We start from the raw sequence: 72,089 nt of genomic DNA on the forward strand, positions 1-72,089 counted from the left end.
AATTTATGAAGGAAAAAGTATGCAGGAACGAAAATTAGAACATCCGGACTGGATCGCAGACTTAGCCGTACCTGTATCGCGGCGATGAAACACTCTGCTTCCTCCTCATCTGGCGTGACGTATTCTGTTTTTTGCATACTATGACATTTATGCCCCGCTTTAATTCAGGTTTTATCATGTGTTATCATAAAGTGTATGAAGGCTCGATCTGTTTAAAGTTAAATGATCGGTAGAATAGCGCACAAACGTCAGATGACCGGGAAGCGTTAGAACGAAGCCGAGTCGCGCTGAAGAGTGCGTAGAGAAAGCTGTGGTTTTCCTGTTAGCACTGGCGCCAAGGGCGTGGCTTTGATTATTTATGTTTACTGTTTAAATACATGTGCAGATTTCCAGCTGTGCTAACATCTGTACTGACGGCGAAAGCGAAGCAACGAATAATGACATAAGAATTTTGTTGGAATATGAAAGTAACTATTGAACAAAGTAAAAAAACAAGTTCAGGAGGGTTTAGGTAGGAAGACTGAACACACAAGCAAATTATTGAGCGACTTGGTCAGTTGATCAAATCTTTTGATGACACACATAAATAAATTAAAACTGGAATGACTGATATGCGGTCTCAATCGACAGATTGGAGAAACGAAAATATTGAAATGTTTAAATAAGTACCGAAAAAGAGATATTAAGAGAAGTTACTAGTGACGAAAATAAAATCCAACAATATGATGATGAAATAAGAAAAGATGAGGTTCAGGCTTCTTCAGAGTTAGATGTAAGTGAAAATATGCGAAAGGAATTGAATAAAGGAGAAACATAGTTGAAATATTTGGAAAAATATGCTAAAAATTGGAAACAGGGTAATGTTTATCTGCACTGAAGCAGAATGAATGTAACTGTTGTTTCGATGTAAGCATGCTGTGTACTTTCACAAAACTGATTAGTTGCACTCTAAAACCTCGTGAGGTCAATCCTACGAATGTAATATACAGAACGTCTAAGTTCAGCAACTTCAAACAGCGTTCTGCTTCGTGTTCGTTCGTAAGTATTCGTACCACTTTAAGAACAATTTTGCTCTATAATATGAATAGCAAGTTAATTAAAGAACACACCGCTAGTCTAGTACTCTAAGGCTAAATAATTTTTCCATGTATATTTAAAATTATCAATCCTGTCTTGAAATACTTCACACATCAAATACAGTAGCGTTTTTCTCGAATGGTCTGTGGTTACCTTCTGTTTCTGTCTAACTGGCCGAGTGCTATTTCCCAAAGTACACACATGAACGTGCCCTAAGGAAGGAAGTTGAAATTCGGCCGAAACGTCGGTTTTAGATTATTATTGTTGTTAGTTTTTAGCAATGACGCGGCATAATACCCAGAAGAATTTTAATCACTACATCTAAAAAAGTTTTGCATCACCTCGGCTCCGAGAGTTCCGGAACCTGTACAAAAAATTGGAATAGATATCAACATAAACATCATTTCCACCCATTTTGATGCCCAGGAAAACCGCACTTTGCATGTTGTACCACCATACAACGAGACCTTCAGAGGTGGTGGTCCAGATTTCTGTACACACCTGCACATCTAACACCCAGTAGCACGTCCTCTTGCGTTGATGCATGCCTGTATTCGTCGTGGCATACTATCCATAAGTTCATCAATGCACTGTTGGTCCAGATTGTCCCACTCGCCACGGAAATCCGGCTTGAATCCCTCAGAGTGGTTGGTGGGTCACGTCGTCCATAAACAGCCCTTTTCAATCTATCCCAGGCATGTGCGACAGGGCTCATGTCTGGATAACATGCTGGCCACTACAGTCGAGTGATGTCGTTATCCTGAAGGAAGTCATTCACAAGATGTGCACCATGGGGGCGCGAACTGTCGTCCATGAAGAAGAATTCCTCGCCAATATACTGCTGACATAGTTGTACTGTCGGTCGGAAGTTGGCATTCGCTGTCGTACAGCCGATGCGTCGCCTTCCATGACCAGCTGTGGCGTACGTCGGCACCACATAATGCCACCCCCAAAACAGCAGGGAGCCTCCAAGTTGCTGCACTCGCTGGACAATGTGTCTAAGGCGTTCAACCCGACCGAGTTGCTTCAAAACACGTCTCCGACGATTGTCTGGTTGAAGACATATGCGACACTCATCGGTGAAGACAATGTGATGCCAAACCTGAGTGGTCCATTCAGCATGTTGTTGGGCCCATCTGTACCGAGCTGCATGATGTCGTGGTTGCAAAGATTGACATCGCCATGGACGTCGGAAATGAAGTTGCCCATCATGCAACCTATTGCTCACTGCGGCTGCACGAAAAGCATTACTGAACTTGGTGGCATTGCTGTCAGGGTTACTCCGAGCCATAATCCGTAGGTAGCGGTCATCCACTGCAGTAATAGCCCTTGGGCGGCGTGAGCGATGCATGTCATCGACAGGTCCTGTGTCTGTCATCTCCTCCAAGTCCGAACATAATCGCTTTGGTTCACTCCGAGACGCCTGGACACTTCCCTTGTTGAGAGCTCTTCCTGGCGCGATCGAACCGCTGTTTTAGCCGTCTAGGCATCGTTGAACTACAGACAACACGAACCGTGCACCTCCTTCCCGGTGGAATGACTGGACTGATCGGCTGTCGGACCCCCTCCGTCTAATAGGCGCTGCTCATGCATGATTGTTTACATCGCTGGGACTGTTTAGTGACATCACCGAACAGTCAAAGGGACTGTGTCTGTAATATAATATCCACAGTCTAAATCTGTCTTCAGGAGTTCTGGGAATCGGTGTGATGCAAAGCCTTTTTGATGTGTGTACCTTTCCCACCACCTTATGCCTTTTATAATCACCTCAGCCTGGGAAACGCTTTACCAGCACTGTTTCTCTAAAGCCAGTTAGTTCTGATTTTGGCTGAAGACCGTCAATAAAATTTAGACACTATCTTTCAGCAATGTAGCCAGTACAGCTGCTTATGTTACGTGTGCATCAAACGTAGGACAAGAATTACACTATGTGATCTGAAGTATCCTGGCACCCCCAAAAACATACTTTATACATATTGGGTGGATTGTGCTGGCACCTACTGCTAGATACTCCAAGTCAGCGACCTCAGTAGACATTAGACATCGTGAGAAAGGAGAATGGGGCGCCACATGGAACTCACGGTCTTCGAACGTGGTCATGTGATTGGGTGACATTTGTGTCTCACGTCCGTACTCGAGATTTCCAACCTCCCAAACATCCCTAGTCCACTGTTTGCGATGTGACAGTGAGGTGGAAACGTGAAGGGACACGTGCAGCACAAAAGCGTACAGGCCGTCCTCGTTTGTTCACTGACTGAGACCGCCAACAGTTGTAGAGGGTCGTAATGTGTAATAGGCAGACATCTATCCATACCATCACACAAGAATTCCAAACTGCATCAGGATACACTGCAAGTACTATGACAGTTAGGCGGGATCCGAGAAAACTTGGATTTCATGGTTGAGCGGCTGCTCATAAGCCACACATCACGTCGGTGAATGCCAAACGACGCCTCGGTTGGTGAAAGAAGCGTACACATTTAACAATTGAACAGTGGAAAAAGGTTGTGTGGAGTGACGAATCACGGTACACAATATGGCGATCCGATGGCAGGTTGTGGGTATGGCGAATGCCCGGTGAACGTCATCAACTGCCAGCGTGTGTAGTGCCAACAGTAAATTTCGAAGGCATTTGTAATATGGTGTGGTCGTGTTTTTCATGGTGGGCGCTTGCACCTGTTGTTGTTTTGCGTGGCACTAGTTATTTCATCAAAATAATTATTTAATTAATGTTTATTTCCTTGCAGGTATACCGTGTGTCTCCCCTAAGAGGCGTCAGGGGCACTTTCTCAGGTCTTCCTATAGATACGAGGGTAATCCCAATAGTAAGGTTTCCTTTTTATAAGTTCAGAACTCTGTTTGTGTTGCAGTTGGTCACACTGTTACGAAGAGTGCTCCACGCGCTGTGTGTAAACATGCGCGCGCCACGCTGAGGCTCTCAGTCTTGGCTTGGCAGCTGTTGAGAATGGAGCTCCCTTTGGATGTTATCGTCAAGTGCGATTTCCAAGCAGTTATTCGGTTTTTGAAATCAAAGAGCACTGCACTGATTGAAATCCATCGCCAATTGACAGAAGTGTATGGTGAGTCGTACATCGATGTCGAAAAAGTGTGTAGAGAGTTTGCAGCTGGTCGGACCGAAATTCATGAAGAACAGAGGAGCGGGAGACCGTCAATTTCTGAGGAGACAGTGTTGAAGGTTGAACAAAGCATGTGTGAAGATCGGCGGGTCACCCTGGATGATCTCTGCACGTTGGTTCCTGAGGTTTCCCGAAGCACCGCTCACAGAGTTTTAACGGAAACATTGAACCACCGGAAGGTGTGCGCAAGATGGATGCCACACATGCTGACTGAGGACCACATGCGGCAACGAGTTGATGCTTCCCGCGCATTTCTTCACCACCCTGCAGCCGAACAGGACAACTTTTTGGACTTAATTGTCACGGGTGACGAGACCTGGGTAAACCACTTTACACCTGAGACCAAGCAACAATCACGGCAGTGGCGGCATCCCTCTTCGCCAAAGCCGGGGAAATTCAAACAAACACAATCTGTCGGTTAAGACATGACAACCTTTTTTTGGGATCGGAAAGGGGTATTGTTATGCCCACTGGGACCACAATTAACGCTGACAGGTACTGTGAGACTCTGAAAAAACTCAAACGGGCAATTCAGAACCGGAGAAGAGTAATGTTGAGCAAGGGCGAACACATTCTCCATGACAACGCTCGCCCACACATCGCTCGGCAACCGTTGCTCTCCTGCAACAGTTTCAGTGGAACATAATCACCCACCCACCCTATAGTCCTGTCTTGGCTCCCAGTGACTATCAATTGTTGCGTAGGTTAAAAGGACATTTGGATGGAAAGTGATTCAGCTCCGAGGACGAAGTGAAAGGAGAGGTTCATAACTTTCTGAACAGCATGGCGGCGAGCTGGTATTGCATCGGCAGAAATGGTGATTATAATGTAAAATAGCTACATGTTCAAGCTGTAAACTGATGTAAACCATTGTAGAAATAAACAAGTCTATGTACTTATAAAAAAATAGGAGACCTTACTTTTGGGATTATCCTCGTACCTGTAATTTCGTTTATACATTGTGTAGCTGGAGCCAGCTGAAAAATTTACTGCCCATCACGTCTTCCATGCAAGGCCCATTGCCTGCAGAAAAAAATCAGATTGTTTTCCATTACAAATGAAATTATTTTTAAATCATTCTTTGAAGATCCCATTCGATAGATCACTGTCATGTTAGTCTAGTCCGACATTCGTTTTATGGATGTGTAGTACCAGGAACTGTAAAACTTGAAGTATTAATAGTGCTCCTGCGGCAACCATGTTGAATTCGCGGTAGCAGTCAGTGCATGTTCCGACATTGATGTCGCTGTTCGATTACTAGTTTTTCTTCATCTTTTACTGTCCCTGTTAATAAATATGAGTAAAGCAAATCTGGCTCTAATCTGGCACCGCTCCATCGGACGGGGAAGTAAAATTCTGCTTTAGAAATCATATTGTTTGTAAGGGGAAAGGAAGCACAATGCGTCCACACTGGGTGTTGTATGAAAGATAAGTTGAGCACTCTTTGTTTGGGCTCACGCCAGATGACTACAGTGCAAGAACGAAATTGCAATTATCTGCTTGGACGCCAGAGAAAATGAGCCTGACGAGTCTTAGGACAGGCATCAGAGTATATTTACGGATGTCCATCTTATTGCTTGGACGAGGGAATTCAGCTGATGATATACATGATAAAAAGTGCCACCACGGCTGTATCTTGAGAATGCCTTTATTCTACCACACGACTAGTTTCGGCGGCACAGTACCTCCATCTTCAGGTCCCACTACTGCCAAAAGTGTATTTGATTTCCTGGTGCGTTTATTGTGGGGCCTTGTTACTAGCACAAGCGGGCCATCTTTCAGAAGGATCCTGATGAAAGCTAGCTCACGTGTGCTAGTGACAGGGATCGCACAGCAAATGCGCTAAGGAAATGAAATACTCTTTTCGCAGTAGTGGGACCTGACGATGGCGGTACTGTGCCTCCGAAACTAGTCGTGTGGTAGAATAAAGACATTCTCAAGATACAGCTGTGGTGGTACTTCTTCTCATAGACATCCTGTATATTTTCAGACCTGGCACACAGAGAAATTACCGCTCCACAGCGCTGTAGCTCGCTGATGAGACAGGCTGCGCCACTTCGTTGAGACTGCACTAGCAGCGTGATGATGATGATGATGTTTGGTTTGTGAGGCGCTCAGCTTCGCGGTTATCAGCGCCCGTACAAATTCCCAACCTTTGCTCAGTCCAAACTCTCTACTTTCGTGAATGATGATGAAATGATGAGGACAACTCAAACGCCCAGTCATCTCGAGGCAGGTGAAAATCCCTGACCCCCACCGGGAATCGAACCCGGGACCCCGTGCTCGGGAAGCGAGAACGCGACCGCGAGACCACGAGCTGTGGACAACCGGCAGCGTGCTAAGGTACTGTGGCGCGAATTGTAACTAGCAACAAATAAAGACTTAACTGTGTTATTTGTTTTTCTTCGAGGTGATGATTCCAGCTTCATGGCTACCCCTGGCACATTGCAACACTCTCTTCTTCTGGGCTGGACGCCCTGCAGTTGGAGAGGGCCTGTGGCTGGGCCCGGTGCCTGCGGGCTGCGATCGGCGAGCCGGCGCGCTCAGCGCTAACAGCGTTTCAAGTATTTATGCAGGTGGCGGCGCGCGGCCCAGCGGCCCCAGCCAATCTCAACTCGGCCGTCGGCGTTGCCGTCGGCGCCAACGACGCCGTTTCATCTCTGGCAAGTGAGCACTCGCCGCCGCGGACGCATCGCCTCCTCTCCGTTTCGTGCCTGAGCTATACAACACTTATACTGCGTAGTCGTTTTATCAGAAGAGATTTTAAAACTTTCATCCGCGATATAAACTCTCATGGAACCCATGGGTTATACTTTTGATGGGGGTTAACCTCTTGGAATGTGACAAAATATTTAGTGCTGCACTGGTCACTGATGTACAGGGTGATTATAATAAAAGTTAAACGTTCAAAACGCTGTAGAAATGACACCACTTGCCAGAATGACGTCATATTGCAATTGGCTACTATCGGAGAAGGGTCAAATGTATGACAGTGGAGAAATAAATAGTTACAAAATGTAGCAATAGATGGCGCTGTAAGCAACATACACTACTGGTCATTAGAACTGCTACACTAAGAAGAAACGCACGTGATAAACGGGTATTCATTCGACAAATATATTATACTAGAACTGACATGTGATCACATTTTCACGCAGTTTGGGTGCATAGATCCCGAGAAATCAGCACCCAGAACAATCACATCTGAGGTACAGCTGCCCATGCAGCTTCAACACGATACCACAGTTCATAAAGAGTAGTGACTGGCGTATTGTGACGAGCCAGTTGCTCGGCCACCATTGACCAGACGTTTTCAATTCGTGAGAGATCTGGAGAATGTGCTGGCCAGGGCAGCACTCGAACATTTTCTGTATCCAGAAAGGCCCGTATAGGACCTGCAACATGCGGTCGTGCATTATCCTGATGAAATGTAGGGTTTCATAGGGATCGACTGAAGGGTAGAGCCACGGGTAGTAACACATCCGAAATGTAACGTCCACTGTTCAAAGTGCCGTCAATATGAATAAGAGGTGACCGAGACGTGCAACCAATGGCACCCCATACCATCACGCCGGGTGATACGCCAGTAAGCCGATGACGAAAACACGCCTCCAATGTCCGTTCACCGCGATGTCGCCAAACACGGATGCGACCATCAAGATGCTGTAAACAGAACCTGGATTCATCCGAAGAAATGACGTTTTGCTATTCGTGCACCCAGGTTCGCCGTTGAGCACACCACCGCAGGCGCTCCTGTCTGTGATGCAGCGTCAAGGGTAACCGCAGCCATGGTCTCCGAGTTGATAGTCAATGCTGCTGCAAACGTCGTCGAACTGTTCGTGCAGATGGTTGTTGTCTTGCAAACGTCCCCATTTGTTGACTCAGGGATCGAGACGTGGCTGCACAATCCGTTACAGCCATGCGGATAAGATGCTTGTCATCTCGACTGCTAGTGATACGAGGCCGTTGGGATCCAGCACGGCGTTCCGTGTTACCCTCCTGAACCCGCCGATTCCACATTCTGCTAACAGTCATTTTATCTCGACTAACGCGAGCAGCAATGTCGCGATACGATAAACCGCAATCGCGATAGGCTACAATCCGACCTTTGTCAAAGTCGGAAACGTGATGGTACGCATTTCTCCTCCTTACAGGAGGCATCACAACAGCGTTTCACCAGGCAACGCTGATCAACTGCAGTATGAGAAATCGGTTGGCAACTTTCCTCATGTCAGCACGTTGTAGGTGATACCACCAGCGCCAACCTTGTGTGAATGCTCTGAAAAGCTAATCATTTGCGTATCACAGTATCTTCAATTTTAATGGCCAGTAGTGTAATTTCATAGTAGTTGTCTACAAATGACAAATGAATCATACTACAATGCCTAAGGTGTACGTCTGACGGTAAACAAACTCTACTACTCATGTGCATGGGTGTACAGGTGTGATACTGTTAGTTACGCCAGCCCATCCATCAGGGCAAGGTCATATCACATCGGACGGCAAAAATCAGTTTTTAATTGTCCTGAGGCCCAGAACCACATAAAAAACGTCAATAGCATCGGTTGTTAATTGTCCTGAGGCCAAAGACTACATAAAAAGCATCAATCAAAATCAAATTGGGTTATTCATATCCGTATGACTAGCGCAAAACATGTTCAGTATGCTATCCATCGTTTTCTGCAACACGTTGAAATCGAGAAACAGCATTTCCACAACTGATCAAAGTGTTTCCGGTGTCACTTTCAGAGTGTGTTCCGCAGTGCGTGCCTTCAGCGTAGCCAAGTTTGCAGTTGGAACACTGAACACATCTTTCAGATAGCCCCACAGCCAAAAGTCACAAGGATTAAGACCAGGTGATCGGGACGGCATTTCCGAAATGGGGCGTCAGCAGCTGCTTAACTGGATATACAATATGCGGAGGTGCGCCATCTTACACACAAATGATCCCATCCACACAGCCACGCCGTTGGAGAGCTGGTACGGCGTGGTTGCGCGAAAGACACTGATAGCGCTTACCAATGACGGTACAGATAAGAGGACCGGAAGCACCTGTCTCTTCGAAAAAATATGGCCCCACGACAAATGATGCCATAAACCAGCACCACACAGTGACCGTTTCAAGATGAATTAGTTCTCGTTGATTTGTGCGTGGACTTTCTGTTACTCATATTCGACAATTCTACGTAATGACATATCCTGTCAGGTGGAAGTGGGCTTCGTCTGTCCACAAAATCTTCCACGGCCAATCATTGTGCACTTCCATGTGATGGAGAAATTCTAAGGCAATGGTCTCCCTTGCTGGTAGGTCAACAGGATGCAGCCCGTGCACACGGGTAATTTTGAATGGATAGGAAAGAAGGATGTTTCTTAGGATTTTACACACCATGCTCACGGGTATGTCCAGTGTACGGGTAGTTCGCGCATTACACCACCCGTTCCTCCTCCACTGCTGTGGCCACTGCTTCCACTGAAGTCAAATCAATTCGTTTCCTTCCTCTACCAGGTTGTACGCCAAAAGAACCTGTCTTTTCGAATTTCCGAATCATTTTCTCCAAACCCACGGTAGTCATCGGACCAACGCCTTTTGTCAAACCCTTCAGTATCCTGAACTTCTGCAGAGTGACGTGTGCACAGTCATCATTCTTGTGATACAGCTTTACAAGCAGAGTTCGATCCTGCATTGAGACAATCATGGCGAACGTCGCAGACTAGAAAGGAGAAAAACCGTGTACCTGGCGTGCTTGTAGCAACTCCAATGAATCGTGCGCATGAGAGATGTTTTCATTTACGTATTCTCACAAATACAGTGCCATCTGTTATTCAATTTTCATAATATTTTTTTTTCTTGTGCCATACGTTGCAATTTGATGTCATTCTGACCAGTGGTGTTATTTCTACAGCGTTTTGTAACCCTAACTTTAATTACAATCACCCTGTATGTGCATTTAAGAATGCGGCGATACGAACACATGTGCCGATCCATGTAAGTCTGACTGTCGAACTAGTTTACGAATTATGCATCGAGATAACATGAATTGGACGTAATTACTAACTAGTTAAAAAAGTGACGGATCAGTGCGCTGCGACAATATCGGATTACCGAGTAGGGCTTTGCTTCTTTCATGTAGTATCAGTCCTCCACTTTCTAAAATCTGCAGGACCCCTAAATCAGTACTCGACTGTAACTCACGCCAGCCACGAAAGCACACATGTATGTTATTTCCTATCCTTTCCATTTGTGTCTTCTTTTTCCTATTCTTTTCCATTTTCTATCCTCTTCAGTTCGCCTTGCCTTTCCTCATCTCCTTTCTCCTTGTCCCTCTCTCTACCTTAACTTCTCACACTTGCTCCTCCACCGCCCCTTTTCTTCTCATTCACTGACTCTTCCTCTTCTTTACCTCTTCCTTCTCCGATGACCTTTTTCACATTGTTTACTCTTCACTTCTATAGCTGAATGTTATCCTCATTTAAGTATAACATTCAGGAACGAAATTTTACTCCAAATAATGTAGAAGAACTTGAGGGTTAGCATGCAGTCTAACGATCACAGCTGAGGAGCTACTTCAACAACGGCCGCAGTCTGATACAGCTTACGACATTTATCCGGTAAGAGATTTTGTGTCTGTTTGATGTACATGCTTGTTTTCTATATGTAGTGAGAGGAATAAATATAAATATTCCAAATTTTTCGGCAGATAATTACCACCTTCATCTAACACCTAACATTTTGCCGCATTTTTGTGACACTTTGTCAGCAGTGAGGCAAGCCTGTGACAATTCTCTGTACATGATCGATGTCATCTGTTACTCAAACCAGAGATCCAGTTACGAACCCCACCGATTTGAGCAATATTACAGTCACCCCTTATTTGGGCCAACCTCAAGTTCCCGGTATCTTTCAAATAAATCGGAACGTGCTATTTCCTATACCTACCACATAAAACTGTGCTTCTCTGCTCGTCATGCTATAAACAGATAAACAATGTTACTCCCCCGTATTTGTTTGAGATGACTACCTAATAATAAAAAAGTACAGAACTTTACGTTTTTTAGATTAAGAGCAACTTGGCGGTAGTTGCACCAGAAATATACTGTCAAGATCTAACATAACATTACTGAAAATCTTACAGAATTACATTTCCTGATTGATAACCGTATCATTAGCAAATGGTCTAAGATTAAATATCTAACATATATCTTTAACAGCAAATATTATGTTACATCTCCCACAGCAGTTTGTAGTAGCAGTAACTGTTTCGGACTCGCTTAGTTTTTTTACTGAGGGCTAAACTGTACCGCACATGTTAAAGTGCAAAAGAGTCAACTGCTTTAAAAAAAGAGACGTGATTGTACTTCATTACTTCATAGGCAGTCGCATGACTCTTAAAAAGAAGGGAATCTGAATCCAGAACACCAGGGTTGCATTTTTTATGAACTTTTCATAGTGCATGAAAATGTGTCTAATTCAGATATGTTGTTGTTGTTGTTGTGGTCTTCAGTCCTGAGACTGGTTTGATGCAGCTCTCCATGCCACTCTATCCTGTGCAAGCTTTTTCATCTCCCAGTACCTACTGCAACCTACATCCTTCTGAATCTGCTTAGTGTATTCATCTCTTGGTCTCCCTCTACGATTTTTACCCTCCACGCTGCCCTCCAATACTAAATTGGTGATCCCTTGATGCCTCAGAACATGTCCTACCAACCGATCCCTTCTTCTGATCAAGTTGCGCCACAAACTTCTCTTCTCCCCAATCCTATTCAATACTTTCTCATTAGTTATGTGATCTACCCATCTAATCTTCAGCATTCTTCTGTAGCACCACATTTCGAAAGCTTCTATTCTCTTCTTGTCCAAACTATTTATCGTCCATGTTTCACTTCCATACATGGCTACACTCCATACGAATACTTTCAGAAATGACTTCCTGACACTTAAATCAATACTGGATGTTAGCAAATTTCTCTTCTTCAGAAACGCTTTCCTTGCCATTGCCAGCCTACATTTTATATCCTCTCTACTTCGACCATCATCAGTTATTTTGCTCCCCAAATAGCAAAACTCCTTTACTACTTTAAGTGCCTCATTTCCTAATCTAATTCCCTCAGCATCACCCGACTTAATTAGATTACATTCCATTATCCTTGTTTTGCTTTTGTTGATGTTCATCTTATATCCTCCTTTCAAGACACTGTCCATTCCATTCAACTGCTCTTCCAAGTCCTTTGCTGTCTCTGACAGAATTACAATGTCATCGGCGAACCTCAAAGTTTTTATTTCTTCTCCATGAATTTTAATACCTACCCCGTATTTTTCTTTTGTTTCCTTTACTGCTTGCTCAATATACAGATTGAACAACATCGGGGAGAGGCTACAAACCTGTCTTACTCCCTTCCCAACCACTGCTTCCCTTTCATGTCCCTCGACTCTTATAACTGCCATCTGGTTTCTGTACAAATTGTAAATAGCCTTTCGCTCCCTGTATTTTACCCCTGCCACTCTAAGAATTTGAAAGAGAGTATTCCAGTCAACATTGTCAAAAGCTTTCTCTAAGTCTACAAATGCTAGAAACGTAGGTTTGCCTTTCCTTAATCTTTCTTCTAAGATAAGTCGTAAGGTCAGTATTGCCTCACGTGTTCCAGTGTTTCTACGGAATCCAAACTGATCTTCGCCGAGGTTGGCTTCTACTAGTTTTTCCATTCGTCTGTAAAGAATTCGTGTCAGTATTTTGCAGCTGTGACTTATTAAGCTGATAGTTCGGTAATTTTCACATCTGTCAACACCTGCTTTCTTTGGGATTGGAATTATTATATTCTTCTTGAAGTCTGAGGGTATTTCGCCTGTTTCATACATCTTGCTCACCAGATGGTAGAGTTTTGTCAGGACTGGCTCTCCCACGGCCGTCAGTAGTTCCAATGGAATATTGTCTACTCCGGGGGCCTTGTTTCGACTCAGGTCTTTCAGTGCTCTGTCAAACTCTTCACGCAGTATCGTATCTCCCATTTCATCTTCATCTACATCCTCTTCCATTTCCATAATATTGTCCTCAAGTACATCGCCCTTGTATAGACCCTCTATATACTCCTTCCACCTTTCTGCTTTCCCTTCTTTGCTTAGAACTGGGTTTCCATCTGAGCTCTTGATATTCATACCAGTCGTTCTCTTATCTCCAAAGGTCTCTTTAATTTTCCTGTAGGCGGTATCTATCTTACCCCTAGTGAGATAGGCCTCTACATCCTTACATTTGTCCTCTAGCCATCCCTGCTTAGCCATTTTGCACTTCCTGTCGATCTCATTTTTGAGATGTTTGTATTCATTTTTGCCTGTTTCACTTACTGCATTTTTATATTTTCTCCTTTCATCAATTAAATTCAATATTTCTTCTGTTACCCAAGGATTTCTATTAGCCCTCGTCTTTTTACCTACTTGATCCTCTGCTGCCTTCACTACTTCATCCCTCAAAGCTACCCATTCTTCTTCTACTGTATTTATTTCCCCCATTCCTGTCAATTGCTCCCTTATGCTCTCCCTGAATCTCTGTACAACCTCTGGTTCTTTCAGTTTATCCAGGTCCCATCTCCTAAAATTCCCACCTTTTTGCAGTTTCTTCAGTTTTAATCTACAGGTCATAACCAATAGATTGTGGTCAGAGTCCACATCTGCCCCTGGAAATGTCTTACAATTTAAAACCTGGTTCCTAAATCTCTGTCTTACCATTATATAATCTATCTGATACCTTTTAGTATCTCCAGGGTTCTTCCATGTATACAACCTTCTTTCATGATTCTTAAACCAAGTGTTAGTTATGATTATGTTGTGCTCTGTGCAAAATTCTACCAGGCGGCTTCCTCTTTCATTTCTGTCCCCCAATCCATATTCACCTACTATGTTTCCTTCTCTCCCTTTTCCTACACTCGAATTCCAGTCACCCATGACTATTAAATTTTCGTCTCCCTTCACAATCTGAATAATTTCTTTTATTTCATCATACATTTCTTCAATTTCTTCGTCATCTGCAGAGCTAGTTGGCATATAAACTTGTACTACTGTAGTAGGTGTGGGCTTCGTATCTATCTTGGCCACAATAATGCGTTCACTATGCTGTTTGTAGTAGCTTACCCGCATTCCTATTTTCCTATTCATTATTAAACCTACTCCTGCATTCCCCCTATTTGATTTTGTGTTTATAACCCTGTAGTCACCTGACCAGAAGTCTTGTTCCTCCTGCCACCGAACTTCACTAATTCCCACTATATCTAACTTCAACCTATCCATTTCCCTTTTTAAATTTTCTAACCTACCTGCCCGATTAAGGGATCTGACATTCCACGCTCCGATCCGTAGAACGCCAGTTTTCTTTCTCCTGATAACGACATCCTCTTGAGTAGTCCCCGCCCGGAGATCCGAATGGGGGACTATTTTACCTCCGGAATATTTTACCCAAGAGGACGCCATCATCATGTAATCATACAGTAAAGCTGCAAGCCCTCGGGAAAAATTACGGCTGTAGTTTCCCCTTGCTTTCAGCCGTTCGCAGTACCAGCACAGCAAGGCTGTTTTGGTTATTGTTACAAGGCCAGATCAGTCAATCATCCAGACTGTTGCCCTTGCAACTACTGAAAAGGCTGCTGCCCCTCTTCAGGAACCACACGTTTGTCTGGCCTCTCAACAGATACCCCTCCGTTGTGGTTGCACCTACGGTACGGCTATCTGTATCGCTGAGGCACGCAAGCCTCCCCACCAACGGCAAGGTCCGGGATTCAGATATAACAAGTTAATAACAGTTACCTGAAATAGTTCCAGACTATCTCAGATTTATGAGAATCTGAGTTCAGTTTCTCCCTTCACAGAAAATGCATCGCAGGTATGGTCATGATATTGGTCGTGTCAGGACAACACAAAACTTGAAGTTGCAGAGTACCGTAGTATTGTAGACTAACTTCAGTAGGTCTCCTTTTGTCAGCTCGCTGTTGGTGGTCGCTGTCTTTCGACACTCAGACTTATGATTCTCCGATCCGGTCAGTTACCAACAGAGACGCAACACGTCATTAACTCCATCAGATCCACCAGTCATCCATCACCGATCGTCGGGTTACAACTAATCTCATCCCCTGTCTCCAGTTCCATCTTGACTTACTTCCAATACAAATCCGAAAATGACGTGTTGTAAGGTGTTAAACGAGGGTTGGAACTTTCATAGCGGCAATTATCTATTTACAGCTCGTACAAAATAGATACGTGTTTCAAAGTTGTACTGACCTTTCTGAGTAGTCACCATAATTGTGTATAACACGCTGCCAGCGATGTAGAAGTCGTAGGATACTCTTAGCAGTGTCTGTTGTGTTGACAGTTTGAGCGGCGCAGTCTATTGTCCGAGAAATTTGTAGCAGCTCTGAAGCGAATGCCGTGAAGTGTTTCCTTCAGTTTAGAAAGCGAGTTGAATTCTCGAGCGCTTGAGTCAGGGGAGTGCAGTAGGTGGTATAGCACTTAGCAGCCCCATCAGTCAAACAAATCAGTAACACCTTGCACTGTAAGTGCTTGAGCATTGTCCTGCAAAATTATGGTGAGGTCCTGCAGAATGTGTCATCACTTCTATGTTGTTCATATTTGGAACACAAGGTACGACCAGCTTACAGACAGAAGGGATGACACTTTTTGTATGACCAGACCATCATTTTGCAGGACAATGCTCAAGTACGTACAGTGCCAGTTGTTATTGATTTGTTTGACTGATGGGGCTGCGTCATGCTATACCACCTACTGCACTCCCCTGACTTAAGCCCTCGTGTGCTCAACTCGATTTCTAAACTGAAGGAACCACTTCACGGCATTCGCTTCAGAGCTGCTACAAATTCCTCGGGCAATAGACCGCGCCACTCGAACTGTCAACACAACTGGCACTGCTAAGAGTATCCTACGACTTCCACATCGCTGGCAACGGGTTATACACAATGCTGGTGACTACTTTGAAGGTCTGTAAAACTTTGAAGCACTTACCTTTTTTGTACGAGCTGTCAATAAATAGTTGCCACTATTAAAGTTCCAACCCTCGTATTTTTCTGGTACCACGCACCCAGTGCTTCATCACAACCTCGTTAACGAACGTGGCGATGCAAAATCTCCAGCTGGACTCATAATGAATTCAAGACCTGTCAGTGAGAGAAAGACAGACAGACTAATATATACTGTTCTGGTTGTCCACAACGTCTGCCATCGACATTTTAAATAGGCCACCGTTGTTGCCTAATAACAATTATAAGGAAACACAGAAGCAGTTGAAACAAAGGGTTATTTGATAAGAGACGTTTCGACATTGGTCATGGTGTTTATCAATGGACAACAACAGAAGACAGCAAGCCTGCAGTGATTGTTTTAAGACAGCCACGAGTAGTTTCTGTCTACTCTCAACATTATAGACATGCTTTATTTTTCTTAATTTCAGAAAAGACTGCTTCATTATAATATGAATCAGTGCATAACTGAAGAAGTTGTACTGAAACTATAAGGTAGCTAACATTCCACTGCTGTTACCTTTCTATACTGGTGGAAGTCTAGCAAAAATATATATTGTGGAGCCAGATTATTTTATGCTCATTAAAACATAACAGTAATATTTTCAGCATGTTTTTTGAAAATATGAAGATCAGGAAAAGACAGAACAATGAATGAAAATAAAAAATAAAAATTAATTTCATTTGGAGAGGAAGTCGCCGCGTTAAAATTTTGACTACAAGAAGAGACTTGTGAAACATGCATGTATCAAGACTTACAAGATTGTTGGAAATAATTTTAGGAAAGATAGCAACAGTAAACAATGAAAAGAAATGACATTTACTTTAGTACATCGACCAGTTGAAAAATTATAGTGGATTTTGCATGTACCACCAACTGATGAGCTGTCTGGACAAAATAGTTGGAGAATAGGTATGCGTGTTAAGTTCCCTGTTTACATAATGGTTACTCATATGTGTTATGAACCGATGTGTTCATATTTTTCACAAAGCTGTTTTTCGTTTTCATTTGTTTGCACTAAGGTGGATTTTAGAAATCAAATAAATATCTCACGCTTCCCCTTGTCAAGGAAATGACACAGTGCTGTTTCATATTTCATGTCATGTCAGCGTAGCATAATGTTGAAGCGTTCTTCGTGGAAGTGTGTAGTTTAAAGACTACTTTCATGCCAAAAATATTGTGCTCGTGCCGTTCGTAGTGTGCCGGAGTTACATTTACTTACTTTTCGAGACGTAATCTTTATTTCGAAAGAACTTATGGCACATTAGCTTTCATTTATTGATAACAGTTCTCACCAGTGTACGGTTACATTAATCATACGAGTGGTCTACCTCCAGTTGCGTACTTTAGTGTTGCTTCCTTCAAAGAACAGGCCGTGTTTCTTTCACTGAGAACGGAGAACGCAAAACTGAAGCCGATAACATATTAATTCTTACCGTAAAGAAAGAACAACTGCCAGTCAATTTTAATAACGTTGTTCATTACGAAATAATATCGCCGTTATAGTTTTAGAGTTGACAGTTTCGTTTTCAGAGTGCTGTTCACATTTGAAATGACATTATACTGTAAATGTAACATTTGAAGGTTGTGGCGAATGTTATTTGGATCTCTGGTGCCCCACAGTAATACTGGACCCAGCAGTGAACTACAATATCGAAAACAACTTACTAAGATAAGAAATAAATTTGTTTTGTATTAGTGACATGGAAGTTCCTTCGTCTTTGTACGGCATTGGCAACTGCTGTCGAATAAATTCACATTTTGCCAAAGTCCAGGCAAGATTTAAAAATTTTCTGTACTTTAATTTTGCTTGGCCCCCACAGTGTAAAGTCATATTTAGGCCAAAGTTAGCTACTTTTTTATCTTTCCTAGAGGTGGCAGTTATCGCTGAAACAACCCGTTCTCGGTTATATCAGCGTTTTTCAACGCTTTTTATACCGGTCTGTTAAAACCGCTCAAAATAACCTGTTCCTGAAATAACAGATTTTCAGTTTTTTGTTCCTATTATTTCCTGTAGTAACGTATGGGTCTTATACAAAATGAAATATTTTGTCTCCCTCAGTTTCAGGATATATTAGAGCAAAAAAATTAAATAAAATAGGCAATTAAAGTAAAACCATTCGTTGCTTTTCTCGAAAAGTGAAAAGTGGTTAACTACTACACAAAAAATCTGCAGTATTCTATTGATTCTAATGTTTTGAAACTCTGCTCAAAAATCATATTGCAATCGGGACTCATACCAGTATTAGGACATTACGAATCAGTGCTAAGGGGTGAAAACTGAGGTTGAGTGAACCTGTTTCTTGTGTTAATTTGTCAGTTTTCAAGGGATAAAAGTAGATAAAGGCATGCTGTGTGGTCACAGGCAGATATCAGTTGCTCCCTGTTACTGTTGTAAACTGTGAAGGAACTGTTAAATTTTAAAGTTCGCCCTTATATTATTGTTGCAGTTTATTGTTGCTCCTCTTTTAAAGAAAATCGAGCATTTATTTCATTTATACCGCACTCAGTAAAATGTTTATAGGCTAGGGATGTAATACAGCTGATGTCCGACTACGATAGTGAGAAACTACAATGCTACAGTGTAGACCACAGGGGGCAAGTATTGCACACTGCATGTACAACACATACCATCTAATAGGGCACGTTATAAGTTAAGAGGTACATTGTTGTCTCAGCAATGCTGTACCAACTCTCATGTTATGTATTTCTTGCTCGTTTCTGTCAGTGATCGGTTGCTCGTTTTTTAAAAACGTTTCCTTAACAGCGAGAGATTTTACCTCTGCTCCTATGCCTAATTTATCTTGCGTTTTTTTATCCATTTATTAGCAAAAAAAATAAATACAAACACCTCTTATAGTCAAGATCAAACAAATACCACTTATTCAGAACTAAAATATCGGTAATAGTTTTAACCGGTCGGTTTTTCCCAACCCTAGTCTCTCCTTGAGTTTTTAATTACAAGATCGAGTATGTTATCCTATAAAGCTTAAGAAACAGAGAAAATTCTGCTTATAGTTAAAGAAATTATTGAACCTCTGAGTTTGGATTCCGGAATAACTACTATCCGCTAAACTTCTTATTGGAGAGTTTTAGTACTCAACCGGAGGAATATTTGTGTCAACAGCTGATTGTTTGGCAGAGAGCTCTGTTCGAAAAACAACTTTTCAGAACTTTTAAAATTTGAGCGTACTGTATATGTGTCAGAGAACACTGTGCCACAAGTTAAATTTTTTTCTCTTTGTGTCTTGTGACTCGTAAAGTAACAATTTTGTTGCATCAAAATCGACGCATATCTATCAATAAGAGGACAATAACGATCCTGTGAGAGTACATTAACTGAGTGTAGTGTGCAGTTATTTGTAAACGCTTTTTAATTTCCGATCCGCCTTTCTCAGCAGCAACTCCTCTATCTTAACGGTTTACTCGTTCTTTATCTCAGACTGTGCTATTAAAGCCAGACAGTTAAAGCATATGTAGAAAAACAAGGCGTTTTTTGTCTGCAATATTAATGATAAATAACTGGTGATAAAACATATGTGCGCACTAATTTATGATAGAATTTCGTCTAGCTTTGTATTGTTCTCCTACGATTGTTATTCTCTGTTTCTCACGGGTTACAATCTGGCTTGGGTGTTGAGAAGTTTTTTTCACTGTTCTAGTTAATTTTACATTTATAGCTAAATTCTGGCGTCTCACTGTTTCAAAAATGCTGCTGGATATCTTCGTACGCAACCGTAAATCGGATCACATGTTACACTTTAAAAATTCTCAGGAAATGTGCAAGTATTGTGTAAGTTTCGTTCTGTCTAATTATATCGAAAGTCCGTCATAACATCTTAGCGTCTGTAGTACTAGCAGTGGGGTCCATCTACGTTTCACAGAATTCCGCTATATTCCTCCCAGTACGCCCTCGGAACAGGAGCATGGTTTCATATTGCATTGCTGTTCACACAGCGTGGGATTGTGTTACGTTTCGGTCTGCTGTCGTGGTAACCGCAGAGAGAGAGAGAGAGCGAGATAGCCTTTGTTGTAACTTCCAGCCCACAAACAACGGCTGCAAACTTTGTACTTTGCACTAGTTGGAAACAGCTTTAGAGATACACCTAGATCATCAGTAAGCTTACCGTTATATTTATGGCTTCCATGTAGAGCATGTCACAAAACTAATATTTTGATTTGTTATTCAGTAATTAGTACATTTATTTCTATACCGTGACATCTATACCGTGCAGTCCATCTCTGTCGAATTGTTTCCGTCATACAGGGATTTTCATGCCAGTGATGCAGAACTCGGATAAACTAATATTATTTTTCAGTTAATGTTTTACGGATAGAGCATTTTCTTGGGAACATTTCTGGCAACGTTATGACTTCTTTGTCGAAGTAAACCACTTTCAACCATCGGTATGTTATTAGTGACTTCAGTAACAGAAACTGCCCGCCTACGTACTCGAATGGTTAACGTCGTGGCCTTCTGTGCGGAAGAACCAAGGTTCGACTTCCGGATTTCTCTGCCGTATGGAGGTCAAATGGGAAGTTGCTTGGATAAAGAAGCAGAGGTATCAGTAAGATTCATCTATTCGCAATAACGGCTGTAGGGATTTGCGAGAAACTGATGTCCTACGATCATAGATTTTGTTGCCTTGTAGGCAGCCGCTGTTCACCAGTGTGAACAAGCCTAAGGCCAAATACGTGAGCATTATTTACCTTTTAGTACCAGAAATACACACTTTTCTAATGAATATGTTGTGTCAAACACCGTCAATGAAAATATCAGCATTGTTTATGCTAGGGTAATCCCAAAAGTAAGGTCTATTTTTCTAAGTACATAGACCTGTTTATTTCTGCAGTGGTTTACATCAGTTTACAGCTTGAACATTTAGCTATTTTTCGACATAATCACCATTTCTGTCGATACATTTTTGTAGACGCTGTGGCAGTTTTTGTATGCCCATGGCATACCAGCTCGCCGCCATGCTGAAGACAGATGCCGCCACTGGCGTGATTGTTGCTTGGTCTCAGGTGTAAAGTGGTATGCGCAGGTTTCATCACCCGTGACAATTGAGTCCAGAAAGTTGTCCTGTTCAGCTGCAAGGCGGTGAAGAAATGCGCGGGAAGCATTAACCCGTTGTCGCATGTGATCCTCAGTCAACATGCGTGGCACCCATCTTGCGCACACATTCTGGCTGTTCAATGTTTCAGTTAAAGTTCTGTGAGCGGTGCTTCGGGAAACCTCAGGAACCAAAGTGCAGAGACCATCCAGGGCGCTCCGCCGATCTTCACGCATATTTTGCTCAACTTCCAACACTATCTCCTCAGAAATTGACGGTCTCCCGCTCCTTTGTTCGTCGTGAATTTTCGGTCCGACCAGCTGCAAACTCTCTACACCACTTACGAACATTTTTGACATCCATGCACGACTCACCATTAACTTCCGTCAACTGGCGGTCGATTTCAATAGGTGCAGTGCCCTTTGCTTTCAGAAACCGAATAACTGCGCGCAATTCGCACTTGGCGAAAACATCCAACGGGAGCTCTATTCTCTGCCAAGCCAAGACTGAGCACCTCAGCGCCTGAAGCACCGATCATAACAGTGTGACCAACTGCTGCCACACAAACAGAGTTCTGCACTTATAAAACAAAACAAAAAAAAAAAACAAAAAAAATAGGAGACCTTACTTTTGGGATTTGCCTCATATGAAACAATACTAGTCCAGGCAACATAAAGGAAAATTACTCATTTTTATTGTACTTTTGTTGCAAGCTAGCCTCGAGAAATAGGTATTTCAAATTTGAGTTAGCCATTATTAAGATTCTGGAAATGTCATAATTTCCCAAAATCTATAACGTGAGGATTCGTATTACATTTATAGGTGCAACTGATATGTATATGTACCAAAAATAATTTTAAAGTTATGCAAGTATCACCAGGTGTTAGTTAATGGGGAGATAATCATCAAGCTAGCAGCCCGCAGCCATTGCCATCACTTTTCGTGGAACATCCAAAGACAAGCGACATCAAAGCTTCGATTACACCCAAATTAATACTTCGCTGACATTTTACAGCAGGTTTATGATGATTCTTAAAAGTGTATTTTTTAGCAATGGAGATTAATTTAATATCAAATCATACTGCGTTTTCTTGGTATTATGACGTCGTCCACTGTATGTATGAGATGAAATTATAATAAATATTGTACAAAGATTTGTTCGATATAGCGTCAAAGCCATACTAATCATTTGTAACTTATTTTACATGGACAATTGTAATGGTTTGTCCGAACATCATATTTTCTTTTACGATAATATTGAGACTCACGTAATACACTCCTGGAAATTGAAATAAGAACACCGTGAATTCATTGTCCCAGGAAGGGGAAACTTAATTGACACATTCCTGGGGTCAGATACATCACATGATCACACTGACAGAACCACAGGCACATAGACACAGGCAACAGTGCATGCACAATGTCGGCACTAGTACAGTGTATATCCACCTTTCGCAGCAATCCAGGCTGCTATTCTCCCATGGAGACGATCGTAGAGATGCTGGATGTAGTCCTGTGGAACGGCTTGCCATGCCATTTCCACCTGGCGCCTCAGTTGGACCAGCGTTCGTGCTGGACGTGCAGACCGCGTGAGACGACGCTTCATCCAGTCCCAAACATGCTCAATGGGGGACAGATCCGGAGATCTTGCTGGCCAGGGTAGTTGACTTACACCTTCTAGAGCACGTTGGGTGGCACGGGATACATGCGGACGTGCATTGTCCTGTTGGAACAGCAAGTTCCCTTGCCGGTCTAGGAATGGTAGAACGATGGGTTCGATGACGGTTTGGATGTACCGTGCACTATTCAGTGTCCCCTCGACGATCACCAGTGGTGTACGGCCAGTGTAGGAGATCGCTCCGCACACCATGATGCCGGGTGTTGGCCCTGTGTGCCTCGGTCGTATGCAGTCCTGATTGTGGCGCTCACCTGCACGGCGCCAAACACGCATACGACCATCATTGGCACCAAGGCAGAAGCGACTCTCATCGCTGAAGACGACACGTCTCCATTCGTCCCTCCACTCACGCCTGTCGCGACACCACTGGAGGCGGGCTGCACGATGTTGGGGCGTGAGCGGAAGACGGCCTAACGGTGTGCGGGACCGTAGCCCAGCTTCATGGAGACGGTTGCGAATGGTCCTCGCCGATACCCCAGGAGCAACAGTGGCCCTAATTTGCTGGGAAGTGGCGGTGCGGTCCCCTACGGCTCTGCGTAGGATCCTACGGTCTTGGCGTGCATCCGTGCGTCGCTGCGGTCGGGTCCCAGGTCGACGGGCACGTGCACCTTCCGCCGACCACTGGCGACAACATCGATGTACTGTGGAGACCTCACGCCCCACGTGTTGAGCAATTCGGCGGTACGTCCACCCGGCCTTCCGCATGCCCACTGTACGCCCTCGCTCAAAGTCCGTCAACTGCACATACGGTTCACGTCCACGCTGTCGCGGCATGCTACCAGTGTTAAAGACTGCGATGGAGCTCCGTATGCCACGGCAAACTAGCTGACACTGACGGTGGCGGTGCACAAATGCTGCGCAGCTAGCGCCATTCGACGGCCAACACCGCGGTTCCTGGTGTGTCCGCTGTGCCGTGCGTGTGATCATTGCTTGTACAGCCCTCTCGCAGTGTCCGGAGCAAGTATGGTGGGTCTGACACACCGGTGTCAATGTATTCTTTTTTCCATTTCCAGGAGTGTATATGACTTTGAAGTAGAAGTACTGCTGAGTCTGAGCTAAGAACTGTGTAAAGGGAATATCTCTGTCAAATATCTTTTCATCTGTCTTTCATCCTTGCCTTGTTGCTTCCTTATCTGTTCTCCTCCTTGCCTTTATCTATACGTGTATAAAGGTGTAAGTCATTTGTGACAAAAATAATACCCATTAAACAGGCACACAGGCCATGTATGTATTTCTAATAGACCATCCTTTGGAAGTGTGTGTGGGTTTTGTTTCACGATCAGATTCAGCCCGCCTGGACGTGAGACGTTTACCCGCCATTATGGTTACTTCGCTGAGATAATTACTAATTGTCGTAGTTACATAGAGCCAGCTTACCATGTCACGTACAAAGTGCGGTTCGTCTGTGTCAGCAAATTCCACATACTTGAATTAAATCGTAAGAGTAATTTGTGTCGCAAAAACGCGTTGACAGCTCTCCTTGGTAGTCTCCCTTGTACATTACTTCTCTCTCCATAGTTTCTTCATGATCATTTTGACGTGCTCATTGTAACACATATTTACCTGTCAAAATTACCTCTATTAGACAGTTATTCTTTACTGACTGAGGTCGTGTCCTACCAGGAACTAGCTTCTTTTAGTCGGACTGCATGCCTGTAATTTCATTTCTTCATTGATAATCTCCTGTACCGATCTTATCTCCAGCGTTGTCCTGTAGCACATCATTTCAAAACATTTCAAAATATTCTATTCGCTTCTCGCTTCTGTTGATTTTCGCCCAAGCTTCACTTCCGTGTAATGCTACTTTCAGACAAATACTTTCAAAGAAGACTTCTTAACAGTCAACACACAGTATATATATATATATTCTCAGAAGAGTTTTTCTACTTAATCACAGTTTGCATTTTATTTCCCCTTTATTGCTATGATCGCCAGTTAGATTGCTTCCCATGTAGCAGCAATTCATCTACGTATGTCTGTGTCTTATTTCTTAACTAATTACCTTATCTAGCCCTGATTCAACTCGACTACACAATTACCCTCGTTAATTTTGTTGCTCGAATTACAATGTTAAGCGTCCCACAAATTTAAGCCGATTAACCATGTGCCACCGTAATCACCTTGAACCATTATGTATTGCAACGTACTCTTATATTTACCCACAACAACAAAAACACATTAAAGTGCGGTCACGGAACTGAATGAATCGTTTTACATCTGATTTACCTACAAACGCTAAACATATCGTAGAATACATTTACCTAACAAAAAATTAGGTAAAGGAAAACAGGGTTAGTATCCATTGTTCCGTCAATGGCGGGCTCATTGAAGCTGAAGCTCAGATTTCGGAAAGATGAGCTATAAAAGCGGCTCTTGTTCGGACGAAATTATCCTGGAAATCGCTGCAGCATCTACATCCACATACATACTCAACAATGCGCCATACGGTGCGTGGCGGAGGGTACCTCGTACCACAACTAGCATCTTCTCTCCCTGTTCCACTCCCAAACAGAAGGAGGACAAAATAACTGCCTATATGCCTCTGTACGAGCCCTAATCTCTCTTATCTTTGTGATCTTCCCTCGAAATGTAAGTGTGCGGCAGTAAAATTGTACTGCAGTCAGCCTCAAATGCTGGTTCTCTAAATTTCCTCAGTAGCGAATCACAAAATGATGGAAATTGCGGATAACCTAAATCAGAGCGATCACAGATTTCAACAGTCGTCTACCCGAAAGCAATTGTTGTCTCCTACCGCTGGGTCACTACGTTCGGTATTGACCTATTTCTCAAACTAAAATTCTTGAAAATTTCCTTGTAGGAGTAATTTTCCTCAGCAGTTATATAACTAAGAGCAATTAAAACGCCTTACGCGTGATTCATTCATGTAATAACGGACTGAAAGTCGCACTTTTTTCTATTTTTCGCGTGTTATTACTAATGGAAGCCAAAACTCCAGTTGCATATAATGTGGTTGACACCTTATTCACTGCAACTGGCGTCACTTTAACGGTAGACACAACTTCATGCTTTACACTTGACAGTAAACACAACGCCATGTGTTATTCTTTGTGTTTGACGACAAATGACATTTAGTGATGCACGACAATTTCGACCAGAGCATCCTAATAACACGCAAAAGAACCGAATGTGCGACTTTCAAGTCTGTGCAGTACAGTGGTCGAGGAATGAGAGACACTGTTAGCTGAAGCTTACTGATGATGATTTCTTAATAAAAATGACGAAGAGTGCTTTGTTCAATTCAGTCATTGGCAGCGTGCAAGGGACGTTTTAACTGAAACAGTTCATGACTATACTGATGTCTCATTACGGTACATGTTAATATGAGCGTGCTTCGAAAACTGGCTATTACTGCAGTAGAAGGAGTAATGAATAACTCAGCCTACTGCGGAGAAGTTTTAGCCGTATGGTGATGACGTAGGGCGCCGTGGTACAACAAACTTAGTTTCCCAAGTTTCACAGAAATTATTTAATTGTGTCGTGTCGGTAGTTACAAGCTGCTCTTCCTGTGTGTCGATTAGAAGACAGAAACCAATTACTACGAACTGTAATAGTTGGCCTATGTATACCATTACATAATGTGTAATGCTTGATCTTTACCACTACAAAATGTAGCCTACAACGTATTCACGTTTGAATATTGAAATTCCCTGCGTAACCCGCAGGACAGGACAGATAGAATAAATCGTGGAAAGGGGCCGAAATAAGGGTTTGTCAGTTACACTCGAACATAAAACTTTATTATTTGATGAAACATTACAAAGTACAAAAAAATTTTTTAAACACACAGCTTTAAACCTTGGGACTTAATTACCGGCTGAAAGCCATTTTAATTTCAAAACGCAAGCATAATCAGAAATTTAAAAGGCAAGCCTTATCTTAAAACAGTTCTTTAGTTAGGCTGAAGTAAACAAGTTAAATTCAAATCGGCTGCAGACTGAATACTTAAAACTCCAAAACATTAATTTTTTTATTTTTAAATACCAAAGTCCTTACGTGAAACAGTTCCTTAATTTAGGTCGAAGGCCTTAAGAACAAACAACTGAAACTCAAACCGACTGAAAGCCGAAGAATTAAAAATTCAAAAATATTTTAAAATGCCAAAGGGCTTAGGTGAAACAGTCCTTTAAACTAGGCTGAAGTCCCTAAGAGTAAAACAACTTTAATTTAAAACACAAAACTGGCTAGAAGCCATACAAGTACCAACAACAAGAACAAAATTAAAAAAAAAAGAGGCAGTCCACACAAGGGCGCCCAGATGTTCGAGGGTCGGCCTGTAATTCAAGCACTAGACAGGCAGTCGGGCCAACCATTCATGATCCGATGACAACCCAACCGGCCGACAGTCAGCGGACCGACCGACAAGCTAAATTCCACTTCACCCGACTGGGGCACAACAGGGAGTTCAACGGAACAACATATAAGATACTGGCTCCCACAACCAATCATACACGGAGGTGTCAAACTACACACCGTGCTGGACAGCAAGAACACGATGAGGAGACTACACTGTCTGAAATTTACGTCAACTCACAGGACAGGTAACCTGAACGTTAACGGCCACAAGGCAGAAGACTCTGCTGGTACACTTCAATTGAAGTAACCAAATACAGTGAAACTCCACCGGAGGGTGGCTAGAATTTTCCAGCTTGAAAACCACGTTGCTGCTCGTGGGAATATCCCAACAGCCGACAACGAACCCCAAACGACACAATGTGAAAAGTCTTGACTTGCTGGTAGGTTAAATCAAAACTCAACTTTCGTGTCTAGGGTCGGTGAGCAACGAACCTCGGAACAATGGGAACAGCGCCACACTATCCGACACCGCGTAGAGACCGCCAATGGGCCCCGGCCAAACTACGCCCTGCCGAGAATTCCTCACTGCTCCACGCCGATCGACCAACTGCTCAGAGACAGTAAGCCTACAATATATAAAATAACTTGTCAGTCCAAGCCACACTAACTACACACAGTTTCACGAACAGTTGCACCAAGAAGTAGACAATGCTAACGGCAGTTACTGTACAATAACAGGGACGAATCACTAGGCGGCACACACAGCCAACCCATAAGCGATCCGCAGCCAAATACACGTCGTCCGGCAAGGCTACCGACCGACGACCAACCAGAGTCATCGCCACTCCAACCAGGCAACCATCGGGCGAGTCATGGCGGCCAGGACCTCACTGCTGCCGCGCCCCGACTCAACTTATGCCGTGTGCGAACTCAAACACTGCCACGTCCCAACTAACTGCTGGCACGTTCCAACTAACTGGTCGACACACGACGACCGGGAAGTAATAGGAGTCGAGCAAAGATAATACTGCAGGGCTTTTATCGATAATCGCTGCTGCTGCCGCTCACGGGCAGGGAAAGCAGCAACTCAGAGACACAAGTAGTTGAAACTAACATAGCCGGCCGCGGTGGTCCAGCGGTTCTAGGCGCGCAGTCCGGAACCGCGCGACTGCTACGGTCGCAGGTTCGAATCCTGCCTCGGGCATGGATGTGTGTGATGTCCTTAGGTTCGTTAGGTTTAAGTAGTTCTAAGTTCTAGGGGACTGATGACCACAGTAGTTGAGTCCCATAGTGCTCAGAGCCATTTGAACCATTTTGAACCAAACTAACATAACGAGTTGGGAGTACGGTAAAAACAGGATATTAAATAAGAGACGGCACGAACACGAGCCACGCACGGCACTAATATGATATCATATACAGGGTCTAAGCGCAAATATTTTTGTTGCTGACTGAGGACGATGTACTGAACAACATTATATCGGTATTTATTTCATTTGCAGACTAGTGGTTATATCTGTTGCAAATGGTATGTTCTTAACTTAGCTAGTGTCTACAAGCACACGTGGCAAGGCCAAGCCATTAATGCTTATTTTGACGTAGGCTGCGTCAAGTGTTGAAGTGTGTATGCATGGATGCAAAACGGGTAGTCTGTACTGACAGGAGTCGTCCACATAGTGGTGCAGATGCGAGCATGCAGAAAGCTTCAGGTATTTAATTATGTTATATCCTAGCCAGTAATGCCAACCGAGCCCGCTGCCAAAAGGTTGGCAGCATCAAAGTCGGACGCCGTCCGCATAAGCAGCGCCAGCGATACAGGAAATCGCCGCAAGTCTGCGCGCGCCACCGCTGGCTTCTGGCTTCTTAAGCGCTGGAGTCGCGAGCGCTAGGACAGTTCTGTATTCGCCGCTCAGTTGTATACTCGCCACCGAATTGTGTACTTGCTAGTCAGTTGTGTGTTCATCACAGCAGAGTTGTTGTTTGTCGTCAGCCGACGTTGACCTAGCCGCTCCGACTCGAACTAGACAGATTTCTGTTCACTACTGTGTTTCTGTATCTTCGTTAATAAAGATAAGTACCGACTTTTATTTAATCAGAGTGTTTGGGTTTTCATTTTTCTGTTCACTGTTCCAGCGGACCGGTCGGCCCGCTATTAAAAGTGTGGCGGTGACAACGTAAGCCGTTTCTACAGCGAATTGCTTGTCGCTACGAACGCCGCCACAAAACTGGCGACGAGGATTTCCGAACTCGTGTGCAGGGCTGGTTCAACTTGTTTCTGATTATACTAATTATAGCGATAAAATTTGGGGGGCTGGTTTAATTTGTGTTGACTATGCCTGCCGAATTACAACAGTTGATCTTGTTACAGAGTCAGCAAATACAAAGTCTGGTGGAAGCAATCGCCAAACAAGCGGCTAATCCTCCAACACAAAAGGAACAAGCACAGGCAGCACCACCTTTCCGTGCTTTTGATGCATCACGAGAAGAATGGCGAGAATATTTCGGGCAGTTGCAGGCGCACATGACAGTCTACAAAATCACAGGTACTGAGCGGCAGCTTTATTTAATTTCCACTGCAGGCGTGGAAGTCTATTGACTACTTTGTAAATTGTTCCCGGAATCCAAGCCAGAAGCTTTAGACTATGACGTTGTTGTTAACAAGCTTGCTGAGTATTTCGAGTGGCGAGTTCATGTGGCAGCAGCCAGATTCAAGTTCTTCAGATTGAAGAAACTGCCACATCAATCTAATAAACAGTGGTTAACAGATTTACGGGGCCTCACCCGTCAGTGCCGATTTAATTGTGTGTGTGGAGCTTCCTACAGTGAGGTCATGTTACGAGACGCTATTACTCAAAACATTGCAGATTCTCGTATTCGTGCTGCTATCTTAAAGTTGCCTGACCCGTCATTAGAGACTGTGCTGAACATCATTGAAGCCCAAGATACTTTTGACTATGCTGAGTGTGAGTTAGATCAGCCATGTATTTCTCAAATTGCCTGTGCTAAGCAAGTTATGTCACGCCCGCGGCCCCACCGGCAGAGTCAGACTGTAAACACTAGCCGGCCGCGTCATGTTAAACACATTCGTCAGCCGCGTGTGCAAAATAATAGAGTTAAGTCTTGCCCTAAGTGTGTTCTTGCTCATCCTCGTGAACGTTGCCCGTTGAGAAACGCGGTTTGTCACTTTTGTCAAAGGAAAGGACACATCCAGACTGTTTGTTTGCGTAAACGCAAGAACAATTCTAGTGCTGCCCAGCCCATGGATATTCATGTTCTTCAAAGCCAGCCCGCCCAGAAGGTCGCGTTTAAAGACTCTTCCACGGTTCGTGTGGGTAATAAACTTGTTCGCAATAAGCCACCCACCCAGCCGTCTGCTATGCGACCCAGGCGTAATTCAAACGCTGTAAAAAGTAATATACAGACTGCAAGTTAAGCGGGAGTTGTTGTTCCACCCGCCCAACCCACGAGTTGTCGTAATCAGCGAACTCGCGCTAAACGCGCTGATTTTGTGTCTTCCGCCTCCACTGCACCGATCCAGAGACAGTGTAATAAACTATTTGTGAAGCTACGCATCCAGGATAAGACCTTCAATTTTCAATTAGACACTGGTGCGTCTATGACTCTCATAAATAGTGCTACGTATGCGGCTATCGGCCGCCCTAAACTTTCAGCGGCAAAACATTCTTTGGCGACTTATAGTGGAGAACAAATTCCTGTGTTAGGTGTATGTAGCGTGCCAGCCACATTCCGTGGCAATACAAAAACAGTTTCATTCACAGTGCTCCGCGCTACAGACAGTGTAAACATTTTCGGATTAGACTGTTTTGACTTGTTTGGCCTGTCTATCCAAGACAATGTGTTGCAAATTAATTCTGTTGTTGTTCCTCAAGACAGCATCACCGATTTGTGTAAACGATACAGTGACATATTTAAAGACGAACTAGGTTGTGCTGCGAACTTTGCCGCTCATATCACGTTAAAAGATAATGCTCAGCCTCGATTTTGTCGTGCTCGTCCAGTGCCTCACGCCCTCCGGGCACCTGTAGAAGATGAACTTCGTCGTTGGCAAAACAACGGTGTTATTCAACCCGATCAGCGAGCCAGTGGGCTTCTCCCTTAGTTATTATAAAGAAACCGTCTGGCAAGTTACGTTTGTGTGCTGATTTTAAGTCGACAGTTAATCCTCAGACTGTCATTGATTCTTTTCCTTTGCCTAGACCGGACGAGCTGATGGATAAGTTAGGGGAAGCTCGTTTCTTTTCCAAAATTGATCTCCGTGAAGCATATTGGCAATTGCCCCTCGACGAGCAATCACAACAGTATTTTGTCATAAACACGTCGTTGGGGTTGTTCCGTTTTCTGCGTTTGCCTTTTGGTTGTGCGTCAGCTCCAGCTGTTTTTCAGCGTTTTTTGTCACAACTTCTGGCTAATGTGCCATCGTGTTGCAACTATTTAGACGATATTGTTGTGTCCGGTCGGACGCCTGCTGAACATTTCCGTAATTTGGAGTGTTTGTTTAAAGTGTTGTCTCAGGCAGGCCTACGTTGCAACATCGATAAATGTTCATTTTTCCTTACGGAGCTGGAGTATCTGGGACATGTTATTAATGCTCAAGGCATTCATCCCTCCCAGTCACATTTAGCAGCTATTCGTGATTTGCCTGCCCCTCGCAATCTGCAGGAATTGCAAGCAGTTCTTGGCAAATTGACATATTATATTAGGTTTATACCTAATGCATCACAGATTGCTGCACCGTTGCATCGTCTCCGCCGTAAGAATGTTCCGTTTGTGTGGTCAGCTGATTGCCAATCAGCCTTTCAGCAGCTTAAAGAGGCTATATTGAGTGATCGTTGTCTGGTCCATTACGACCCTAACAAGCCTCTGGTGTTAGCTTGTGATGCCTCTTCTTTCGGCCTCGGTGCTGTGTTGTCTCACCGAGTAGGTAACACCGAACGTCCTATTGCGTTCGCATCTAAATTGCTAAACAAAGCTCAGTGTAATTATAGCCAATTGGACAAGGAAGCGTTGGCTATTGTGTTCGGTGTCACAAAATTCCATCACTACCTCTATGGTAGACCATTCTATTTAGTAACAGATCACAAGCCCCTGATGTCACTGTTTCATCCGTCTAAACCAGTTCCTCAGCGGACAGCTCAGAGACTACAACGTTGGGCTCTTTTGTTATCACAATACCAGTATGAGATACTGTATCGCCCTACAGCTCAGCAAGCAAACGCTGACGCGCTTTCTAGATTGCCGATTGCTGCGGATGATGTCTTCTATTCCTCTGACGACTCTTGCCATCAGATTGACGCCGATGAGCATCAATCCCTCTGGGATTTTCCGATTGATTATCGTCAGGTGGCACGTGAGACAGCTACGGATCCTCATCTGAGTTTACTATTACGCTTTGTTCAACGTGGTTGGTCGTCCAAGGCAAAGGACATATCGGATCCTGTGGTTCGTCGCTATTATCCGCAACGTCATCTGTTGTCTGTTTCGCACGGAGTTTTGCTGTTACGCACCGAGAATGACCAGCTTCGTGTAGTGGTTCCCCAAGTGCTCCAATCCAAGGTCCTCGACTTGTTGCATCAAGGTCATTGGGGAGTGGTCCACACCAAGCAGCTTGCCCGCCGTCATTGTACATGGATCGGCATTGATAAGCAGATTACGCAGATGTCTACAGATTGTTCGACGTGTGCCGAACACCAAGCTGCTCCGCCTCAACGCTATTTTGAGTGGGCACGCCCTGCCGGTCCCTGGCAGCGAGTACATATTGATTTCGCTGGTCCATATTGGAATTCTCGTTGGCTCATCGTGATAGATGCATTTAGTAATTTTCCGTTTGTTGTGCCCATGCAGTCTACAACGTCTGCACAAACTATACAGGCGTTGACTTCAATTTTTTGTATTGAGGGTCTTCCAGAAGTTTTAGTGTCTGACAATGGTCCACAATTTACCTCTGCTGAATTTGAAAGTTTTTGTTCTGCCAATGGCATTCGCCATGTTCTTACTCCGCCGTTCCACCCTCAATCGAATGGTGCAGCGGAACGTTTTGTACGCACATTCAAGGATCATATGAACCGCCTTCGTGCTACGCACTCTCGTCAGCAGGCCCTCATCACGTTCCTGTCGTCGTACCGGACCACGCCACGCGACGGGCCTTCGCCTGCGGAGCTTCTCCACGGCCGTCGTCATCGCACCCTACTACGGTTGTTGCACCCCCCGAATCGACCTGCCGCTTCTGAGCATCGCACGCGTTTTCAGCGCAACGACGCCGTTTTTTTCAGAGTTTATCATGGTCGCCGTCGTTGGGAACGTGGTACCGTGATAAGCGTCCAGGGTCGCGGTTTTTATACTGTTCAAGGTGCTACTGGGGTGCACAGGAGGCATCAGAACCAGTTGCGCCGCGCTGGGCGCCCGGATTCTGCCGCTCGTTCTTTGTCCACAGATTTGGTCCGCGGCGGGTTCCAGCCCCGCCTTCCGACTTCGGTGCCGCCCACAGGGCAGCAGCAGCAGCCGTCGCCGCTACCACGCCGACAGCCCGTCCCGTTGATGCCTCCCGCGCAGCTTCATTCGGGAGCGCCCCAGGTGGTCGCTCCGGCGCCTGCGGTCCCTCTTCAGTCGCCATCGCCTTCGGAGCTGATGGACGTCGACCCCTCAGCCGGGCAGCCTTCCCAAGCGGTGGCTGTGCAGCCTGTCCTGCAGCCGCTTTCCTTGGGCACCCCCAAGGAGTCTGACACCGCAGGGCCTTGTCAGGCGCCCACTCAGCAGCCGTCGACGCAGCGTCAGGAGACGCTGCCTCTCTTCGTGGGTCCCAACGCCCCGTCGCGTCCAGTACCAGAAGCTGCGCCCGTGGTCACAGGCGTGCACCCTGACCTCGGTTTTCAGTCGGTGTTTCCCGAGGCCCCGCGCGGCCAATGCTGGGGTGCGGACCGGAGACTGCCACCGACAACAGTCTCCGCCCCGGTCTCTTCTGCTACGCCTGCGGCCAGACCCCTCCCCCGCCGTCGACGCTCGCCACGTCATTATTCAACGACGGTGCGGCGATTTGGGGGGGAGGAGTGTTATATCCTAGCCATTAATGCCAACCGAGCCCGCTGCCAAAAGGTTGGCAACATCAAAGTCCGGACGCCGTCCGCATAAGCAGCGCCAGCGATACAGGAAATCGCCGCAAGTCTGCGCGCGCCACCGCTGGCTTCTGGCTTCTTAAGCGCTGGAGTCGCGAGCGCTAGGACAGTTCTGTATTCGCCGCTCAGTTGTATACTCGCCACCGAATTGTGTACTTGCTAGTCAGTTGTGTGTTCATCACAGCAGAGTTGTTGTTTGTCGTCAGCCGACGTTGACCTAGCCGCTCCGACTCGAACTAGACAGATTTCTGTTCACTACTGTGTTTCTGTATCTTCGTTAATAAAGATAAGTACCGACTTTTATTTAATCAGAGTGTTTGGGTGTTCATTTTTCTGTTCACTGTTCCAGCGGACCGGTCGGCCCGCTATTAAAAGTGTGGCGGTGACAACGTAAGCCGTTTCTACAGCGAATTGCTTGTCGCTACGAACGCCGCCACAAAAAATTATATGATGGGCTTTCGATAAGATTGTTAAACAGAGAAAAAATACCCAACAACCTGAAATGGGTACGTATTAAGGTACGAATGGTCATAAAATCTGCAGGTGTAGATACCAATGATCAGAATATAGCTCTCTTGCGTTAAGACGAGGGAGAATAACTAATGTGGAATATGCATAGATCAACCAGGCACTACTTCAGTGTTAATTAGGAACAACAAAGAATATCTGAGTATCTTCTGAACAGGAGTTTCACATCGGAATTCCTAGCGTTATTATTACACGTGTATTCTGCCTGTTGAGAGCTACTGTAGAGTTAACCTCGACTCATTTTCCTAATGTAAGGAAATAGATTTCGGAATAAGAAGTGGGCTTGATGAACTGAATAAATGCTTAGAGAAATTTTTCATTTTATGCAGAGTAGTTATAGCGATGATTGTGATAAAATTAATCGATTTTCCAGGTTAACACACCGAAGAAAATATATGATGCACAGATTGATACTTCACATAAGAAATAGCTATATTAAGTTGTTTTATTTCTGGTGAAAAAAAAGTTAAAATCAAGTAAATCAACAAATACTTTACGGTTCAATGAATGCATAGCATCATGGTAATATTAATCAACATGTCTTCTTGGGTTTGCAGTAGTGGCTTTTACTGCGTCAGACAAACAGTACGGAATGTGGACCAACGCCACACGGAAAGCGAGAGGTACATATGCCTGCGCTGCTCCGAAAATTCAGCCGTGTCAGAACACACTTTAGAAAAATAGTCACTGGATAACGTTCTACAAAAAAATCTGTCCCTGTGAAGACAAATGGATTTTTGGATAGTGTTGTAAAAGAAGTTATAGAAATAAAAATATCTGAAAACACCGTCACCAAGGACCGTCGTTTGCAGCTCAGCGCAGCGTGGGACCTGGCGATCGCAAGGTTGAAGAGACGCGACAGACGCGGACGAAAACATTATATTATTTGGCGAGGAAGTGAGCACCGCTGACGTCACAGCAGGTAGAGTGGCTATACAACGAGGAAGCTACGGCGACACACAGTCATTCACCACTCGACAATGACCGAGGAGAGCTCGGTCGGAACCTCGCTGGATCTTAACCACCTGACGCGACTGGAAGCCCGAGAAGATATTACTACTTTACGATTGTTTGCGTCTTGTTACTTTTAAATTTGTGGTAAGATCTTGCTTAGGTCATCGGTCCCTAAGCTTATACACTACTTAATCGAACTTAAACTTACGCTGTGGACAACACACACACCCACGCCCGTGGGAGGACTCGAAACTCCGACGGGGGGAGCCGCGGCGACCGTGATAAGACGCCCTAGACCTGGCGGCTACCCCGCGCTGCTTGTTACTTTGAAAGATTCGTTTGTTATTCACTTTAATCTATGTTTCACTCAGTATTCACTTTAATTTCTGTAAAATTCTCAGAAACCATGTTTAATCTCCTGATAACTGATTACTGTTTGCTTTCCATAAATATGCAGTCTTTGATGACACCAGAAAGGAGGACTCACTCGAGATATTAAACTGACAACCAACCCATTAAATGAATGTAAAAACATACGGCAACGCTTGGAGGCTTGTTGGAGCTTTGCGAATTTGGACAGATAGTATGTTTCTGTCCCAGGACTAAGTGTTGGATCAGCAGAGTGAGACTATGCATAGACGTTAACGTCACTTTAAGAACAATGACTTCAAGCTTGACTAAGGGGAAGCACAGCTACCTGTCTTCCTCCTGATGACCTAGGATAAAGGAAGAAGCTTACATGCATGTTAAACCGTCTTCACTTCGGTGATAGTGCGAACTGAAATAATGCCTTGGTGAAATGCTGCAGTCATTGGGTGTAAAACAGATTTTTTCCTTGTAGTCAACATTGCATAGACTTTTTTAAAAGGCCTGTTTCGGTTCATCGTGAATCTTTCTCAGACCTGTAAACAACAGCATAATAATCAACACGTACACCACTGAATACATAATGTTATCATATTATACCATCATCAAATATTATATGCAGGCCGGCCGGTGTGGCCGAGCGGTTCTAGGCGTTTCAGTCTGGAACCGCGCGACCGCTACGGTCGCAGGTTCGAATCCTGCCTCGGGCATAGATGTGTGTCATGTCCTTAGGTTACTTAGCTTTAAGTAGTTCTAGGTTCTAGGGGACTGATGACCTCAGATGTTAAGTCCCATAGTGCTCAGAGCCATTTGAACCATGCGAATATTATATGTACCGTAATGTATCTGGCTGTATTGGCAACTAGAAGAATTCGTCCAACTATCATCAACACTTAAATGCTAAGTCACAGCATTCATTGCTGGATTGCTAGAGTCCATGTTATTAATAAAAACCCACAAAATTACTGCCAACAAGTGGCATCTGGTACATTTGTCACATTTGTGTACAGCATATACACCCACCCTTAATTAATAATAATTTTCATTTGTTTGGAGAGAATCTCCTCAAGTACGAAGTAGTAACAAGAGGAGAAGTGACCGAATAGTGGAAATGTTGCACCGGGTACTACCGTTCAGTTATTTCACAAGCGTTGAAGAAAATTATAAGGAGAACGGTGAGTGCAATGGCTAATAATTTAGCTAGAACCTTGGCAGATTTTATGTAAGTTATTTGTAAAACAATTTCTTTGACGAAAATACTGATGTTACAGACAAAATGAAAAAGTGCAGGACGTTCGTTAAGTGATTCGACTTTCTTATACAAAGGAGACAAAAACAGCACTGAAAACGTAGCACATTAAACGACTTCTCAGCACCCGAATGTAAGATTTATCATGGTCTTTGAGGAAGATAACTATATAAACTATTTATAAACTCCGATAAAGAACGGGAAACATGAATTTAGCGCTTTCATGAAACATACATGTACAGATGTTGTTGCCACCATCTACGATACATGTAGGTAAGTTTTAATGCAATGCTGTGTAAGTTTTTAAGACTCCCACTAATCCAGCAAAGAAGTAAAAAAGGAATTCTAAAGCGAGTGACTGTGGTGAACGGGTATAGAAGCTTGGAGGTGGTGAAAATATGCAATAAGATAAAGAAAAGACAACTAAAACAAACAAAAGGAAGTCACGTCGTACCTAAGAACAACAAAAACAAAAAGCACATGGCTCTAGCTTACGACTGAAGTACTCTGGACAAAATCGAGAGATGTTTTTGAAAATCAAATATTGAAACAATTTGTCGTACAAATAACAAGCTACAATTCGCGTTTCGCTGTGCGATCTATAATAATAGGAATAAGTTTGAGGATTCAGGTGTGTGTAGGATCAAATGCAATGACTAGAGGAACAGTACAGTAGAAACGGGGAGGGACTTCGAAACCTGGTTGAGAAAACACACATGCTCTCAGAACAAAACAGTGTTTGGGGCACATACGGCTAATTTGAAGAGCCCAGTCACAAACCGTGATCAAAATTTGAACATCCCACACAGAGCATAAAAGGGGCTGTTCCTTGATGGTTTGAAGGAACGCGAAAGTTACACCCACAAAAGACAGTATCCGAATCTAATCCTGAATGGAGCGAATTTAATCGCAATCTCTGTTTTCAACATTTATGAAGACTTGTAAGGGTGATGATTGTTGCATATGGAAGTTCAAAGCGACAGGGGAGAGAGAGAGTGTGCTGTGCAACAGCTGGAAATTGTGTGCTGCGCCTGACACCATTGAGGGGCGGCCAGCAGTGCCGTAGATATGGACGCTGTCAGTCCTAGAATTTACAACAGTTTTTATCGTGTTATTACAATATCTTTTAACCGTGGCAAAACACAACTTTTTATTATTAATTTTTCCAGGTACAATATTCGGCCTAAGCAAACAGAAGTTATTATTAATTCAGTGTTGGTGTATATGTTGTACACATGTGTGACAAATGTACCAGATGCCACTCGCTTTATTCAGATGTGGTAACTGTAGTTTTGTGTGATATATTAGTGGTGTGTATGCTACTGAATCACTATCTTATTATGTGACGCATCGTGTAAATTTTGCTGTTAGTTGGACGAGTTACTTTTTTAACGGATAAAACTAGGTACGTTCTTCTGAATTTGATATTTGATAATGGTATAGTGTGATCACGTTATGTCTTTCCTGCGGTATTTTCTGATTATTTTAGTTTTGGAAATAAGATTGATTCACGTTGAACCTAAAAAGGTCGTTTCAAAAAAATTTGTGCAAGATGAACAACAAAACATCTCTCGGACTCTGGTGAGGGGCTATCGATCAGTTTATTTGTGGTTAATAATGTACTGTTCCCTTACTTTTAAGCATAACTGCATTAAGACGAAACAGAAAACGTCGCCGTAGATCAGAATCACATGAGAGCTAACCACTTCAGTCTCACAAACACTGAGACAATCTGCAGTGGTTATCTTCTATTCTACCGCCTGCACATCCAAGATAATTGGATATTCGCTGAGAAAGAGAGGCTTTCTCACATTCCATCATCTAAATGGTTGAAATGGCTCTGAGCACTATCGAACTTAACGACTGAGATCATCAGTCCCCTACACTGAGAACTACTTAAATTGAACTAACCTATGGACATCACACATATCCATGCCCGAGGCAGGATTCGAACCTGCGACCATAGCAGCAGCGCGGTTCTGGACTCAAGCGCCTAGAACCGCTCGGCCACAGCGGCAGGCCAATCATCTAAGGCTTATATCAGAACGCACTTCACATAATTAATAGACAAATTTCGTAGCCATTTCAGTGGCAGCGACTTTTTCAAGTGAGGTCCCTGTTCCACTTCACTGTGCTCCAATTTACGTACAATATATCTGAGGCAGGTACGTCGGTAGATTACTTAGACTCGTAGCAGCAGCAGTAATGTTAGTAGTAGTTACAGTGGTAGCAGCATACCTTTGTTCATCCGTGGACCCCTTTTACACTGAAAAACCCAACAAACTGGTACATCTGCCTAATGGCGTGTACGATCCCACGAGCATGCAGAAGTGCCGGAAAACGACGTGGCAAGGACTCGACTAATCTCTGAAGTAGTGCTGAAGGGAATTGGCGCCATGAATCCCAAACTGTACGGGGTGGGGGTCTGGAGATCTCTTCTGAGGAGCACGTTGCAAGGCAACCCAGATATGATCAACAATGTTCATGTCTGGGGAATTTGGTGGCCAGCGAAAGTGTTTAAACTCAGAAGAGTCTTCATGGAGCCAAACTGTAGCAGTTCTGGACGTATGTGGTGTCATATTGTCCTGCTGGAATTGCTCAAGTCCGTCGGAATGCACAATGAATCGATGCCAGTGATCAAACAGTATGATTCCCTAAGTGTCACCGGTCACACTTGTATCTAGGCAAATTAGGGGGCCGGCCGAAGTGGCCGTGCGGTTAAAGGCGCTGCAGTCTGGAACCGCAAGACCGCTACGGTCGCAGGTTCGAATCCTGCCTCGGGCATGGATGTTTGTGATGTCCTTAGGTTAGTTAGGTTTCACTAGTTCTAAGTTCTACGGGACTAATGACCTCAGCAGTTGAGTCCCATAGTGCTCAGAGCCATTTGAACCAAATTTGGGGTTGCATATCATTCCACGCCCTACACCATTACAGAGCCTCCACCAGCTTGAACAGTCCCTTCCTGACATGCAGCGTCCAAGGATTCATGAGATTGTCTCCATATCAGTACACGTCCATCGGCTAGATACAATTTTAAACGAGGCTCGTCCGACCACGCAACATGTGTTTTCGGTGTTCATGGACCCATGCGAGGCGTCAAGCTTTGTGTCGTTCTGTCATCAAGGGTACAGGAGTGCGTTTTCGACTCCGATGTTTCGTTGAATGGTTCGCATGCTGACACTTGTTGATGGCGCAGCGTTGAAATCTGCAGCAGTTTGCGGGACGGTTGCACTTATTTCATGTTGAACGATTCTCTTCAGCCGTCGTTAGCTCCGTTCTTGCAGGATCTCTTCCCGACCGCAGCGATGTCGGAGATTTGATGTTTTACCAGATTCCTGATATTCACGGAACACTCGTGAAATGATGGTACGGGAAAACCTGCCATTCACCGCTACCTCGGGTATGCCGTGTCCCATTGCTTGTGCGCCGACTGTAACACTCACTTAAATCTTGACAAACTACCATTGTTGAAGCAGCAACGGATCTACGATTTCGTAACAACTGCGCCAGATATTTGTTGTCTTATATAGACGTTGCCGACCGCAGCGCCGTATTCAGCCTGTTTACATATCCCTGTATTCGAATACACAAGCCTATGCCAGTTTGAAACGTCCCCTTTGAACAATTATACATGACTGTCCTTAAACTGACACACAATATTTTTAGCGCAACGCAATCTGACTTTCAATAATCCCTACAAAAGAATGGCCCTGACTAACATTAACCTATACCTTTCACAAATCACTTACCTCACAAAAATTTTCGTTACTCGAACTACTGCAATACAGCGAGTGCCACTACTGCCAGCTAAATAAAAGTTTCAAACTACGGAAGGCACTAATTGCTGATAGGCATAGTTAGCAAATGAAAGATTTTAATAGAGAACAAACACTGTATTTACCTTAATAGTGTTGAAAAATCATAATATACATAGCAGTTCATGACATCCAGTCTTACAAATTTCAAAACTCCACCATTTCTCTCCCCACATGCACCACTGCTGGCGGCTCACCTCCAACTGCGCAACGTTACGCACTGTTCACATCCAGCTGCCCAACACTACAATGGCAGACAACAATGCAAACTAGCCACAGACTGCACACAGCACAGCCAGTGATTTTCATACAGAGCGCTACGTAACGTTGCCAATAAGAAAACATAAACAGCCTACTTACATAGCCCCCATGCTCCCCACAAAATATTTTACAAATTGTTTTGGGCAGTGGCCAATAATGATTTGATAAAAATTTTCATAATTACAATAACAAAGATATCAAATGCACACACTTATTGATACAATGTTGGTCAAAAGCTAAAATTTTCTCACAGTCCATAAAGACAGTCCTGATCATTCATCACAGTAAAATTGCAGTGTTTTTCTCAAAGTCTGAGCACTAAAAGAAAATGCACAAGGAAGTAGAGGATTTCCATGCAGTCTTGAAGAAGTAGTGTTGTCCTTCCAACGGAAAGACAGTGCTGACTCTCGACATGCAGACAGGTAATGGACCACAACAGAGCAAACCCACAGCAGAGTCATTCGACGTTTTGAAGAATATTGGTAGGTCGGTCATCACAGAGCAGACCCACTGTAGTCCTGGTAGAGATTACGGTATTGGTGGGCCACCAGAGGTGCAGACCCAGTGCAGTCCTTGTAGAAATAATGATACTGGTGGGCCATCAAAGATGCAGACCCACTGTAGTCCTTGTAGAGATGGCTAGCAGTCATCTGCTGCGACTGTGCAGGTGCACAATCACCATCGAAGAGTCTTGCGGAGAATATAGCAAGTCCATAAACTACCACTTGTGCACTCACAAAGTTTTTGGGATTGTCCTTAGAACCAGCAATGCTGTTATCCAGTCCCTTGCTGAATTATTAACACACGTGCAAATACTAACAGTCCCTACTTCTCGCATATTGTCCATATACTATGACCAACAGAAACGTGTGCAGTGAAATGGAATTTACAAGTTAATAATAAGATGAACTGGTGTCAATTACAATTTTATAACGTAAGAACACAATTACAAAGGTACAAAATACATCATTATAGAACATAACAATACAGATAACATTTGTAGTACAGGCTTTACAAAAGAATCGAAATAACATATGCATCAGTGTTACAGGAATTATGACATGAGTACATACATAAAAGATCAGAATAAGTTTCGAAACATCAACTTCATACATGAGCATTAAAACAGAACAGAATAAATAATGTCTAAACATCTTTACAAAGAAAATAACATATTATCAGAAAAATTCTACAACATAACTCTTATTAGCTAAACACATAAAGACAGGAAAAACACAAATATACAAGAGTACACAAACACATAGCAGAATAACACAAGAGGAAAGGACAGGGATTGTTTTCAGTGTAACATTTGGCACTGCAGTCCAACCCAAAACTTCATTCCATAGATCGTCCCTCTTATTTCAACATTTGCACCAGTCAAAAAAATCCTATCCAAGCATGCTTTCTGTATTCTGTTCACATCCTCTTTCAAAAATAGTTTTTCTCCACTGTACACTACTGTCTTGGCCAAACCATTTTCTTATAGCTTCTCAATGCATTTCTTCCAATCCATCATAGTTAGTTTCTTATATAGTCTCCCCCCTCTTAAGCTAACGTAAATTTACTGAGCTCAAATGCTAAACTAAGGGACGAGACAATGCAGCAGCACAAAACAATTAACACAAACAGCAATGACAAAAAAATGGAAATTGGCAAAGCAAGCTACAGTAAATCTAACTTTCCAAGCAAATGCAACATTACAACTAATATGAGCCAATGTGCAGCAACAAGAAAAATAAATCAGTAGTAAAACTAGCTTAACAGAGTAACACAAAGTCAAATTTAGTAGCACTATGCCTGGCAAACAGCAGCAGCAAATGCAATAACTTATATCTAAACATGACAAAGCTCAAGCAGAAAAAATATTACAGTAAAAATGGCCATATTTAATACCTATGTCACATCTTAACACTAGGGTGATGCATCACCTTAACTTACACTATTAAATAAGTTACCCAGTCATTGACAAAAATTATGTATACAATTCCTGTGAAGGAAAATGTCTTTTTGTGCTCCCTCGTATTTTTTTTTTTTTTTGGAAGTAGATTATGAAGTTATTATTTACTGGATCTGTAGACAGAAAATAGTGATATTAGTACATCTATTAAATTTTATAATAACCAATGCTGCAGTGCAGCTAGAAACTAGATATTAAAGAAAATGACCAAATATGTACAATGGAAGACATGAAACATCATTCATTAGCCATATGGCATTTCAAAAGGTAGTAAAAAAACTTCTGAACTAGAAAGACAGTAGTCATAATCAGGTGTATAGACATAACAATATTTCTCGTCATTTCATTAGGCATTTCAGTAAATATCATAAATTAAGAGCTCCACAGTGTTATCATATGTTTTCAAGTTTGAGCATGTCGTATGTGCGATGCTTTCTACAAAGGAATGTCAATAGCGAGGATACTGGCCCCTTTTTTTTCCACCTGCGCCTCTGAAAGGCACACACAAGTGGCTTTTTTTTTCAGGTGACTGTCGCACAGCTGGGTGCCCACGACTCATTACGTGAAGGTGGTCACTTAAGTTTCTTACTGAAATATTTACGACAACAGTTTGCATTACAGTGACAGTCCCATATAAAAAATTTCACAGGTCGAGAATTTGCATTTCAAATGTGTAGAAACAAAATCCTATAAATATAACAGTTTTCAAAAAGTTTTCATTGGCATTGTGATACATTCGCACATTTACACACATTTCATAACTCTTAAAGTACGATTCTTGGTTTCCAACATCCTTTTCCACAAATCAGAGTCCCTAACCACTATTCATTATTCATATACATATTCGTCAACACTTCTTCAATATTTCATCAAATTAAATACGTAGCATAATCAAATTCTTCATATACGGTATCATCATCTTATTGATCATAAACATACCTCAACACCATAATACATATCGTCGTCGTAATAATATCATAACATCTCAGTCAATTCTCAAAATCGTCGTAGCTTCCTCCAATAATTTCAAAACCTAAAAAAAATCTCTGCTCATTTCAATAGTATCTACCTCAAACGTACTTTAAAATCATGATCCCATACCAAATACATCATTCAAAGCTCTCATAGCGTCACAATGGTTCCAAAAAATATGAACATTTCACAAAGTACAGACAAAATACAATTTCATAAGTGTGAAGTTATCCAACTGTGTAATTACGTAAACATCTGTCACAGATGTAGAAAAAAAATATTTGTCTCTCTCAGTTAAATGATTAGACGGCTGTCTAATTCTATATTAGAGAAATGTGGTATCGATGTGTAAAGTTGTATGAGCAAATACCATATTAGCTAGGGCTCCTTGTGCTTGCCACACACATGGTACACAAAGTAAGCGTGTACTCCCCTGAGGATTAATGTAATTATACCCTCAGGTGTTACAGATTACAGCAATGGAATGAAATGTATCATGGAAAACCTTTCTATCATTGTACTCAAATATCTTTAAAAATAAATGATTTTTAAAAATAAATGAAATTAATCACTCAAATACGTGTACTGTAGCGCTATACTGTGCGTCTTGTTGGAAGATAATCTCTGTGGAAGTGTCGTAGTTATCGTCCTCCGAAAGCTAAGTTCTGCAGAAGCCAATGTACTTATTTCATGATAAACAAAAGTGAAATGCTTTGCGTATAGATATCTTAGTTATTACGCTTATTGCCATGATGAAGAAACTACTGTGCTATAACGTATTGTTGTGCTATGGAAAAGGCAGTCTCATTGTAGCTATACCACAAAAGTTGCTACTAAAACATGTTTTACTTTCCAGAAGAATTCAGAAAAAACTGTGCAGATATAAAGCAGATACAGCACAAAAGCAACAATGTAAATTGTGTCACACATTAGTAGCGTCGTGATATAATCGTGTAGCTGTCAAAGAAACCAAATTCTAAGTCATCTTTAATTCCACAGAAAGTACTTCAAATAAAGAATGTCTTTTCAAGTAAACCCAAAAGTAGCATGAAAATCTCATTAGCGTTGCCAGTATATGTTCTAAGTGTGTGAGCCTTATAGTCGTTACGTAATCGTGCAACTAACAAGCAAGAATGTACACACACAATAACACTGTGTCGTCTGTTCACATTAACAATGCATTCGTAATTTCTGTTTAAATAAGTTCTCTTGGTTCTTGACTGGATATTTAACTTCTAACATTGTTGCATATTAACAGATTCTAAGTCTGACAAAGCATACTAGTAATGTAAAGTGAAAAGTTATATGGCAAAGACAAGGTTAAAAAGCAGATTATCTTTCAATAAACGGTTTTACATGTGAAATGTGGTGTAAACCTTTACCATTCCTAGTATGCAGAGTTTCAGCTTCAGTGGAATTATCATGTGGTATATCGTATATCGGTAAAGAATGCTAAAATTTTTCTCAAGGTTAGCGTCTATGTAATTTTTCCCTGAGCCAGCCGGCGCACGTGGCTGCCTGTGGTGCGAGTCATTGTCTGTCTCTTTGTTGGCGTGCGTCGTTATTGGGATTAGGAGACCTAACTTCTACAAATTCATCTTGTCGAGAGTGCCTAGCTCTGTTTGAATCCCGCCAGTTCTGATGGAATTCAGGTCTGTCGTTTTGTCGGTAGTTTACATAGTTTCTTGTTTGTCAGTCATGTTGTGGAGAATTTCTCCCGGAATCATAACTGCGCGTTGAAGTGTCGCATCTGAAGTTATTCTGTCTCCCTTGATAATAATTGTTTTTGTTCCCATATTGTCTGTTTCTATGGTAATCTCTGTCATATTCATTACTACGGAAATGTGATCTTTCTCTGTAACTATTATTACTCTGCCAACGGTTGTCATACGGGTGGTGTCTGTTTTGGTCACGATTTGTGTTGTGAGAATAGCCTTGTCGTGTCCAGTTATTATTTCTTTCATTGCGGAATTGCGACGGATGTGACCTGTAATTGTTGTGCTCCTGTTTTCGCGTTCTGCGATTGTCAGTGTCAATTTCGAGTTCTTGTAACAGTCCCTGAAAAGCTTCAATGCCGTCTTTGCAACGTCCTGCCAAAATAATATGTCGCAAATGTTCAGGTAATTTGATTAAGCAAATGCAGATGAGTTCTGAGGGGCTGTATGGGTTTGACAGGTACTGATTCTTGTGCAACATGTCTTCAAAATATTTCACAAGACTGGAAAATTCAGATTGTTCGAAATGTTTCATCATTATGATTCTCTGTTTTACTCGGTCTTCTGTAGCTTGAGACCAATATGCTGAGAGGAAGGCATGATAAAATTCTCCTTCACTGTAGCAATCGTGAATGACCGATAGCATTCTTACAGCTGGTTCATTCTCTAAGTAGCCACACATAAATTCTAATCTGTGCTCTAATGACCAGTTGGGAGGAAAACAATGAGAGAATTGATGGAGCCATGCTTGAGGATGAATGTCGTGCCAGAATTCTTAAATGTTTTGAATTTACGTGTAGTAATGAACAGCTTATAGTCAAAATCATCATGTCGGCGAGTCGCATATCGCTCATTGTTACTTCGTTTCGGCGGTTCCATGTCAAAATTCAATGCGCCTTGCCAATTTCTTTCATAATTTCCAAAGTGTCCTGTGTCATTATTTTGTGGTTGCTCCGTATTTCTATGTCCCTCTTCCCATACTGGAGTGCGAGTGTCGTCTGAAATATGTAATTCTTGTATTACTTGTGCCAACTAATCTTGTACTTCCCGGATTTCTCTTTTGTATTGTGTATTGATTTGATTTTGATTTTGTTTGAATTTTCTAATTTGTTCATACTCTTCAGTGTCCGTGAAGGCTACAGGTCTTGTGTCATTCAGATCACCATCTACCTTTGTAGATAAGTTAGTGAACTGATCTGAAAGTTCGGCTACTTTATCAGTTAGTGAAATTATTTCCTCTGTGTGTTTTTCTGAACCAAGTTTCAGAGTGTCCATTTGTGTTGAAATCGTATCTGCTGTGTCCTTTAAGTTTTCCTGAGTTTTTGCAAGTTGCGTAACTGAATCGGTAGATGCAACTGAGTCAATTTTAGCTTGCAAGGTGTCGTGATTTTCATGAACAATAGTTTGCAGTTCTTTTATGGCTGCTTCGTGATATTGTAATGCATTTTCATGACGCGAAAAAATAGGTTGGAAATGCTCACAAATTTGTGTTTTTACGTCATTACAGACATTTTGACATTTCGATTCAATGTTATGTAACTCAGTAGTTAAATCTTCATGTGTTTGTTCAAGTGTGGTGTCTAACTTCCGAAGATTTTGTTCCATTGTGTCTAACTGTTGCTGTGTTTGTCTCTGGTGTTGTTCCATTGTGTCTAGCTTTTGAAGCTTTTGCTGTGTTTGTCTCTGATTTTGTTCCATTTGTTGCATTAATTGCAATAATAATGTATTAGTATCAGGAATATGTTTCTCTATAATTTTTGGCAGTGCATTTTCACCGGTAACATTCACATTTTGACAAGCAGATAATGTGTCTTGACTCATTTGAGAAAACGGTGAGGACCCGAAACCTGAATCTACAGTATTTGCGAGATTGTGTCCTGTCATTTCGGATTCCTGAGGCGAGCTATTGCCGACCGATCGATCGATAATGCTTCCCTGTTCACTAATTGTTTCACTGTCTACGCCATTATTTGCCGCCCGCTCCATTTCCCTATGCACAGTTACCAAATTACTACTTGGAATGTCTGTTAATTCATTACACAGTGTTGCTGATAAACTACGCTCGTCGTCACTATTATTTCTCGGTTTACTCTGGAGACTAGTATTACGTTTTTCACATGCCATTATTGTCACAATATTTCACACGACAACACAGAAAAGCACAATTTGAAGAGCAAAATAACAAAACACATTAACATAGCATTGAAAATAATATCTAGTTAATTGCAAGTGCAGCTGTGAAATACTTGGTGCAAATCTACATGCATGCCACATCTGTGTGCAACAATGAAAAACTACAACTACAAAGGAAATTCTCTCTATAATTACGCACTAGCAATAAACACTAATTACACAAACTACAAGAAAAAATCAGAAGATTCCAGTGAGGTATCCTGGCAGGGTCGCCATATGAAATGTCCCCTTTGAACAATTATACATGACTGTCCTTAAACTGACACACAATATTTTTAGCGCAACGCAATCTGACTTTCAATAATCCCTACAAAACAATGGCCCTGACTAACATTAACCTATACCTTTCACAAATCACTTACCTAACAAAAATCTTCATTACTCGAAGAAGCAAGCACCACGACTGCCAGCTAAATAAAAGTTTCAAACTACAGAAGGCACTAACTACTGATAGGCATAGTTAGCAAATGAAAGATATTAATAGAGAACAAACAATGTATTTTCCTTAATAGTGTTGAAAAATCATAATATACATAGCAGTTCATGACATCCAGTCTTACAAATTTCAAAACTCCACCATTTCTCTCCCCACATCCACCACCGCTGGCGGCTCACCTCCAACTGCGCAACACTACGTGCTGTTCGCATCCAGCTGCCCAACGCTACAATGGCAGACAACAATGCAAACTAGCCACAGACTGCACACAGCACAGCCAGTGATTTTCGTACAGAGCGCTACGTAACGTTGCCAATAAGAAAACATAAATAGCCTACTTACAAGTTTCCTTGGTGCTTCAGTGTATTTCACTATATTTACACATCTCACCCGTATTTCGCCTGTATATCTATCGAATTTCGCCCTGCAGTTTCATTTTCACGTATCTCAATGTTAGTGAAGTCGTAAACCCTAAACTGCATGCTGTACCATTATACAACTGTACAATAATATAATCTTGCAAGTAGAGCCAGTGTTACATGTGCCTCCCGTCTGCACAATGTGTTGTGAATAGAGTTAGTAGTAAGGAAGTAATAAATTAAAACGTTATTCATGATGTGGCAGTTTTCCCACGCATCTCTCTCTCCCGAACTATGTGTCTTAAAATTATGTAATTTTCCTGTTACATTTACTGGTGTATAAGAATATGCACGGTCTGCAAAATGTGCCATGCATATCATTAGTAGTAACCAAGTAATAAATTAAACCCTCGTGCTTCATGTGGCAGTTCTCCATGAACTACGAAATTGTACTTAGCTAAAATCTTCTTTCCTTTTCGTGATTTTGCGGCGGTTCTCAGCAATAAAAGTTTCAAAAAGATTTGATGTTACACGAACGGAAAATAATCTCAACGCTAAGGAAAATTTTGCGTCGTAACCGAAATTTGTTAGACGTGCTTCTGCATATGAAACGTTACATTCGCGTCAGTTGTATAAGCGTGGCGCTGGCAGCGCCGCTGTGGGGATGCAAATCACGTTTGCTTTAAATACACGCTATACGATCGTGAGCGTTTGTTAACTTTGACAATGTACATAATGAGTTGATGTTAGTTAAGAATCTGTTTAAGACTACAAAGACGCCTTATCAGCACCCCAATGAGTTTGAAGGAGGTGCTGTTATAGGGCTACAAGAAGTTGAGTATTCTTTCTGCGATGTAAGAGGTCAATGACTAAGGAATTTGTTGCTAGCGCACTCAAGCAGATGTAACTTCGATGGATTGCTCACGCGCTGCCTGCGATATGTAAGTTACAATAGACTCGCAGAGCAGAGATCAGTGTCGGTAGCAGTAGTAGTAGCAGCTCGCAGTCGGGCGGTTGGGTCAGGTCGCTCGTAGAGAGCAGCTGTCGAGTTGTATTGCTCACAGAGAGCACTTGTGTCCCGGAGTTCGGACAATAGAGTCCAGTAGTGGTGTTTCGTAGCTCGAGAAGAGCAATAGAGTTATGGAATTACCAAGGCCGGTCGTGAAAAACGATGGTGGTGTTTGAGCGATGTAATATAAGGTAAAAGGAAAACTTGTTGTTCTTTATTGCCGCGCGCATTTGTTAATTCCTACAACTGATTTTTGTACTATTGTTATATCAAAATCCCATGTAAATGTTTTCAAAAATCTTTCAATAATAATCTTTCTTATAAAGATAACTTTTGACAGTCATTCATCTAAATTAAAAGTTTTTACTAATTTCTCCTATCCGTAGTCAAGCCCATTATCGTATGAAAAACCTGTTGTTTCTCAACATAACAAAATCTAGTGGCCAGCATTGCACTGAGCTGTGCCAGAAAAAATTTCTTATAGTAGCAGATATATATGCGTTATCCGGCGACATCACTGAGGTAAGAATTTTCGGTTTATTCAGAATGATTTTTCAGATTTACCAGTTTAGATTCACAATCAGTTAATTATTGAAATGTTGTATTAAGAGATTTCTTTTGAAAGGTTATATATGAACCTCATTTTTATTGGGAGGTTAGTCACTTCTTAATTGGGAGGTTACGGAATTTATCTCCTGGGAGGTTACAATGTTGCAGAAAGATGTGGCAAGAATTTAGTCACTGTACATGACTGCTGGCAGTGGCGGTCACGAGAATGTACGGTCCCAAGAAGACCGGAGTCAGGACGTCCATGTCCACGCTACCGAGAGGGAAGGCCATCATGTTGGCGTGTAGCTCTGGCGCATCAGACTGCATCTGTGGCAGCAAGCTGACCAACAGTTGGCACCACTGCTACAAAGCGAACTAATACAAATCGGTTACTTCAAGGACACCTCCGAGCCAGACGCCCTTCAGCGTGAATTCCACTGACCCCGCACCACTACCATTTGCGACTTCAGTGATATCAAGCAAAATCTATTGTATTTTATGATAAAAGCTGGTTCTGCCTCGATGCCAGTGATGGCTGATTAGACGGAAGACAGATGAAGGCCTATAGCCAACCTGTGTATGTGCCAGACAAATTGGAGCTACACCTGGAACTATTGCCTGGTGTGCGATTTCGTATTACAACAGTACTTACGCGGTTATCTCACGTGCCCTGACTGCAATGTTATACGCCAATCAGGTGTATCAACGTGTTGTACTGCCATTTATGCACAGAATTCCAGGGGATGTTTTCCAATAGGATAACGTTCGCCCAGATTTCGCCGTTGTAACCAAACGTGCTCTATAGAGTGTCGACGTGTTGGCTTGGCCTGTTCGATCACCAGATCTGTCTCGGGGAGCACATACGAGACATCGTCGGACGACAACTACAGCGTCATCTACAATGACCATTAACCGTCCTTGTACTGACCAACCAAGGGCAGCAGGCATGAAATTCCATCCCACAAGCTGGCCGTTGTGGCCGAGTGGTTCTAGGCGCTTCAGTCTGGAACCGCGCGACCGCTACGGTCGCAGGTTCGAATCTTGCCTCGCGCATTGATGTGTGTGATGTCCTTAGGTTAGTTCTGTTTAAGTAGTTCTAAGTTATAGGGCACTGATGACCTCAGGTGTTAAGTCCCACAGTGCTCAGAGCCATTTGAACCATCCCACAAGCTGACAAAAAAATGGTTCAAATGGCTCTGAGCACTATGGGACATACATCTATGGTCATCAGTCCCCTAGAACTTAGAACTACTTAAACCCAACTAACCTAAGGACATCACACAACACCCAATCATCACGACGCCACAAGCTGACATCCGGCATCTCTACAAAATGATGCATACACGTTTACATACTTGCATTCAACATTCTGGCCATTACACTTATTATTATGAACGAGCATCTGACATTTACAATGGTTTATCTGGAGCTTGCCAGCGGCCTTGCCTCAGTCGTAACACCGGTTCCTGTCAGATCACCGAAGTTAGGCGCTGTCTGGCTGGGCTAGCACTTGGATGGGTGACCATGCGGTCTGCCGAGCGCTGTTGGCAAGCGGGGTGCACTCAGCCCTTGTGAGGCAAACTGAGCAGCTACTTGACTGAGAAGTAGCGGCTCCGGTCTCGGAAACAGCCATTCGGCCGGGAGAGCGGTGCGCTGGCCACATGCCCCTCCATATCCGCAGCCAGTGACGCCAGTGGGGTGAGGATGACACGGCGGCCGGTCGGTACCGTTGGGCCTTCATAGCCTGTTCGGGAGGTGTTTAGGTTTTTTTTTATCTGAGATTACATTAACCTGTGGTCTTGCAGTGTTAATCACTTATATATGTTAGCTACACAAATGTTTTTCCGAAATTTCATTACTCTACATTAATTAGTATTGCGATTTTTTCCGGTAGGTGTACGCGTAGAGTTTGTTGTACGTTTATAAGAGACCTCATTCTCAAATACTAGACTATTGAAGTGTGGGTATTCTCACTTCGTTTCAATTAACTATCACTTATACTAGAGAAACTGCACGGTCATCAATGGTATTGTTCTTTCGAGAACAGTTACTACCTTCTTATATAGTTAAATGACTACCCGGCCATTGACCTTCGTCCAGGCGAATGCGCACAGGTCGCCCGAACTATTATAGGAATCGTCACCTTAGTTGGCGCGAGTAATGAGTGGCTGGACAAATATCTGTTAGGAACATTACGTATGTAGACTGTGGACAGTTGGAAATGTGGGTCTCACTGGAGGCCTGCAAGGGTTTAGGCAGCACGGTAGCTCAGCGTGTTCGCTCAGAGGGCTGCTTGCTCTCTCTAATAAAGTAACTGAGTCAAAGAATCAACGATCAAATTGAACGGATGTCTTCTGACGCCGGCCCAGACCAAACGCAACGAACACTATCGAACAAAATGAAAAAAGGAAAAAAAAGATTGATAGAGCATCTGCCATGTAAGCAGGAGGTTACAGGTTTGAGCCCCGGTCGGGTCACACATTTTCAGCTGTCCCCATCGACGTATATCAACAACACCTGTCGGCAGCTGAGGACTTCAATTAACTATCATTTAAATGATATGTACCAAGTTTGATTGATATCTGGCCACAGGTTTAGGAGAACACAACACACATACACATCATGTGGGAAGCAGTTTGGTCTGGTGTTACTATGTAATTTTTTCTGCTTGCTGGTACACTTCCTCCCAGTCGTCTCAGAAGACTTCATGCTTCCCTGCTCGAATGGGTAAAGTCCGTATTTTCGACTGTTTGGACTAGTTCTGTAGCTATCCCTGGGTCACCACTTTGCTGGAAGTGTTGATACAATGTTTCACTTTCATCATTCCATCGTCGAACACATTCTTTTCGGTATTCTCTTGGCATACACTTTTTATCTGTTGCTGTTACTGCACCAATAAAGCGTTCATAGTTCTTATGTGATGGAGGGATCCAGTGAATGGTCTTATCCAGCTCCTTTGAAAACTTCATTCAGTCAGTAACGCACTGGTTAAATGAAATCTGTTTCCATTTGTTTCTTGTGCTATGACTAATATTCTTAGGTCGTTGATAGTGCGACAGATAAATGGATTTGTTTTGCCAGTGATATTTCTCTGTGTTTCTGCCACGAATAAAAGAGAAAATTTACTCTTTAGGGAACACATGTATTAATATAAAAACTTCTCCTGTGGACGCAGCCTATTGATGTCAGTCCTAGAAATACTGCGGTACGAAACACAATCAGCCTTTCCGCACAGTTTGAACTCGCCGTGTGGTACGCCTGGGGCTTGTTTTCGTGCAGCCGGCGCACACAAAAACAAAACGGTGCGTCTCCGTCCAATTTCAACTGGCGCAGCTATCGTCTTTTGTTACCTGCGCAGTTGGCCGCGCTCGGCGCGTGCGCACAAACTTCGTTACCGGCGTGTGAATAATTTTGAAGGAGCGCGCGATATGTTAATGCCGCGGAACGCACCGGCCAAAGCTGATTACGTCCGTCGTGTATCCAATAAGCCAGGGGCCTGACACACAGCGAGAGCGTTATTTCATAAACGTCACGGCGGGCGGCGCCACAGCTGCACCGCACATACTGACGCCGCGTATAGGTTCCGTTAACGCTACACAGAACCGAAACTTTGCCAGTTTTGAAAGTATAAAATGCTGACGCGACCTGTTTCACCGACGGATCACTCTTACACGATCCATCGCTTTTTTTACGGTTTTAAGCATAAAATTTCATCACCTCGGAAAAAAATGAAGTTAAGTAATTAATGTTCTGTTGCCTTTCGCAGGCAAGTGCTCTACCGACTGAGCTACCCAAGCACGACTCATGCCCCGTCCTCACAGCTTTAATTCCTACAGTACCTCGTCTCCTACATGTACACAGTCCCAGTACACACTGTAACTCACGCGGCACAGTTTCGTAGCACGCCACTAGATCGCATCATTGGTAAAGTGGAGTTTGCGGCGGAATTTTCTTTTCTCTGCCCTAGCCGCATGCCATGGTAATGTGGTGCAGAGATTTTACTGTGTACCGAGACTACAGCCAAGTCGCTAAAATAATATTACTGATGTAACTTTATTATTTGTGACTGCGTGTCACAGTTCCTTGCACTATCAAACGAAAACGCTACTTTGTAGAGTTCTGAGATAAAATTACTTTTAAATAGTAACTGTTCCAAATAAACACGTATAACCTACTCCACAGTTTACTTAAGATTGTTTCATGTATCGTATACTCGGACGTTCCAGAAATACCGACGTAAAAGGAAACAAAGTTCCCCTAGAACTTAGAACTACTTAAACCTAACTAACCTAACGACATCACACACATCCATACCCGAGGCAGGATTCGAACCTGCGACCGTAGCGGTCACGCGGTTCCAGACTGAAGCGCCTAGAACCGCTCGGCCACCAGTGGCCGTATGCACTCTTTAGATTAATTCCTTGCGTATATAGCTCAATCAGCTATATTTTGTAAATTTTTGGATGTCCACATTTACTTGGCGTATGGCTAATACGGACACATCATGAAATTAAATTACATATACATATGTACATATTGACACACATGAAACTTAAGTTTGTCTTTACAACTGAATATCCAGTTCTTCAATCCAGCGCACTGCATCTGGAGTTGCTAGCAGGAAGTCCTCTTTGGCGCCGTGATAGGCTCGAATCCTTCATTCAGTGACAATGTGGTGAACAGTCTGGTATGGAGCCCCGAAGTCACAGGCTGGATCAGGCAGCTTCTTCCACTTTAAGAGAGCATCCCTGCATCGGCCATGGCTGGTACCGATTCTGTTGAGAGTAGTCCAGGTCTTGCGTGGTAGGTCGAATCCACTTGGAAGTTTAGCACCTGAGAAGATGTTATGCAGGTGCACATCTGTCACTGCTTCCCAATGACCTTTCCATTCTACAAGAGCAACCATGTCAGCAGAATCGCACAGAGTTGGATGGCGTGATTTAAGTCTCTTACGATTTAAAAGTGGCTGGTCGCTATGCACGGGTAGGTTAGAATTCCTGGTGATCTTGTGGAATTCTCTCATAAGGGCAGTACATCTGCGTAGATCAGGAGGCATTATACCAGTTAACAGTAGAAGCCAATAAACTGGAGTAGATCTGATTGCGCCAGATATTATGCCCATTGTCGTATTCAGCTGGGTATCAACAAGCCTTGTATGATGACTGTTCGTCCAAACAGGTGTACAAGACTCAGCACTTGAGTACACCAAATCCAGAGCTGAAGATCGCAGGGTGCTTGCTAAAGATCCCCAGGTAGTTCCGCATGGCTGATGGAGGATGTTGTTTCGAGACCTCAACTTTTGAGCTAAGTTAAGAAGGTGTTGTTTGATGCATAGTGTATGGACCAGGATGACACCAAGGTATTTTGGATTCCAATTATGACGAACAATTCTGCCTCTGAAACTTACTTCCAGTTTTACGTCCGCCAACTGATTATTTAAGTAGAAGTAACACACTTCTGTTTTAATCACACCGGGGTGGAGTCTCCAGATTTTGAAGTAATTTTCTAATACAGACAGGTCATTGGTTAGAATCTCTTCTATTGTCTTCATTTCCTGGTGTTTTACAGCTAGAGCCAGGTCATCGGCATAGCAGAATATTCTGGACGAAGTTTCAGGTAGAGCAGATAAATACAGACTGAACAGTAATAGTGAGAGAACTGATCCTTGGGGCAATCCGTTGTTTAGCTTCCTCATCTTACTTAAATTGCTTCCAGTGGTTACCTGGAACTTTTGATCGCTTAGCATGCTGTTAAGTAATCGAACCATTGCTCTGCTGGGTGTGATGAGGAGAAATTTGTAGATAAGGCCTTCCCTCCACACAGTGTCGAAGGTGGCAGTTAGATCAAAAACCGCCGAAGTTTATAGAATGAAATTTTCACTCTACAGCGGAGAGTGCGCTGATATGAAACTTCCTGGCAGATTAAAACTATGTGCTGGACCGAGACTCGAACACGGGACCTTTGCCTTTCGCAGGCAAGTGCTCTACCGACTGAGCTACCCAAGCACGACTCAAGCCCCATCCTCACAGCTTTAATTCCGCCAGTACCTCGTCTCCTACCTTCCAATCATTACAGAAGCTCTCCTGCGAACCTTGCAGAACTAGCACTCCTGAAAGAAAGGATATTGCGGAGACATGTCTTAGCCACAGCCTGGGGTTTGTTTCTTGAATGAAATTTTCACTCTACAGCGGAGTGTGGGCTGATATGAAACTTTCTTTCAGGAGTGCTAGTTCTGCAAGGTTCGCAGGAGAGCTTCTGTGAAGTTTGGAAGGTAGGAGACGAGGTACTGGCGGAATTAAAGCTGTGAGGACGGGGCGTGAGTCGTGCTTGGGTAGCTCAGACGGTAGAGCACTTGCCCGCGAAAGGCAAAGGTCCCGAGTTCGAGTCTCGGTCCGGCGCACAGTTTTAATCTGCCAGGAAGTTTCAATGCTGTAGTTGTTTTCTGCTTCATTTGGTATCCTGACTCTATGAAGAATATGAGAAACATTACTAGCTCGCAGCAGCTATGCCCTAGTCTGAAGCCTACATGATCAAATGGAACATAATTTCAGATACTGGTCGCAGGTCAATCCACACAATCTGCATGAAGAATCTCTTCACTCAGCGAAAATAGGTCTCTGTGTGCGTTGTCTGGCATGTGCATTATTGGCCCCATATTTACAACTGTACCTTAAACAATGCCAGATATCTAGAGATCTTTGACTCTTTCTATGCACAATTAAGAGAAGCAGAAAAGCTGTATGCAGTATTCCAACGAGTTGGAGCGCTGACACATCCAACCAAAGGATGGTCCACACAAGCGGGTTCCCTGAAGATAGACTTGTCAGCAGAGACCTTCGGTCCCCCAGGTCACCGGACTTACTATCATCGTGTGATCTTCATTTACAGACCACACTAAAAAGCGAAATGTGTGCTGACATTTCTCACAGAACAGACAAACTTGAACGGAAAATTACTAGAAATTTGAACATCAAGCCTGCAGAATTACAGCGTGTTGCTGGGAAAGTCATCACACGATGCCCAGATACTTATGGCCACCACTTCCAGAATCTCTTATAAACAGGCAAGCACACTAAAAAGCGCTACTTTTTCTGTTATATACTAGCCTTTCAAAAAGCTTGTAGCAGCAGCTAAGTACGGCAATAGGGCTATAGCTTTCTACCACGATGCTGGGTTTGCCAGGTTTCAGAACAGATATTATTATCGCCTTTTTAAACTACAATGGAGATCGACCAGTCTGCAGGATGTCAGTGAAGAATTCTGCTAGCCATTTCTTAGCTTTTCCTCCCATATGGATCAGGAATTCTGGATATCATCGAATCGACGCGGCTTAAGAGGTCTGAGGTCCTTCAGTCCGAAGTCAATGTCTGAAACTGTGAACGAACGCGCGTACTCACGTCTTTTTGAAGTCACGTAGCTGTCGTCTGATGTGTCTTTGGGGGCACATCATCTTGCTGGGAGGCACTCTTGAGGTAGTAATGATGTGGGAAGCAGTTTGGTCTGGTGTTACTACAGAATTTTTTCTACATGCTCGTACACTTCTTCCCAGTCTTCTCAGAAGACTCCATGCTTCTCTGCTCGAGTGGGTAAAATCTACATTTTCGACTGTTTCTGCCCATTTCTGCCCATATCCAAGGTGGGCAATAGTTCCGTAGCTGTCCCTGGGTCAGTACTTTACTGGAAGTGTTGATACAGTGTTCCACTTTCATCATTACATCCTGGAACATATTCTTTTCGGTGTCCTCTTGGCATACACTTGTTGGCTGTTGCTGTTACTCCACCAATGAAGCGTTGATAGTTCTTATGTGATGGAGGGATCCAACGATTGGTCTTATCCAGTTCCGTTGAAAACTTCGTCCAGTCAGCTTTCTGGAAATTCCATCGAGCATGTGGGATTGATCGTATGACAGGAACCATGCAGCAAATTTGTATTATTACACTTCTGTATTGGCTGTGACGAAAGGCATCCATCACTTTTCTTCTGACGTTGATGGAAAAGCCACTTTCGTTGTAGCTAACAAAGCATAAGTCAGGATTTGATTCCTCGTCTCAAGCAGCTGACTGAACGTGCCTTGATCTTTGTCATAAAACACTAGATGAAGATTAATTAATCTCTTCAACCCATTGAGCAACCATGCTCCCATTTTCATCATTTTGAGAGTATTTCCAAAGTTCATTGTGACTACTCATGTCTCCTATGTATATTTCAGAATGTTCTGCCGTGTGTAGGACGATATCGGGCCATGTTATTTTGGGTGGTTTGTAAACATTTGTAATAGTAAAAATAAACGTCGTGTGACTACGGCCTCCCTTCGGGTAGACTGTTCGCCAGGTGCAAGTCTTTCGATTTGACGCCAGTTCGATGACTTGCGCGTCGATGGGGACGAAATAATGATGATTAGGACAACACAACACCCAGTCCCTAAGCGGAGAAAACCTCCGACCCAGCCGGGAATCGAACCCGGGCCCTTAGGATTGACATTCTGTCATGCTGACAACTCAGCTACCGGGGGCGGACATTGTAATAGTAATACTGTTGCAGTTGTATGGCAATTGTAAGCATATCTGCTTCTACACTTACAGAAATGAATGAAGCTTCGTTTATGTTGTTACGGACGTACATAGCGTTCCATACGCCTCGTGGTAAGTTTTAATAAGTGCATGTTGTTGTTGTGGTCTTCAGTCCTGAGACTGGTTTGATGCAGCTCTCCATGCTACTCTATCCTGTGCACGCTTCTTCATCTCCCAGTACCTACTGCAACCTACATCCTTCTGAATCTGCTTAGTGTATTCATCTCTTGGTCTCCCTCTACGATTTTTACCCTCCACGCTGCCCTCCAATGCTAAATTTGTGATCACTTGATGACTTAAAACATGTCCTACCAACCGATCCCTTCTTCTAGTCAAGTTGTGCCACAAACTTCTCTTCTCCCCAAGCCTATTCAATAACTCCTCATTAGTTACGTGATCTACCCACCTTATCTTCAGCATTCTTCTGTAGCACCACATTTCGAAAGCTTCTATTCTCTTCTTGTCCAAACTAGTTATCGTCCATGTTTCACTTCCATACATGGCTACACTCCATACAAATACTTTCAGAAACGACTTCCTGACACAAATCTATACTCGATGTTAACAAATTTCTCTTCTTCAGAAACGCTTTCCTTGCCATTGCCAGTCTACATTTTATATCCTCTCTACTTCGACCATCATCGGTTATTTTACTCCCTAAATAGCAAAGCTCCTTTACTACTTTAAGTGTCTCATTTCCTAATCTAAATCCCTCAGCATCACCCGACTTAATTTGACTACATTCCATTATCCTTGTTTTGCTTTTGTTGATGTTCATCTTATATCCTCCTTTCAAGACACTGTCCATTCCATTCAACTGCTCTTCCAAGTCCTTTGCTGTCTCTGACAGAATTACAATGTCATCGGCGAACCTCAAAGTTTTTACTTCTTCTCCATGAATTTTAATACCTACTCCGAATTTTTCTTTTGTTTCCTTTACTGCTTGCTCAATAAACAAACCTGTCTCACTCCTTTCGCAACCACTGCTTCCCTTTCATGCCCCTCGACTCTTATAACTGCCATCTGGTTTCTGTACAAATTGTAAATAGCCTTTCGCTCCCTGTATTTTACTCCTGCCACCTTCATAATTTGAAAGAGAGTATTCCAGTCAACATTGTCAAAAGCTTTCTCTAGGTCTACAAATGCTAGAAATGTAGGTTTGCCTTTTCTTAATCTTTCTTCTAAGATAAGTCGTAAGGTCAGTATTGCCTCACGTGTTCCAACATTTCTACGGAATCCAAACTGATCTTCCCCAAGGTTGGCTTCTACCAGTTTTTCCATTCGTCTGTAAAGAATTCGCGTTAGTATTTTGCAGCTGTGACTTATTAAACTGATAGTTCGGTAATTTTCACATCTGTCAACACCTGCTTTCTTTGGGATTGGAATTATTATCTTCTTCTTAAAGTCTGAGGGTATTTCGCCTGCCTCATACATCTTGCTCACCAGATGGTAGAGTTTTGTCATGACTGGCTCTCCCGAGGCCATCAGTAGTTCTAATGGAATGTTGTCTACTCCCGGGGCCTTGTTTCAACTCAGGTCTTTCAGTGCTCTGTCAAACTCTTCACGCAGTATCTTATCTCCCATTTCGTCTTCATCTACATCCTCTTCCATTCCCATAATATTGTCCTGAAGTACATCGCCCTTGTATAAACCCTCTATATACTCCTTTCACCTTTCTGCGTTCCCTTCTTTGCTTAGAACTGGGTTGTCATCTGAGCTCTTGATATTCATACAAGTGGTTCTCTTCTCTCCAAAGGTCTCTTTAATATCCCTGTAGGCAGTATCTATATTACCCCTAGTGAGATAAGCCTCTACATCCTTACATTTGTCCTCTAGCCATCCCTGCTTAGCCATTTTGCACTTCCTTTCGATATCATTTTTGAGACATTTGTACTCCTTTTTGCCTGCTTCATTTACTGCATTTTTATATTTTCTGCTTTCATCAATTAAATTCAATATTTCTTCTGTTACCCAAGGATTTCTATTAGCCCTTGTCTTTTTACGTACTTGATCCTCTGCTGCCTTCACTACTTCATCCCTCAGAACTACCCATTCTTCTTCTACTGTATTTCCTTCCCCCATTCCTGTCAATTGTTCCCTTATGCTCTCCCTGAAACTCTCTACAACATCTGGTTCTTTCAGTTTATCCAGGTTCCATCTCCTTAAATTCCCCCCTTTTTGCAGTTACTTCAGTTTCAATCTGCAGCTCATAACCAATAGATTGTGGTCAGAATCCACATCTGCCCCAGGAAATGTCTTACAATTTAAAACCTGGTTCCTAAATCTCTGTCTTACCATTATATAATCTATCTGATACCTTTTAGTATCTCCAGGATTCTTCCAGGTATACAACCTTCTTTTATGATTCTTGAACCAAGTGTTAGCTATGATTAAATTATGCTCTGTGCAAAATTCTACAAGGCGGCTTCCTCTTTCATTTCTTCCCCCCAATCCATATTCACCTACTATGTTTCCTTCTCTCCCTTTTCCTACTGACGAATTCCAGTCACCCATGACTATTTAATTTTCGTCTCCCTTCCCTACCTGAATAATTTCTTTTATCTCGTCATACATTTCATCTATTTCTTCATCATCTGCAGAGCTAGTTGGCATATAAACTTCTACTACTGTAGTAGGCATGGGCTTTGTGTCTATCTTGGCCACAATAATGCGTTCACTATGCTGTTTGTAGTAGCTAACCCGCACTCCTATTTTTTTATTCATTATTAAACCTACCCCTGCATTACCCCTATTTGATTTTGTATTTATAACCCTGTAATCACCTGACCAAAAGTCTTGTTCCTCCTGCCACCGAACTTCACTAATTCCCACTATATCTAACTTTAACCTACCTATTTCCCTTTTAAATTTTCTAACCTACCTGCCCGATTAAGGGATCTGACATTCCACGCTCCGATAAGTGCATAATATCCACGAATTCGACCTCGGCTTCGGAATATTTCTTCGATTGAACCGTTAATGGGCTCTGGTCTGAACTGCTTCTGCTGTTTAGTTGATATGTCACTGCCAGGAGATCCTATGAATAGTCTGGCTGCCTGTAATCACTGTTGTCAATTAACACCGCCCGGGAGGCACGTGTAGAGTATTTTATGCTTAAACCTACGGACGTGGACAACTCTACCTGCCTGGAAGTCCACAATAAGTTTCTACTCGTTCAGAATCATAAGTAAGAAGTGGTTTCCTTTATAATCTGTCCTATGTTTACCATTATGCAAAGCTACATTCATCTTGCCTGCTAGTTTGTAGCTTCTACGCTTTTGGAAGACAGTTTGGTAGGTGATAAGAGAAAAAGTGAATATGTTATGTTGGTGAGATCGTAATGTTTTTGTTCTACATATTGGTATTCCGGTTGCCATTGGTTAATTTATCGAGTGTCATTTTTAATTTGTAGTTCAGTGTTGTTACTGAAGTTTACGTGTTGTCCTTTTATCATTTGGAGATAGCGACTGAAGTTGTGGACGCTAGAAAATGGAGTGCGAAGTGGAGAAATTGGAACATATTCATAGGTAGATGAGAACAGCAGAGGCAGCCAGAAACTTTTGCGCCGTATATGTGGATAATCAAATTGGTCAGAGAACGGGAAGAAAATGGTTTTCTCGTTTTAAGAAGGATCATTTCGGCGTTTGTGACTTCCCACATTCAGGGAGACCTTCAGAGTCATTAAAAGATTGTTTAAACGCATGAATCCATAATGACGACAGGCAAATGTGATGAAACGTGATCTTTCAACCACCGTGCGAAATTTACATGTAATGGGGAAGATTCAAAAATCGAGTGTATGGTAACCACAGGCTCAAAACCAAAATCACAAAAATCAGCCCTTGGTCATACGTACATCTCTGCTTGTTTGTCATCAGTTGGCTATCCTGTATCGTTACTGATGATGAGAAATGATGTTTTTACCTTAATAAAACGAAAAGAAAGGAGTGGTTGAGTCCAAATGAAGCAGCTACCCATCGTACAAAGATCAGCGTGCATCCGGTGTGGTGTACTACGAGTTGCTTCCCTGATGTGTGACCATCGCAGCTGACGTTTACTGCCAACAACTGAGATCTCTTGCAGACGCATTCCAAGAACAACGACGAGGGGTACAGCATGAAAGAGTGCAGAATTCTGCTAAACTGACAAAATCACTATACACGAGTTGGGTTGGGAAGTAATTCCTGACTCAGCATATTCCCCTGCACTTGCGCCATAACATTTTCACGTTTTCCACTCTCTACCCAACAATCTTCAAGCGGTTTCCTTTTTGGATGGAAATGATGCCTGGACGTGCTCGACGGGTTCTTCGCCTCAAAGCCAAGTGATTTCTACAGTCGCAGAATCAAAAAGCTACCCAGCTTCGGCAGACTGTTGTACAAGCAAATACTGAATGAGAATATATTATTATTGATGACGAAAATCTCCGTTATGTGTATCTGTTGTGTTTATTAAACTTGTCGAAAAATGCTGTGAACTTATGAACCAACCCAACATGTTTATACACACCACTCTTGTTCTACTTATTTTTTAACAGTGCTGTATAAGTACAAATCTACGAGCTAAAGAATGCACAGAAAATAGACTCCACCTTCACGCACCTTACAAAGATGCACTATGCAATCTAATGTGCAATCTATGTCATCACGTAACAGGAATGTGACAGTCCATATGTCAACGCAATCAATGACAAAACCGAAGCATAGCTACCTTATATACATATATCTAGCCATGCCTACTACGGACTACACAACAACGTATCAAAATATCTACAATTTATTTCAAAGCACGTTGTATTCTCGAGAGAGAGTTGTGAATTGAGTTTTTCAAGGTTCCTTGAAGAGGATAGAAATGTACTCTGCAGTTAACCTTTTCTAACCGTTTCCCTTCTCTATTCCTCCGTTTCTGTCGAAAATCATGAATTAAAATACAGCAATTCGTGGTCTGAATATCCTTCTGACCAAATAATGGTACTACCACGACCAAACCATTGACCTGGTAAGGTAAAGTTAAAGGGTTTCGCCCCCGACTTCGTGCCTAGGTCGTTATATTTCGCACTGACTGCATCAAGATAAAATTCTATTTCAGATGCTTTTTCATCGTAATTAGTCACGCATACCCAGACTCTGGGGGCCTGGATAATACAGCCGCAAAATTTGCTTGTGTTTCGGTAATAGGAAAGGAAGAGGAAATTACGCTCCACAATCCACAGAAATGCCCCAACACGGCAATTGAGGTAGACGGGAAGACAAAGAAATCTCTGCAGGTGGTGGTAGAACATACCAAGCAAGCAGTAATGTGTGGGGTGCAAGGAAACGTTTCCGAATGTACCTGCTCCATCTCTGGTACCATTAAAACGGCAACGCGATAAGGAACCCGAAGACACAGCAGTAGGCGACCTTTGTGGAAAGCAAGGATGTGAACGCTGGAATGTTGCACCCGATGTCGCTCGCCAAACATTTAAAGCGCTTGGGAGCCGGAAGTAGCAGTAATGTGACCAACTCCCGTCGGGTATAACAGAATCAAAACTGAGGTCTGCTCTGCCTTAGCTTTAAAGACCCTCATACAAACTCCATTTTTTTCAATGAATAATCTGAAGACATTATTCTAAATTTCTTGATGGACCTGTCATAACTAAAAATATTAAGTATCATATGGTGTGGGGTTAGTTATGCCAGAAGCTACGATAAGAAGCTAAGTGGAAATAATAATTTCATAGACATACCAATGCCAGTATGTACGAGGTGCGACAATAAAGTAATGAGACTTATTTTCTTTGCAGGATGTGGCAACCCTGCAGCCTTAAGTAGGCATAATATCTTTGACCTTGGTGTATAAGCTGCTTCTAGTCCAAACTACACATTGATGCAATTGCTCAGTCGTGAATTGTGCTGTAATAAATTAACACTTGTTTGTGTCTCTTGTCACAGAAATGGAACCGCATAATATTGTGCAACAGTATGCCATTTCTTTTTGCGTTAAATTGGGTAAAAACTCGATGACAATTTACGATAAGCTTCAGAAGGCTTTTGGAGAGAGGTTATGTCAATAGGTCAAGTTTTTCGTTGGCACAAAATGTTTAGTGAAGGCAGAACGAATGTTGAAGATGAAGACTGCAGTGGACGACCATCAACCTCACGGACGGCTGTCAACTTGGCCAGGATGCGTGAAACCGTCCGATCTGATCGAAGATTATCAATGAAAATGATTGCAGAAGAACTGAACGTCAATAGAGAAACGGTTTGTCTAATAATAACTGAAGATCTTGGTATGAGAAAAATTTGTGCAAAAATGGTCCCCAAAAATGTCACACCACAACAGCGTGAAACACGGAAAAATGTGGCAGCCGATCTGTTAGAGCAAAGGGAAATCAATCGAAACCGAACGAGGTGGCGCAGTGGCTAGCACACTGGACTCGTATCCGGGAGGACGACGGTTCAATTCCATGTCCGGCCATCCTGATTTAGGTTTTCCGGGATTTCCCTAAATCGCTCCAGACAAATGCCGGGATGGTTCCTTTGAAAGGGCACGGCCGACTTCCTTCCCTAATCCGATGAGACCGATGACCACCCTGTCTGGTCTCCTCCCCAAACAATCCAATCCAAATCAATCCAAAATTGTTGAGCCGCGTTATCACTGGTGATGAAAGGTAGTTTTTTAAGTACGATCCAGAGACAAAACGCCAGAGTTCGCAATGGTGCTCAAAGAGATCACCCAGAGCAAAGAAGCTCTCATGTCAAAGTGAAATGCATGCTTGTGTGCTTCTTTGATTCCAAGGGAATTGTTCATAAAGAGTGGGTGCCTCATGAACAAACAGTTAATCAATATTACTAGAAAGAAATTTTAGAAAGGCTTCTTAAAAGAGTTCTTCGTTTCCGTTCCAACATTGCTGATAATTGGATTCTCCATCACGACAATGTGCCATCCTATACTGCTCTGTCAGTACAAGAATTTTTAACCTTAAAACAAATTTCAGTACTACCACAGCCATCTTATTTACCAGATATCACTCCGTGCGATTTTCTTATTTCCAAGAGTCAAAACGGCGGTCAAGGGAGACCATTTTCAAGCAATATAAGATGTGCAAAGAGCTCTGACGAGGGTCTTGGAAGATATTACAGAAGATGATATCCAGAAATGTTACCATCAATGGCAGAAGCGCTGGAAAATGTGTGTGGAACCAGAAGGGAACCACTCTGAAGGAGACAAGGCTAAACTTGACTAAAACGGTAAGCAACATACTTTTTTCACATCAGTCTCATTACTTTATTGTCGCACCTCGTAATTACCTCTAAATCTCATAGGTTACCATAGTGTATACTTTCGTGGACATTGTCTCCTAGTAGAGCCGTATGTCAGCTAGGTTATGCAGTGTTATAGATACTTGCGTTACGGCCACGTGACCGAACAATTCCGTAGCCAGAAGAGGTGCGTGTACTGCGCAGGTTCCCATGACGTGATGGAATCTGACAAATCCATCCTCGCAAATGTGTCTACATTGTTCGGGTGGTCACTGCTCGAACAATCGACGCTGGCGTGAGAATGCTTCTGCCTCAAGGGTAAGAGGTTACCCTCAAATTCTGTCTACTGATCCAGCCTGCTTGATAAGGTCGTTGGCAGAACGAGGATAACCATTTGGAATGAATTTCACTCAAAATTTAAACAGAAGCTAGGTGCGAAGCTAAAGCCCAGAACGTTTGGTAAGTAGTCAAACAGTTTACCTTCTAAATCATTGTGTATGAATCAGTTTATGGTATTGGAAGGCGTAACGTACAGGCAGGGCATAGAGGAGTATGGGGATAAAACTTATGAGAATGAGTCAACAGCGCACCGAGTAAATCTACAGTACCACAATGCCTGCACGCCGTTACCGCACACAACATGCGGATTAATCCGGTGCATAGCACAACTGTGTCACTGCCGCCTGTAGGTATGCACGGATGTCCTATTGACTCAACCGACACGCGCTCCTGCGTCATCCGCCGCTGCTACGTCAGCAGGTAGTCAGATGTCGCCATAATACAGGAGGGAACTATTGTAACAACACTCCGGTGCAGAGGGAATGCTACTGGGTCTGTACAGGGCGTCATGAATAAGAAATAAGAAATTATGTGTATCGAACTAGCACAATACAGCCCCACTCAACAGCAGTCCAATTCCGCCGAAAAAGCACCAAGTGTCTGAAAGAGAACACGTTAATGATACGAAGAATTGCATGCTTGCCGATAGCTGTACAAATTTATTATTTTTGCTCGACCTGTTCAAGTCGCAGCGACCATTTTCACAGAACTGAAAATAAACTGGACATCTCTCGGTGAAGATGGTCGTTACGAAGGTAACCGGCAAAAAATAAATACAGGATCTCCCACACATAACTGGTACCCCTCACGCTCTAGATTCAAGCATCAATGAAGTAACTCAACTAGAATAGATAATAATAACGTTGCCTGTTTATAAGAGGTGCTGGAAGTGGTGGCCATAATTATCCCGGCATCACTGACTTCGTGTGACGACTTTGCCAGCAACAAGCTGTAATTCTGCAGGCTTGATGTTCATATTTCTAGTATTTTTCCATTCAAGTTCGTCTTTTGTGTGAGAAATGTTTGCACGGACTTTCCTTTTTAGTGCCCTCCGCAACTAAGACCACACGATGTTAATAAGTCAGGCGACCTGGGGAACCAAAGGTCTCATCTGATATGTCCGTCTTCAGGAAACACGCTGGTGTGGACCATCCTCGTGCTGGGTGTGTCAGCGGTTGCTCCAAATCGTTGGAATACTGCATACAGCCTTTCTACTTCTGTTAATTGTGCATGGAATAAGATCTCTGGCATTGTTTAAGGTACAGTTGGAAATATGGGGCCAATAATGCACATGCCAGACAACGCACACCGAAGACCTATCTTCGCTGAGTGAAGATATTCTTCATGCAGAACATGTGCATTGACCTGCGCCCAGTATCTGAAATTCTGGTAGTTTACATAAACTGACTTGAAGCAAAGCAAGGGGTCCAAGTGACCGTTAGCAATTGATGTTAACAGGCAGTGAACTCTTTTCTCCTGATCCTCTTGCACCACACTTACAAGGCAGGCTTTTAATTTCATATCTTTTAGTATATGATGACACGATGTACAAAATTCATCAACTTGCTGCGATAACCTCCTTACCTTCAGAGGTCCTGAATGCCGGTCGCCTATTCCTCTGCACATTCTGAACGGATCCTACAGCCTTCAATTTCTTGTACATATTTTGAAGAGTGCTGGTCGTGGGGCGTTTCCTACGAGGATACTTCACTTCAAACATATATTTACAATCCTGTCTTTATGTAGCACTCCACAATATCAATCCGCTATTCAAATACAAACTGCCCCATTACTGTAACAACTCAGCTATACGAGCTCCTTACAACAACTGACGCAGGAACACGCATCTCCACTCAATTTTCCGATAAAATGCTGTGTAGCCACTTCACAAGCAGTGCGACTAAGGATAATTATCCGGTACGTGAGGAGTATCGTTTTCGTGTGGGACATCCGTTACTACTTCTACAGCTCATGGCAAACATGCAGTTCTTCAGATTCCTGACAGCTGTATCGACACATCTCATTTAACTGTTATGTTAATGTAAAATCAGTGAAAAACCGTCTATATCGCGATGATTATTATATTAAAATAACCAGCTAGGCCTAGTCTTAGACCACCTTCAGATTAGCACCATCAGCTGAGGTTGACGGTGTCTAGAACATTAAGGAGGCCGCCGCGCGGGATTAGCAGAGCGGTCTTGGGAGCTGCAGTTGTGGTCTGTGCGGCTGGTCCCGGCGGGGGTTCGAGTCCTCCATCGGGCATGGGTGCGTGTGTTTGTCCTTAGGATAATTTAGGTTAAGTAGTGTGTAAGTTTAGGGGCTGATGCGCTTAGCAGTTAAGTTCCATTAGATTGCACACACATTTGAACATTAAGGAGACCTGAGTCGCTGAAACCGCAGTTTCACCGACTCAGGTCTCATGTATGCTCTAGACGTAGTCCAGCTGATGGTGCTATTTTGAAGATGGCTTAAGACTAGGCCGAAACCGGTTATATTAAAAATGTAACCATCACCATCTAGACTAGTTTTTCACTGATTTTACATGGCTTACAAGATCACTGTTTCCCAAACATGTTATGAAAAATCATAAGTTAATGATAAATGTTTCAGCAAACTTCTAGAAGTAACGTTGTTAGTGTTTCATCACGTCAGCCCATCCATGCAGTTAGAATTCCCAGAACAGCACAGTATTATCATCACAGCGAGGAAGCACTGTAACATTTGAAAAGATAGCATGCTGAATCGTGGTTTTGGGGGCTCTTGGGGTACAAAGCTTCTGGTGCAGCCTGGACCAATTGCCATTTCTATAGACATTGAGATATCTCGTTACTGTAGCTACGTTACACTATATCATACAATGCTTGACGCCCAGGTAAATAGTGCCACTCGATTAATTCCTTTTGCAAAAGATGTTAATTGGCAAGGTAGTGACACTTTTTGTACGTGCACCGTTCGGATTTTGCGTGTAAATTCGAGAGCATAACACGATTTCCTGCAAAGTTTTCGAAGCGCGGTATCTGAATACCCTAAACTTATGCGAATCAGTTCAAACTTTTGGACTTCGGCTGAGATATGGACAAACTCAGAAGAAAATATTTTCTATCCTATAATCTTTGTCAGTTGCCGAGATACGGTGGTTTTAAGACGAGCTAAAGCTAGTACATAAAAGTCATTCTTATGTGAATGGAATGTAGGGGAATGGTTGAAACAGGTTCAAATAAATAAAAAAATACATTCTTATGATAAAACTGACACTTTCTTTCAATAATCTGCCTTCATTTGGATTTTATGTACAAAAAGAGCATTTTTTGTGACTTTCTTGTTTTTTGTTTTCCTTTTATTTGTTTTCACGCGTGCCGCTTCTATATCCGTTACCGCGATATAAGCAACATGATTCGAAAGACAATAAAAATCCTATACCGAATCAGTCGTCGCCTGAGTCAACAAAAATCAGCATCGATTGCCAAATCTTGGCGGTGTAATGTCAAACAATGGAAGAGTAGAAGTTCGATGCCGGAATGAAAAATACTCCTGTCATAGTACAAAAAATGCTAATACGTTTTCGGCAAAGTTAGCGGCGTAAAAAAAGAGAACTTACTTTTCGACTTATCTATCAGCTTCAAAGACATGTACATGAAAACATCGTGAGATATTTGCGCCTTTATACGAGTTAACCTTACTTCCGCAGCACAGTGAGCTCTGTTAGCTGCAACGTATTGGCATATCTGCGTCTTGCAATTGATACGCTGAAGTCTCTGTTACTGTACTCCAAATCCAGAAGATTCGCCAGCCATGGTACACAACTCGTAATTTCATATGCTTGAAGAGCACACATACAATAGGTAAAAAATATCTGGGGGAAAATCTTATATTGTGGGGATGACATCATGCATCATGTTACTTTACTTGACAAGATGCATTATATTACATGTCATGACTACCACTACGGTCAAGTAAAAAAGCGGGAATATTTCAAGATGTTTTGATTTACATGCCTTTGAAGATGCCAGGTAAGCTGCAGAACTAGTTCCCTTCTTTTACATCCCAAACTATGCCCAGGGCGGATTCGCCTTTTCTGTGCTATGATAGAAACGTTTTTCATTCTAGTAAAAGACACTAACGTTAAATCAGTAACAGTACACAGCAGTACTAGTGGCTAGTTTCATTAATAATATTATACAGTTGAATATTCGTTCATAAAATTCAAACGAAGAGAGTCTAGTTTAAATTGTTAGAACATTAAATATGTTTCCTGAAATTTCACGCTATGGTCGCAGGTTCGAATCCTGCCTCGGGTATGGATGTGTGTGATGTCCTTAGGTTAGTTAGGTTTAAGTAGTTCTAAGTTCTAGAGACTGATGACCTGAGATGTTAAGTCCCATAGTGCTCGGAGCCATTTGAACCATTCTGAACCTGAAATTCCAAAAACGTTTACACAACCAGGAGAGGCATCACATTTGCAGGATGTGGTGAGATAATATGGGAGAGAACGATAAGAAGGCAGCGCCATTCTTATAAAACGTGGTACGGAGTTTCCACCTATACAACTAAATCATCAGCATGTTCTAACAAGTACATGGCGAGAGAACAAGTAAGAGAATAATTCTTTCGACAATCGAAAGGTAGTATTGGGGAACGTGAATGTCCATTAACGCATTGAGTTGAAAGGGAAATTTCAGATAAAATGTTCGCAGATGGACTAGTAATTCTAAGCATCGGAGAACCGACGGGAGTTAACAGACCAGTCGAACGAAACAGCGCTGCAGATGTCAGCCTCACATCGGCGAACTTCGAGCTACAAGCTACATGGATAGCATTACAGGAGTTACCTGCGCCTGACCTGCTACCGATACAAACAGAATGTTGGAATAACCCCAGGATAGTAGTACAGATGTTTCCACACTATGAGTGGGAACAGAAGACCAAAGACGACAACGTAAGTGATAGTGCTGGTGGAGAAGCCGAAAGACTTCAAGGAAAGTGAAGGTGTGACTGTGGACTATACCAGCCTAGTACATAACAGTGAAAGGGACAGCTGAGACGTCGCTCCCACAAAACACATCTTTCTACGAGTACTCTAGGTCACTCCTGTCTAGTATGATGAAGAATGTGAGATAGCAGCCAAGAAGAACATAGAAGCACACAAAACTTACAAGTGACAAGCCCCGT

This window comes from Schistocerca serialis, chromosome 1 (assembly GCF_023864345.2).
Source record: "Schistocerca serialis cubense isolate TAMUIC-IGC-003099 chromosome 1, iqSchSeri2.2, whole genome shotgun sequence".
In the NCBI taxonomy this organism is placed as follows: domain Eukaryota; kingdom Metazoa; phylum Arthropoda; class Insecta; order Orthoptera; family Acrididae; genus Schistocerca; species Schistocerca serialis.